General features: G+C 39.7%; 3 protein-coding genes across 6 annotated transcripts in view; 1 reads left to right on the forward strand and 2 right to left on the reverse strand.

The window, feature by feature from the left end:
- Positions 1-988: 988 nt before the first annotated feature.
- On the reverse strand, positions 989-18,391 carry LOC131699298 (metaxin-3-like). Of its 2 annotated transcripts, none has more exons than XM_058995667.1 (9): positions 17,885-18,391; positions 15,545-15,614; positions 11,059-11,135; positions 10,886-10,978; positions 10,196-10,378; positions 8,660-8,736; positions 7,453-7,610; positions 5,115-5,203; positions 989-4,613 (listed from the first exon to the last, which is right to left on the reverse strand). In XM_058995667.1, the coding sequence occupies exons 1-9, from the start codon at positions 17,963-17,965 to the stop codon at positions 4,509-4,511; spliced, it is 933 nt and encodes a 310-aa protein (XP_058851650.1). In that variant the 5' UTR covers positions 17,966-18,391; the 3' UTR covers positions 989-4,508. The 2 variants fall into 2 exon arrangements, with proteins under 2 accessions (XP_058851650.1, XP_058851656.1); XM_058995673.1 differs by lacking the exon at positions 17,885-18,391 and adding an exon at positions 17,668-17,832.
- A 7,154-nt stretch (positions 18,392-25,545) lies between these two features.
- LOC117403891 (thrombospondin-4) lies at positions 25,546-46,263 on the forward strand. 2 transcript variants are annotated; one of them, XM_058995727.1, is made up of 23 exons: positions 25,546-25,813; positions 28,732-28,929; positions 29,394-29,641; positions 30,130-30,232; positions 30,845-30,868; positions 31,632-31,714; positions 32,233-32,284; positions 32,846-33,015; positions 34,105-34,242; positions 35,012-35,089; positions 35,474-35,626; positions 36,245-36,349; positions 37,284-37,391; positions 37,932-38,091; positions 39,797-39,915; positions 40,341-40,393; positions 40,845-41,038; positions 41,584-41,762; positions 42,970-43,018; positions 43,954-44,150; positions 44,837-45,009; positions 45,407-45,546; positions 45,993-46,263. In XM_058995727.1, the coding sequence occupies exons 1-23, from the start codon at positions 25,729-25,731 to the stop codon at positions 46,052-46,054; spliced, it is 2,871 nt and encodes a 956-aa protein (XP_058851710.1). In that variant the 5' UTR covers positions 25,546-25,728; the 3' UTR covers positions 46,055-46,263. The 2 variants fall into 2 exon arrangements, with proteins under 2 accessions (XP_058851710.1, XP_058851735.1); XM_058995752.1 differs by lacking the exon at positions 30,845-30,868.
- Positions 46,264-49,662: 3,399 nt separating this feature from the next.
- Positions 49,663-72,089, reverse strand: part of LOC117403694 (serine incorporator 5-like) — a 26,217-nt gene continuing 3,790 nt past the window's right edge. Inside the window, exons 2-12 of one of the 2 annotated variants that reach the window (XM_058995803.1) lie at positions 68,313-68,480; positions 63,968-64,146; positions 63,132-63,214; positions 57,997-58,090; positions 56,160-56,371; positions 55,826-55,921; positions 55,101-55,227; positions 54,459-54,528; positions 53,696-53,735; positions 52,340-52,484; positions 49,663-51,760 (exon numbers count right to left, since the gene is read on the reverse strand). In XM_058995803.1, the coding sequence (XP_058851786.1) occupies positions 51,613-51,760; positions 52,340-52,484; positions 53,696-53,735; positions 54,459-54,528; positions 55,101-55,227; positions 55,826-55,921; positions 56,160-56,371; positions 57,997-58,090; positions 63,132-63,214; positions 63,968-64,146; positions 68,313-68,480 (1,362 nt within the window). In that variant the 3' untranslated portion in view covers positions 49,663-51,612. Of the gene's footprint in view, positions 51,761-52,339; positions 52,485-53,580; positions 53,736-54,458; positions 54,529-55,100; positions 55,228-55,825; positions 55,922-56,159; positions 56,372-57,996; positions 58,091-63,131; positions 63,215-63,967; positions 64,147-68,312; positions 68,481-72,089 lie in introns of those variants that run through there. The other variant, XM_058995844.1, reaches the window with a different exon arrangement.

Below are 72,089 nucleotides of genomic sequence, written 5' to 3' on the forward strand. Positions count from 1 at the left end.
AGGTAAGACATTGAATAATGAGAAAATTGGAGATATAAACAATCCCTTTAATTTGGTTAAGGGTTTGCTTTTGCTCTCTGTCTGCCAGACATTTCTAAGGTGTTGCGGCAGTGCTCTCTCTCACAAGCGGAGGGTGTGTGCAGAGGTGGAGGAGGGGAGGCAGTGCGCTCTCTCACAAGCGGAGGGTGTGTGCAGAGGTGGAGGAGGGGAGGCAGTGCTCTCTCTCACAAGCGGAGGGTGTGTGTGCAGAGGTGGAGGAGGGGAGGCAGTGCTCTCTCTCACAAGTGGAGGGTGTGTGTGCAGAGGTGGAGGAGGGGAGGCAGTGCTCTCTCACAAGCGGAGGTTGTGTGTGCAGAGGTGGAGGAGGGAAGGCAGTGCTCTCTCTCACAAGTGGAGGGTGTGTGTGCAGAGGTGGGGGAGGGGAGGCAGTGCTCTCACAAGCGGAGGGTGTGTGTGCAGAGGTAGAGGAGGGGAGGCAATGCTCTCTCACAAGCGGAGGGTGTGTGTGCAGAGGTAGAGGAGGGAAGGCAGTGCTCACTCTCACAAGCGGAGGGTGTGTGTGCAGAGGTAAAGGAGGGGAGGCAGTGCTCTCTCTCACAAGCGGAGGGTGTGTGTGCAGAGGTAGAGGAGGGGAGGCAGTGCTCTCTCACAAGCGGAGGGTGTGTGTGCAGAGGTGGAGGAGGGGAGGCAGTGCTCTCTCTCACAAGCGGAGGGTGTGTGTGCAGAGGTGGAGGAGGGGAGGCAGTGCTCTCTCACAAGCGGAGGGTGTGTGTGCAGAGGTGGAGGAGGGGAGGCAGTGCTCTCACAAGCGGAGGGTGTGTGTGCAGAGCCCATGACGATTCTGAGTTTAAAAATATATATATAACATAACACCATGATGACTGATAAAACAATAATAATCAATATTGTGAATAGTTTTAATGAACCAATAATGATCACATATCTATCTAAAACACCTTCAATAAATATAATTCAAAGCAGTTGACAATTAATTTTGCATGTTTTTTATTATTGTTATTTCTTACAGGTTAGTCAGTCACACACAAAGTGCATAGGAAGTTATTTGTTTGTTAAAAGAATAGCATTAAACATATTAAGGGCAGACATTCTTCTTCACCTTGCCTTGCTCTTTATTGACTTACTACAGGATACAACTCCTCCCCCAATACCTTTAGAAAAAGAGCAAGAGAAAGTGGTAGATTGTGCTCAGAACCTGGTCAAAACCGCCTGATGTATCGGAGGTTAGCCTTTCAGTGAACCACAATGTACTACCTGTAAAAGGGTTCAGAGAACAAATATGAACAATCACAAAACGACCCTCTCTATTTACACAGATATAACCGATAACAAAGGGAAACAATAATCATTCAAACCCAGTAATAATGATTTACTATTATTGTTATTCAAGTATGAGATTATTAGTATTATTACTATTATTGAGTGAGAAACCAGCACACACACACAACTAAAACAAGATCTGGAAACGCAACCACAGGATATAAAGTGCATGCATTACTGAAGGACACAAACTGCTCAATGGCTAAATCATACTGAGATCATTCATAAGGCAACAAGAAGCACATTCATTATTGAATCATACTGTGTTACTGGCTAGTAGTAATAAGATGTACCACAGCATACATATCTCCCCTGTAGACGGAAAGAGTTCACAATGACTGGGACTTTGTTCAATCCAATCTATTTCTTAAATGACTCTTAAATGCTTCAACATTAGCACAAAACAGGGGGTTAAGATTGGGGATGACAAGGCAGATAACAGAATAATCATGTCAAAAGAAAAGAAAAGAAAGAAAACACATTGAGCATTCGTTCCAGTGCATTTCCTTGGTTAAGGATGAGGATAGCTACTGTAAATACCTCAACTATACATTGCTGAGCTTTTGAATAAACTGTCTATTATCATTTCGTTAGCTGCAGCGGAATGTCAAAACGTCTGCATAACATCTTAAGCAACAGTAGTGAATAAAGGATTTGAAATGAATCTGCTTGCTACGGTACATCCTAAATATACACACACACATATACAGTACAAGGATCATTCTACAGTAATGGGCAATGTGTAGCGTCTTTAAGAGAAGTTTAATGCTGTCCAAAGAGTGGAAAAAATACCAGGCAAGCAGACTTTGTGGCACACAGCTTGGTTGTCAGTCTATTGGGTAATCCCTTGGATTGCTATTGCCAACACTTTAGGCACACAAAAAAGTACCAGGATTAGCAGACTGCTCCTTACTGTAGCTAGAAAGACCATTATGTACAGATTACACTACTGACTAGCGCATGTGTACTGCATTAAAAGTAACGAGCACTAATTTACATATTTCATTCTGCCTGGTGTTATTAGTTATATGTATAAGGGCAGGACTCAGAAAGTCATGGTGATGTACCTATGCATACCTTCCCTTATGCTCTTGAAAAGAGAATGGCCTTTCGCAACTGTACAAGCAGTTCTTAAGATAACTCAACACTAGATGTAACATTTCAAATCTGTTAATTAAAACATGACTTCGGCACCAGAAATATGTTTTTACTTTTCAGGGCCAGACATTTTCATAAGCTAACCAAACGTCAATGAAAATGAAAAAAAGTAATTATATGAAAACACAGTGCTTAAACATGCGACAATGGATGGGTTACTGATATATAGATACGCAATATAAAATGATAAATTGATCTAACAATAATAGTTCCATTCATAGAGTAATGTCAAGCGTTTTTCTGTATCTAATGTTGCAGCAGAACAAATCATACAGCCAATGTACATACAGTATGCTTTACATTCAAATCAGTAGTAAAGATTATATATTAATAATGATTACTTTAAATTCAGCCCCACTCCTGAATTACAAGAATAGTATGATCCATTCATTAATTTGCAGTACATTCTAGATCTGAGGTAAATTAGTTGATTCAATGGTAATAATTCTGCAGGGTAAAAAATATACCGGTACCCCCCCTCCCCCCCCTTTGCCCTATAGTAGTTTGATGTAAATATCTTCTGTGGAGTGGACTGTCTTGAGAATCATAAAGACAGTTTTCATTTGAGTTTGTTGAACACTTAATACATTTATCTTGAATAATCCCATTTTTACAAACCTTTACGAGCCTAGCAGTGCCTAATACTTCAGTTCGAAGGTTCAGTATACCTGTCCACAGTTTGTTAAACAAAAAAGTGGATTTGAGAAATCATCATTACTTTGTGGATACCGTGTTGTGGTTGAAACATTAGTGACAGGAGGATGAATTCCAGTACAAGATACTCCCTAGAGTTGCTTAATTAAATAATAAAGTCTTCACTTCCCGACAATGAAGGCAGAATATCCATGGAAACAGCCAAGGCACTTCCTTGTCCCGATCAGATTTGTGAAGCATAATCAAATCTTTCTTCCAAGTTACCTGAAAAGCAACAAACAGCTTCCTGACTCCTCCATACAGAACGCCCTCAATGACACACAATAAAACTACAGAACTACACAGTCCATCATGCCACACACTGTACCACACATGAGCTTTCGGTGAAGGCGTGCCGGGTCATATTCATGCTTCTCACAATGTACAGCGTGCAAAATGGTCCATCAGCCAACCTGAACATGTGAAAAATGGTCCATCAGCCAACCTGAACATGTGCAAAATGGTCCATCAGCCAACCTGAACATGTGCAAAATGGTCCATCAGCCAACCTGAACATGTGCAAAATGGTCCATCAGCCAACCTGAACATGTGCAAAATGGTCCATCAGCCAACCTGAACATGTGCAAAATGGTCCATCAGTCAACCTGAACATGTGCAAAATGGTCCATCAACCGTCTTGAAAAAACATCCATGATGGCTTTCTACTGAGATGAAGTTACAAATTGAAAATGTACAGACCCACCCGATGTAACGGGCCTTGGTGTGGAGAACTGCAGACTCAGGATCAGGCTAGCTGAGGAAAGAGGTTCCTGAACCCAGGCGTGTTGAGGCTACAAACTGGGTATAAGGCGAACAAAAAAAGACGGGACAAAAACTTTTAAAACCATAAAAATGTGTGGGAAATTTGTGGATCCCAGAAACATAGCACTTGGCTCCATACATTAATTTTAAATCGTAGTTATACTATGAACATAATTGAAGCTTTGATTAAATTAACAGGTTTTAAAACATCAGTGGAACTGCAAAAATGTTCCTACTCGCAGTGTATAGATTTAGCCACTGGAACAAACTCTTTAACCACCTCTGATCCAGACCAGTAAAACAAAGCTTCAAAATCTGCCTGTATTTTATGTTAAGGCGATCTTTGAACCATGCTGGAAAGAGATATCTGAAACACTAGTTTGATTTAGACTGCTGTTTGTTTTGAGCTGCCAGGCTTCCCCCAGTAGGATGGAGTTAAGGGCGTAGCCCTCTCTGCTGAGATCAGGGTGTTGGGATCTACAATCATGCTTCCTCAGGTCCGGGGCTGCACTGATATCCCATTCTCCGAACCCTGAAACAGAGGCAGAGCTGTTCAGTCAGGCTGGCGTTGAGGAGCTGCTTTCCTCAGCTACAAGGGAGGCGTTTGAATTAGTCGACCGTCTCGCTCTGTGCTGAGGGCTGCTGCGGAGATTGTCATCCATCTGCTCAAAAATAATGAAGGAATTCATTAATATGGCACGATAATAAAAGTGAATAGAAAACTGGATGAAAACTGTTCAAGACTCAGTTCTCATCAGTATTTAGTACAACACAATACATTAACACTTCAGATTAAGTGTTCCAAATGGATATTTAACTAAAGGGAAACGTCTATATAAAATCTCTTGTTAGTGGTAAGTAAAACAATTAGTGTACTTATGTGTATTGAGTATTCATTATGTGCTTATGCATCACTGGCAGTATTGCATTTGTCATGATATCCTGCAAGGAACACGTAACTATTCAATGCCTGGTCTCACATTATAACAATTCTCACAGTACATTGATTCTCCCATTTTCAGAGGGGGTAGGGGGTGGTGGTGTACAGGCTACTTTTTTGGCAAACGTTAGCATCACACCACAACACAAATTATGAAGAAAAAGTTCAGTATAACAGGAAGATAAAACAGCAGTCAGAAAACACAAGCAAAGCTGAATTTGACCTTTTCTATTAAGTTGGACTCCTTATTTACAAGCTGCGTCAGTTTCTGCAGATTTGCATCTACTGTGTCCTGGCCAGCGGGAGACGAGCCTGCAAGCCAAAACAGAAACAAGATGAAAGAACTAAGCGGGCTACAGTAAAGAAAGCAGCTTACAATAGGAGGAATCAAAAGATATACAAATGACACACACACATATCAAGCAGGTTAGCAAAATCACATTTATTCTGAAAGCAACTGTGTTCTACTTATAGTGACCCTTTCTGTAGTAGTACAGAGTGCTCATCTATTAATGGTCCAGTCCACATGTTTGAGCTTCAAAGTGGTGCTTCGTTGGAGGAATGTGGTCATGGTACAAAACATAAAAACAGAGTAATTTGTAGTTTTGTAGGTCACTTTGCTCTTTTATCCCAGTGCCTGATCTATGCACATCCCTAAATACTGATTACAAGTTCATTCAAAGGAAAAAAACTAACACACTGTAATTATTGTTTAAGTACTTTAATGGCTCAATTTTGTAACATTTTTACTCATTTTCTTAAGTTGTTTATAAGAAACAAATCCTGTACTTTGTAACGCTTTAACTCAAAGCATCGACTCTGAAAGCAGCCAATTACTCATTACCTTTTTCCAGATGTTTATCTACCAGCCTCTCTGTAACTACTGAGAACTCAGCTGGAGGTGCAGAGAGCGCCAGATTTCCTTCATTCTGCCAGCAGACTCTGTATTACTGAGTGCATCCAAAACTACTGAGAATTCACCTAGAGGTGCACAGAGAGATAGGCTTCCTTCACTTTGCCTGCGGACTCTGTATTACTGAGACTGTATTACTGAGTGCATCCAAAACTACTGCAAAGTCAGCTAGAGGTGCACAGAGAGATAGGCTTCCTTCACTTTGCCTGCGGACTCTGTATTACTGAGACTGTATTACTGAGTGCATCCAAAACTACTGCAAAGTCAGCTAGAGGTGCACAGAGAGACACAGTTCCTTCACTCTGCCTGCAGACTCTGCGTTACTGAGACTCTGTATTATTGAGTGCATCCAAAACTACTGCAAAGTCAGCTAGAGGTGCACAGAGAGATCGGCTTCCTTCACTCTGCCTGCAGACTCTGTATTACTGACTGTATCCAAGTGACTACAAACCAGCAGGAATAGTCCTCTTCATCTAATAATGAAGAATCCAAATAAGACATGCCCACTGTAACCAGAGGGGGCACTCAAAAAACAATGCCGTTGTGATAATGAGAATAGTGACCCAGTCGGCTGGGGGTTTCTTGACAATTTTATAAAAAGTAAATCTGGTCATATTCGGCTTCACGTCGTTATCCTTAGCATGCCCCATCTTGGGCAAAAAAAATACTTTTTCCAGAAAGTGCTTTTGCCTCACGTTATTAGTAGCTAAATGTGTTACTGAATAACACACATATCTGTGAATGGTATTTAGTCAGCTAACAGGTGGTGTCAACATGTCTACTTATCTGTATATAGAACATGATGTTTTACTCAAGGCATTAGAAGCTCGCTCTAGCCCTGCACTCCCCTCATTCGGCTGTACTGTATTACTGGAATTACCAGGTGCCGGGAATCTGAGCAATCGAGCCTGTGCTAAATATGCAATGAACTGATTGACTGATTCAATGGAGTCTGTACAATCAGGAGTTGGTATTAGGATCCATCTGTTTAACAGGGAGCCGAGTGATCGTGCTCGTACTCCTGGCTGCGGATCATTTAAATAATGCTCTTTAATTGTTGAAGGTACTTTTGAATTGGGAGTTTCTAACCCTTCTCATTGGGTGGGTTGTAAATTATACAAAATACATTGTAAGTGTGATATGGTACAAAAGTACAGAATTAGCAGTACTAAATCAAAATGTAACAAGGTCCCATTACAGCACTCTGTGACAAATGGACTGCAAACATACAGTATGGATAGGGCTGTATTTTTATCACAGTACATGTGTTTATTTCACAGCATTTCACGGTGGAGAAATCGTATTTCAAGATATTTCATGATTAAACCTAATATTTCTTAAAGCAGAAAAAAATCGCCACATTCAAAATTGATTCAAATTAAAGTTATTACTGTCTTTGAAGAAATTTTAAAGAAATCGTGCAGCTCTATGCAGTCATTTACCAGAAGCAAACTAAACTGGCTGCCAGGTTCCTAATGCAGTGTAACAGGCAAGTGCTTCAATAAGGCAAACATTTGCTTATGAACCATGACATGAGCAACAAGCAGACTGTGCATTTGCTTACGAACCATGACATGACCAACAAGCAGACTGTGCATTTGCTTATGAACCATGACATGACCAACAAGCAGACTGTGCATTTTCTTACCCAAGCCGTCCTGTATGAAGTAGGTGCTGATAATATTGTCACAGAAGTGAGCCAGGCTGGGGAGCTGTTTGAGGTGCTGCTGAAGCTGCCCACTGGGGAGATGTGCTTTATGCAGAGGTGCAAGGAATCCAAACACAAAGGCATCCAGGCTGGTAGGCCTAAACATGTGGTAAACATTGATTAAATAAAATAACTGAACTGACTTACACAGTAAGGCTAACGAACAGACTTGAGATATAACTAACATATGAGCTCAGGGGGCCGAGAATATTTAGATTTTCTAGGAGACAAAAAAAAGAAAAAATAATAATAATAATTCTCCTGAATGGGACATGGCAACTGCTAAAAAAAACAACAAAATAAAAACACACAACTGAATATGCAAGCAAACACAAACCCTTGAAGAGCTGCCTTCAGGAATCCACGTTTTCATTGTACTGAACAGTTCTCTCAATCATTTATAAGTATAACAGTAATACAGTTATTAAACACATGTAAATAGAACAAAGACATGTTGCAATGTTACCATGCTATTTACAGGGTCATCAAAAGCATTACATTCTGTGCTGTTTATTTCCTTAACGTTTTTTCAATACAGTATCAGCAGTTATTCCCTGCATTGCATTGGAGAACAAGCATGCCCCCCCGCCCCCCCAGGCTCCAGTTTTGATACACTGTTGTGAAAGGAACAGCTTGATCTGCATTAAAAACCTTGTCATGATTACTGTGAGTGACACGGCCCAGCTTATTTATTCATACCCTGTCTGTTTTGACAGTCCAAAGAGGCCAACATGTTCCCCTTTCTCATCTATAGGGTTGAGCTGGCTCTACCATTTCCATACGACTCGGGGATTTAGATCCATCACACTGTGGTGCTCCAGATGGCTAACATGCTACCAGGTTTCTGTGAGTTTTAATGTAACCATGGCTAGCATGCTACCAGGTTTCTGTGAGTTATTAAGGGTTTAATGTAACCATGGCTAGCATGCTACCAGGTTTCTGTGAGTTATTAAGGGTTTAATGTAACCATGGCTAGCATGCTACCAGGTTTCTGTGAGTTATTAAGGGTTTAATGTAAATCATTGCTAGCATGCTACCAGGTTTCTTTGACACTACAAAGTGTTTATCCTTCACAGGATTCATATACAGTAATGTATTGTTTTTGAGGAGCGACGATTTGAAAGCCCGGAAAGCTAAGAGTACTCACTTGTTCCCAAAGAAGTACTGCGATGTTCCCAGTCTATGTGATAAAAGATTTAGGCACTCCTTGGCATCACTGTAAATCTAATGATACAAAAAGCCAAATTTGACAAACAAACCCCCCAAAAAAACAAATGTATTGGTTAGGTTTGGTACATAATGGGTTTGTAAAATCTGATTGACACGTTCTTTTAAATACAAATCACCCATAATGCATTAATATCACAAAGAGCAGTCACTTAAACAAAGATTCCATGACTAACAATTGTTTAAATATATCATGCTAACCTAAGGGAAAAATATGAACACTTTAACAAGTCGAGGATTCTCTTAGAACTGCGTTTTATATTTTCTCAACATGTGTCTCCAGTTTTATTCACTAGGTTAAGGTCCCGGTTTCTCTCAGGAATGTAAACTGACTTCTTTTTTATCCTCTCAGCTTTATAGCTTGTACCATTTTAAGAACTAGCCAGAAGGTGACACCTGGCAGCAGTGCCTGCTGGGAGAACAAGCAACAAGAGCCAACATTTTCTCTGTGCATGATTCTCCCTTTTGGGGAAAAACAAAGCAAACTAGCACCAGGTATAATGTGCACAAAGACAATGAAAAGACTTGAAATCCCACATCAGCACACGCTGCATCACCCAGATAATCAGCCCATGACTGATGATGCTGACACTGTGTGAAGAAACCATATCCTTTGAAATACAGAACCCACTATCATGTTTTTAAATGTGGATAGTTGTGATCTACACAGACAGCCTCCATAAATCTCTCTAAGGCATCTGACTTGATCAATGATGTATTTTATAATGAATGGCTGGACAGGCAGTGATTACATCTAGGGGTTCAGTCTGGGTTGTCATAAACCACAAGATGAAAGGGCAGGCTCTTTGAGAACTTCACCTAATCCCAGAGACTCACATACACTGCCTTGCATTTTGGTAAACAATCCATTATGTTAAGATTATACAGCACTGCATTCCTTTGAAAGTCTTTTTTTTTTTTTTTAGACTTAAGTAATTATTTATCATTTTCATTTCTCACACTGGTCATTTTGGTCATTAATACATATCTTTGCAGGTTCACATCTTGTGTGCAGATTATTTGACTGTCTGCCCTGTTCGCAAAGATTTGCAGTACCAAGCAGACAGTAGCTTTGTATCTAAATTCCAAATATAACAATGAACATTAAACAACCCAGTCTCTGTGGGGTCTGGAATGGCTGTACAAAATATAGAAATTAGAGCCATCAGTATCACAAAAAAGATTAGACTGTCATTTTTCATCAGTTAATAAAATGGTTAATAAAGACACATACTGCAAGTTAATGACCTGCCACTAATAAACACAGACATGCCAGCCTGTGCTACCTGTCTGCTGGCTCCTGCAGTTTGAATCAGTAAACACTGACGTGCCAGCCTGTGCTACCTGTCTGCTGGCTCCTGCAGTGTGAATCAGTAAACACTGACATGCCAGCCTGTGCTACCTGTCTGCTGGCTCCTGCAGTTTGAATCAGAACTTTGATACAGGCAAGTGTTACCTTTGCCTCGACTTCAGTGATGCTGTGCAATGGAGGTTCCCCTTTGGTCAGAAGAATCCGGTTTAGTGCTGCACTGGATTGCCTACATGGCAGGTAAAAGTTCAATGGAAATGGGGTTCTGGAAGCAAACCATGGCCTGGTAACATTGGAGTAGTTTTCAGCATCAACCCAGAAAGTATGCAGCTGGAAGGAAGGCATTCACAAATCAGCAAAGCTAGCACATATCCAACACATTATGTTGGGGCGCTCACATTTCCCATTCGAAGTACTGCAGTCTGGCCAGGAGCTCTTTAACCGCTGTGTGCTGGTACCGCTACTTTATACAATCCAAGCGGCTTCAGAAAATCATTAGTCTGCAACCACTGCTGATTTTAGTTTAGTTTAGTTTAGGCCCAGAGCAAGAAGTACATTGTGATTAGTGGTTACAAGACTCCTTTTTTATACTGTAAACAAGGAGTTCTTTAAAACTGAATTAAAAAGTGTTTGTTAAACACGCTCTTTATAAAGATATCTATTGGTAATGTATCCTGTAAAATATCTGGCTTCGTTATTATTTGACAGTACATAACAATCTGGGGAATTACACATGTAACAGTGTTTAATAGGCAAGGAAATATCATCACTCCTTGGGTTCTGGACTTCGTTCTATAAAACCGCCCTCCTTTTTGTGCCTCTTGTATTGGTGTTTACCAGGGCTGGGTGCAGCTTCTCCTCCAGAAGTGCAATATAGGCCAGTGTGTCAGCTCCCTGCTTAGCTGTTAAGTCGTAGTCAACATTGTATTTCTGTAAAACAAGAATATTTCAGTGAGTCGTGTCTTTCCCCAAACGACTGAATTTGTAACACAGGAGTATAGAATACAAACCTGTTTCCTTAAATAGTTCAATATGTGTACAGGTTTGGTCACAACGGCATCTTCCAAGTTCAGTGCTGGTACAGTCCCTGAAAACAGACAGTGAGAAAATATTAGTTTCTATGATTGCTGTAGTGAATTTGGTATACAATTTATTTAAATATAAATTAGTCTCTAGGTGCCCTGTTTAAGAACGTCCAAATGTTAATAACTGAGACATACCACAATAGTTTGGCGGGATCAAGTAGAACTCTGATTCCCTTAGACAATAACCGACATTCACACAACGTGTCAGAAATATAAAACAATAGTTTATTTGTTAGAGATATGCGTCAAGTGTACAGTTCATTGATTCCATAGTCAAACGATTGCAATGACCATAACATCAAGAGAATTAATTCAACTTCCCATTCCGAACGGAATCCAACATTCCAGTACCTAATTCAGCAAATTAGTTTTACCGTGTTAATTTAGTTTAGACATGATGTACCAAACTAATAATATGTTATCAACCTCAGTTGATTATTCAAATTAACTCAGAAATGGGGCAATGATCAAATTCTCTGCATTTACGAGGCAACTCCTTTGAGTTGCACATTTCAACAAACAAAATACATTTCTAACACACTCTAAAACAGGAAGTTATATTAGATTAATATGTTGAATACTTATTGATTTCCATATAAAGAAGTCAATCTGTGTTGATGGTCACTGCAGCTCTTTGGATCTGAAGTTCCAATGAAGACGGTACTTTGCTGTACGCATTGTATTGTGTAGGCTCGCAATAAACAAATAGTTCTTTTCAAATGGAGATCAGCTTGTTGATCTCCAAGTCTTGCAGCATTACAGTTGTTGTTGGCAGTTTTTCAACTGGAAATTAGGGATGTGCACGACAAATATTTTGACTATCGATAATTCCACAGCTGTTGAGATCGACTAATCGAATAGTCGCCCCCCCCCCCCCCCCATTCAAAATGAGACGTACATTAAATGCGAAATAATGCAAAGTGACAATTATTGCAATTGCAATAAATTCTGAACTTTATTTTAAAATACTTAGCTAACACAACAACTTTAACAACTTTGTTAAATAAACATTAGGCTATGTAAAAAAACACCTTCCTATTAGGAAACATACAGAAATGCCATAACAGCAGCAATAACATAAGCATACCTGTCAACTCTCGTGTGAGACTCTCGTATTTTGCAAGCAAGTGTTATTTTTTTTACCGATATTGTCACAAGCTTTTCCGTTAATTACAATTTCAAATGAACTATAAAGGTTGTGACAATTAAAAAAAATAAATAAAAAAAAATAAAAAAAAATAACGCTTGCTTATAAAATATGGGCGTCTCCTGTATAATTTTTATTCAATTATTAATTTAATTTTCATTCAATAATAGTTTAGCAATGTGAGCTGCGAGGCAAATGCCTTAACATTAGCATCCTTGTGGCAATAATGTTTTCCGGTCATAACAGCGAAATACAAAATGCATTAGACTATCTAGCTAGCTAATTTATACAATCCACTTAACTAAACGATTTACTTTTCCCACGTTTTCAAACCACACACAACATGCAGACTACCGGTCTACGTTAAATCAAATCGGCAACATACCTGTGCGTTCGAGTTCCAGTGAATAAAAAATAAATTGCCTGTATAGGCAATAGCTTGCTATGTATGTATGTAGCTAGCTTAATAATATTAATAAATAAATGAATGAATGAATGAATGAATGAACAAAAAGGCCTGAGTGGCATTAACGCACTAGCCTTCCATGGAAGCAAAAAAAAAAATCCTAACAAAAACTTTAGGAATAGTTAGGCTAGCAATGTCCATTATTATTATCATGTTCATTTATTCTTGTTTAAAAAAATCAGCATGTCCATCAGGTCCGGCAATACTGCAGCAGACGGTGCTCAGGCAGAGTTTGTTGTTTTTGTTTCAACTTCAGAGCCTGAGTAGCTATTGCACTGTGATAAAAATGCGACACAAGACGGCTGGCCGCACCGACTACATTATGTATGGCACCAAGTTTAAAGCCATCGTTGAAGGCGAGCTGCAGAGTGTGTGCAAAGCACAAATTCGAGTCCCATTCAACAAACTCCGAAGGTGATGTTGCTGGCATTGTCGTGAACACAGGCAGTGATTTCCCCCCTTAAACCCCAATGGTCTACAGCGGTGTTCAACACATTTGCGAGATTCTCTGCTGTATGCCTCTCTGGCGTGGCGCGAGTCTGTAGAACTACGCTTTTCATTTCCCAATCCTCTATGAAATGACAGGTTATTATGACGTACGACTCGGTATTCAGTGCAGTCCACGCATCTGTAGTAATCACCACCTTCTCAGCCTTTGACAAGTTTCTGCGGACAAACGCTGCTGAATCGGCATGCATTTTTTTCGAGTCGAGTGGTAATTGTTTTAGTGCAGGGTTTTTCGTGCATGGACTGTGTATTCAGGTTCCACAAATTTCATCAACTCCCGAAATCCCTCACCTTCAACAAAACTTATGGGAAGCATGTCCTTTGCCACCATATTAGCAATAAGGGCTGATGTTTTTTCAGCACGTACGTTGTCACACTGACGAGGCCTCAACGCAAAGGATGCAATGGCGGTTTGTTGCAGTCCTCTTTCCTTTTCTGTCGTTACTAGCGTCACAGAAGGGTGTTTGGCTTTTAGGTGGGTTAACATACCAGTTGTAGATTTGTGGTAGTTTAATTGCACTGCACATATTTTACACTTAACAGTGTTTTCATTTACTTTGTCAAAGTATTTCCATGCAGAACTTTTCTGTGAGGAAGCCATCGTTAGCCGAGGTACGTTCTAGTTTAGCCAATCACAGACAAGAAATAACAAATCCCACCCTCCAGTCAATCTTAATTACCGCTACATAGAGAGCCAATCAGCAGTACAGGCTTTAAAATAAAATCAATATATACATTTTTTTTTTTTTTTTTTTTTTTTTAACTTTCGAATGTTGGATTCACTTGTCGATAGGTGCCATCGTTATCGAATAGTCGAATGTTCGACTATTCGGTCTCACCCCTACTGGAAATAGTTCAGTTGATCAGACGTAACTCAGTTCAGATAATGCGTTGCAATTGAAGAGTTATGTAGTTTGTAGAAGTGTTCTTGTTCCAATTCTTCTGTACTGCTAGTACATGACCTTAGGTCCTATGCTTCCGTTTACTGTTTCAGTCTCTCGTAGGGCAAAGAGCTACGGCTCTCTTCACAGCTGATTTTAGCCACTCTTCAGAACATTGGTTCTCCCTTGCCTTCCGTGAATTCAAGCACTTATGCTCCCATGGTTCAGAAACTTTCTTCAGAGCAGTTTAGCTTCCACTTTGTTCCTCCGAACTCCAAGCCACTTCTAGGGGTGGAGCTCACTTCTTTCTCTTGCCTGGAGTGCTGTTCCTTCTGTGGGGCACACTTCTAGTGTTGGGAGCTCATGGGAATCTCTGTCATGGGCAAACTCAAACATGGGCAAACTCCAGCATGGGCAAACTCAAGCGTTTCTGAAAGTCGCGCGGCTGGTTTTGTTGTCCTGACTTCCACCCCGTGATTGGTTAGTTTGGTTATTTTGGACTGTGCCCGACTCCACGTGAGGTGTTTCTCATTGGTTGTTCTCGTTCAGAGACAGCCCATTGTTCTCAATTGGTCCGTGGCTTCGCCCCCTGTCGGCTGTATTGACGAGGGGTACTGCTTTTTGTCCGAGGTGTCAAAGCATACACAAAACTGTCTGGCGTGCCTTCTCCAAGATACTGTTCAATGACAGGAAAAGATAACACTTGTCCAGCAGTTAGTTGACAACTCTTTCTAAAAGCATTCTTTGTCAGTGGGGGAGTTTGTGAGCAGAAACCAAGCAGACACAGAGAATGGCTTAAGACCCCCCCTTTGTATATTTCAATTCTGTTTATTTCATACACAGAATGATATTATGACCCACTCTGACGCTACATTGCTTTCTTGTTCTGTTTTATGCCGTACTGTAATTGTGGTGGCATGTGGTAGAATGAAGAAATGAAAACAATTTTAACAGAGTGGGCTGACTGTGACATCCAGACACAGTGAATGGGCGCTGTGCAGAGTACATGCATGTTCCACGAACGCTCTTTCAATTGCAGCATCCATTGCTCAGCCAATTTATTTGTTCGGAATGTAGTACTGCTACGGGTTTTTTCTTTAAAATACAGCACAATACTATCCCACAATGCCCTAGTGACCTTTTGACGCAGGACAAGAACTTCTGAGATTGTCGACGTTTAGAAAAAGCACTGAAACATGTTTTTCTTGGCCAGAGTCGGCTCGCAATGGAAATGAGGCATTGACATTCATTCTAGAGAATTCATTAAAGATACTGGTTGTTGAGCTTGAAGCTGGTGATTCTGATAAAACTTAATTTACAGTAATTGACTTTTTACAGCCTGCATCAAGTGCATACAAGCAATTGAGGAAGCTGTCAATATTTCTCACAGAACTGTAAAACTATTGGTACCTGTTAATGTCTTCCACGTCCAATCAATAGTCTGGATTTTCAGCTCAGCCCCAGAAAATTTTGCATATGCCTAGAAAAAATAAAATAAAAAAAACTACATCAAGCACCACTAAAAATTCCGACTGAATAGCAGTGTTACACAAAAAATCAAATAGCACAAAAACAGCCAAGTCAGAATAAGTGGCTCATGTTATGAAGAATTGGGGCTACCTTGCTTCTTCAACAAGAAAGACATGAATAACAAGAGCAAAAAGAAAAGATCAAAAAGAGCAATTGTTTCCAGTTCTGACTGCTGACTTCAAGTACAAAAGTTGGTATACATGTGTTGTTAAGAGTGTCTAGATCTGTACAGAAACAGGTATTCACACAACTGTGATAGTGGTCAGAAAGTTTGGCCCTGAAGACTTGTGGTAGTTGCTACGCAAAAACTTCCCCTAACATACAAATAAATTACTTCTTAGTTGCTATGGATGTTTGTAGTACCTTGGTACTGCGGTCACAAAGAACTTAAGTATCAAATTAAGCCGTGTAAAGAAATACCAAATAGCATTATCCGACTTCATCCTTCTTAAGAACTACTTACAGTACAATACTAAATGGTAACTGGTGTACAGTATTTAACTACTACATATAAATACTAATATCAAGCAGTAAATGGAGTAGCACATGCTATTCCATAGTACAAATAAACTTGGTATTAGAACATAAGAACATAAGAAAGTTTACAAACGAGAGGAGGCCATTCAGCCCATTTTGCTTGTTTGGTTGTTAGTAGCTTATTGATCCTAGAATCTCATCAAGCAGCTTCTTGAAGGATCCCAGGGTGTCAGCTTCAACAACATTACTTGGGAGATGGTTCCAGACCCTCACAATTCACTGTGTAAAAAAGTGCCTCCTATTTTCTGTTCTGAATGCCCCTTTATCTAATCTCCATTTGTGACCCCTGGTCCTTGTTTCTTTTTTCAGGTCAAAAAGGTCCCCTGGGGAGTATAATAGTAGCAACTTAAAATACTAAAACAACAACTGATACAAAGAAGATTTATTTATTTATTTTACATAATATACAGTGTTAGCATTAAATAATTGCAGTTAGTGTGTGTGTTTTGTTATTTGGCACTTTCTGCAATAGGGATTGTGTTCAATAATTACATATTTATCCTTGGTATAGTATATTAGTATATTTTTGCAGTTTTAGTAAGACTAGCCAATGTGTTTTTTTCTTGGATAAATGGATTTGGCTTTTAAAGCAGGATTATGCTAAGTATTTGAAGCAGGGGTTCACAATGTATTTATCTTTGTCAGTATGCTCCTCTTTGCATTTTTCCTCACATATTGATATGCATGGTGAGCTCTATACATTTGTTGAAAACATATTACTCTTGTTTCAACACTATCATTCACCTGCAAAAAATAACTGCAACATCAACATGTCTTACACAGGGCGGTAAGGGCGCCAAATGTAGCAGCCTATGCGTGTAGCACTGTAGAAATGAGCCCTAAACATATTCAACTCAATTCTAAACCAACAGCTTTTCATCACAATTTTCGAATTTGTACCCAACACGTTGAATGTGGCTTTGTCTTGAGCAATCTCCAGGACAATCTTCTAAACTGTACTTTGTCAGAAAGAAAAGAATAAAGTAACATGTTGAATAAAGACCAGTCCACACACTCTTCGCTGGTCTGACGACTAGCATCACACAGAAAAGCTACCATACCTACGGGAGACCTCGACAAGAAGCGTCCAATTTACACTACAGCAGTAGAAATGAACATTTCCTAACAACATGTTTGTGTTTTCAGAATACATTGCAGTAAATGTTACACAATAATGTCATTTGAATAGTAAGATGTACAGACTTTCTCTTGAAAGAAAATGCAGCATTATGAAACAATTAGCTGCGCAATTGTAGTTATTTGACAGGTATGTTTTTTTTTTTTTTTGTAAAAATAATAAACTGTTTATTTATTTATTTCTTAATATACAGCATAGGCCTACGATTCCAAAAGTTTTAATTTGCTAACCGGTGAAATAATTTTTGCAGAAGACGAAAGATGACCTTGGGGGGGAAAAAAAGTGGGCATAACCAAAACACATCACATCACAAACTTTTGTTACTTACATCTGTCCTCTTTTTCAACGCACAATAAATATGTTTACAAATTGCGCTGTTTAATTGCTGCATCCAATCGCCAATACTAACGTAAGTTAGTACTGTATTCAAATACGTACCATGACGCCAGGTACAAGCTAACACTATTAATTATTATATTTTCTCTGAAACGTAAACCATTCTTTAATTTAGAATACGTCGATGTATTTGTAGTAAAAGCAGTTACCATGACAATTAGAGATTCAGTGTGAATAGAAGGCAAACCCCAGTCGCCTCCCCAGCAGCTCAGTTCCATGGGAGTCGCCATTTTTACTTCACTGCACAGGAAACACTTGCAGAAAGGGAGCCCTCCTCTGTTCTGCTGGCCGTTCACCTCGCTTCAATGTCATGTACCTGCTGCTGAGACCAAACAGCGGGCTTGTTTGAGTGGCTCAGAGAAGCTCAAGTGCTGCACAAAAGTGTTGCCAATTAAGATAATCTGTAAAGCTGGTGCAAAATTCTTCTAAACGTTTTCGTAAAGCCAAGAGCACTGGTGGTTAAACAAATACATTTAACATATCGTAAAGTGGGGGTGATACTAACAAAAATAGAAACAACGGGGGCAAATTTGGCGCTATGTCTAGAATCTAGCGGCAGTTTACCAATACTGTATGCAGCATTTATTTCTGGCGCCTGTAGACATCTTTCATTTTTTTTGCATTATTATTATAGTTTTTTTGTATTCCTTAGTAACCATACAGTAGATGATGATAGTTTCTCATTGGGTCTGGGCTGTGACACAACACTAAAATGAATTGACGAGCACGGGGAGGGGCCCGGGCTTGATTAGGGCGGGGTTTGATAATTAGCACCAGTTGGCTCTCTGGGCTCTGGTGCTACGCTTTCAAAACAGTTTTGCACCAACTTTCAAAACGAATTTACCACTGAAAAAAAGAGATCAGCACGTTTGACAGTTAGCCAAATATTGTCTGGTTATTTGTTGATGGAAGGCTCAATAGCATTAGATTGGCTGGTGGCTGGGTTGATGAGGTCACTGCTTCATCTGCAGTCAGGGATAAGCATAGAAAATATGAAGAGCAATTTGGAATCCTTGGGGGGTATGCTGTAGACAAACTAAATGCACAGGAATTTGGAGGTACCTTTTGTAGACCTATATTCCGCAGTGATGGCCAGACGTTGAGGACAAGTGTGTTTTTCACTTTGATCAAGTCATTGGTATTATTACACTCCCTCCTGAGGAAAAGAGAAGGGGTGTTCTGAAATGTTATGTCAACTCAACCTGAAAAAAGAAACAAGGGCCAGGGGTCACAAATGGAGATTAGATAAGGGGCATTCAGAGCAGAAAATAGGAGGCACTTTTTTACACAGAATTGTGGGAGTTTGGAACCAACTCCTCAGTAATGTTGTTGAAGCTGACACCCTGGGATCCTTCAAGAAGCTGCTTGATGAGATTCTGGGATCAACAAGCTACTAACAACCAAACAAGCAAGATGGGTAAATACAAGACACTACCAAAACAATACCAATACTTTTGTCATGATTATTGAAAATAATGTTTGTGTTAAAAATTGAAAGGCATTGCTTCTGCCATCATGATATTCACACAACTAAAAAACAAGGTGTTTTTTAGTTGTGTGAATATCATGATGGCAGAAGCAATGCCTTTGTCAAAGAAAAGGTTATTTTATGGCGTCAATAAAGAGCACTACAATAGCCTGCCGATTGTCTAAAGTGGTCAATTTTTTTTTTAAAACACATACACAAGAGAGTAGAATAGAGATAGCAATACAATGTCTGTCAGTGTTCACCCTACAGTTGTGGTGAATAGGGACACACTCATTTTTATTTAAAAACATTCTATTTTCAAATTTAATTACTTTTAATATACATCACCATGTAATTAACACTATCCATGGACATACCTAGACACAAAAATGAGTAAATAAAATAAAATAAAAAACCTATTCACCACACTTTACGTACAATAGAAAACCGCCAAGCCAAAACACTGCTTACACAATTTAAGATGCAATGTAAAGGAGAGATTTTTTTCCTATTTCTGTTCACATTTTTATGGTGTTTTTTGACATGGTTATGGCCATGTTTATGCATCGAGAACACAAAGTTCTGAGCCTACATTTGTTATTTTGAACAGTCAACAGTATGTACATAAAGGACCACTTCCTGTTGATGAAAATTGAATTGCAGTGCATCAGATTGTAAGGCACCACGTTTATTTCTTTGACATCGTTACAGCCAAGCTTATGCATAGACAACACAAAGTTCTGAGCCACAAGAGCATTCTGTAACAATGTTTCACTTTTAAAATGTGATACTTTGGTAATTTTGATAAATGTTTTTTATTTATTATTATTATTATTTATTTCTTAGCAGACGCCCTTACCCAGAGCGACTTACAGTTGTATACAAAATAAAATACATATTAAGAATTACAGTACAATTAAGAGCAAGATACAAAATACAATGACTTCAGTCCTAAAAAGAGCAAATACAAAACACAGTACGATTTGATATCGAGGCAATTCAAGAGCAGATAACGGTGTTGATAGTTACGTCAGGTACAAGTGCAAGTGAAATACAAAATACTACAGATTGGATTAAGTTCAAGATTAAATACAGTAAAATAGGGAGAAGATAAGTGCAAGTTAAAGTGCATTAAAGGCAGAATGCTATATTGTCCGGAAGGGAAGAGTTTTACAGGTGTTGCCTGAAAAGGTGTGTCTTGAGGAGGCACTGGAAGGTGGTCAGGGACTGGGCAGTCTTGACATCTGTAGGAAGGTCGTTCCACCACTGTTGGGCGAGGGTGGAGAAGGAGCGGGCTCTGTAGGCAGGGGAGCGTAGAGGAGGTGCAGTCAGTCTTAGTGCAGGCAGAGCGGAGAAGTCGGGTGGGGGTGTATGGAGAGATGAGGTTCTGGAGGTAGCTGGGTGCAGTCTGGTCAAGGCATCGGTAGGCGAGTACAAGAGTCTTGAACTGGATGCAAGCGGTGATCGGGAGCCAGTGGAGTGAGCGGAGCAGTGGAGTAGCGTGGGAGAAGCGAGGCAGAGAATACAAGGCGAGCAGCAGAGTTCTGGATGAGCTTGAGTGGGCGGGTGGCAGACGCAGGGAGGCCGGAGTTGCAGTAGTCTAGGCAGGAGAGTACCAGGGCCTGGATGAGTTGCGTGGAGTAGTTGGTGAGGAAGGGTCTGATATTAAAGAGTACTGATATTAAAGAGGGGAACTTCATGAAACCCATGATGATTCATTATAGATATCATTATAGACTGTATTTGTATATTGGTAACTATCTTGGTAACTGTTTCAGAATCCTAGCTTTCAAAATTAATGGATAATGCCCATATGAAAACAAATCCTCTTTAGGTCTGAACCCTTTGAATCTCTGATAAAAAAAAAAAAAATCCCTAAACTGATCTGTAACTCTATATTGTGTTGACTTTTTGATCTTAGTTTTTGCATTGAACATCAGTGATGTGAGGTTGTTCAAGTGTTTTCTTAGCACAGGTCACTGCACACATGCGACCAGCAAACAGCTGTCCACAGAAATCAACTGAAGTGCAAGTACTGCATATTGGATAGGGCATTTCTTATTTGTTTCATCTTTTAACATGTTTAAATGCATTTGTTTTTGTCTTGTTTAAAAAGTATTTAATCTCTTCTTTATTTTCATTCTCACTTTTCTTACTGAGAAAATATATAGTGGGTTCTGGTATACCTTTTATAAGCAAGTAAATTAAGGTGGTTTGACACTTAAAGATCATTTAATGACAACTTTTTATAAATACTGTCATCAGCTTTCTTCTTATCTTAAAAGCATTGTGTCTCGTACTACATTGACTTGTGCATTAAGAAGTGTTGTACAGAGAACCCTTTCTGTGCCAAGAACTAGAGCTAAACCTGGCTCAACATGGCTTTCATACTCTGGTCCTTCTAGAATGAGCTACCCCTGGATTTTAGGTTCATTTGTGTCTACTTGTTGTTTTCTGCTGTAGTTTGTTTGTTAAGTGGAATAATGTTATAAATCTAGCACTCAGAACAATAGTTTTATACCATTACAATCGCTTGTGTTTCCTCTCAAATGAAAAACAAAAAACCTTTTGAACAGTCAAACTGGCTGATCTGTAGAATCTGTACACATACCGTTGATGCAAATTGTAGTGTCTAAAAGCAAAGGCACACTGAATCATTTACCTTAGTGAACCTCCACAAACGCACATTTATAAACGACAAACATTACCGTTTGCACAGTATTTTCCAGACTAAACGTTACCATTTGCACAGTATTTTCCAGACTAAACGTTACCGTTTGCACAGTATTTTCCAGACTAAACGTTACCATTTGCACAGTATTTTCCAGACTAAACGTTACCATTTGCACAGTATTTTCCAGACTAAACGTTACCATTTGCACAGTATTTTCCGGACTGTCACCTGTATTTCTATTGTGATATTCTTTCCCTTTGCGTTAGAACCAAGTTTGTAAGGTGGCAGGCAAGCCAAACTTCCACCACCAGTCTGTGTGGATTAAAATCTTTCTTTCTGTTTCACTACATGTATGAATGGTGTCTTGTGCACCACACAATAAGCATGATTACTGTAAAATAAATGTCTGAAATAAAAGCTCTGCACAACAGGAGTCCAGCAATTAAAATGTGGTAATGACGTCACTGTGGATCTGGGCTTAGACATTCACAACAGTCCAAACACAAAACAAAAGCTTATAGAAATGGAAATGCTGGCCCAGGCCATATTCTGACAAATTAAACCCATAAAGACCCATAAACCTCGGTAATTATTCCCCAGTGCTGACTTTACAAATAATTTTGTTAATAATTAAAAGCTGAGTTGCCTGGTTTTTCTTTTTTATTGAGGCAGTAAAGTGGGATTTTACATTAAAGTTTATTTTGGGTATGTAAAACGCAGGGCCCAGAGCCTCACTGTATTCTTTTTTTTTTTTTTTTTGTCTCATCATATTTATTATGGGGCTATGAACATCACACAGCTACTGTGGAAAATATGCTTCAGATGTAACTGAAAACAGAAATCCTGTGGTTAACACTTGAGCAATGGATAAACACTCTAAGACAATTGAATGTGCTTTTTAAGTGACTGTATAGACGGTGAACATTTGACTTTAGAGGACCTGGAGCCTGTATTATTATTTAAAAGCGGTACAAAATGATGAGCAGAACAGATACATCTGAAAAGTACAAACATGCCTAAATGAAACACTGGATGCGATCTGTACTTGATGAACTGCAGTGGAAATCTGAAACCTACAACTGGATTTCTTAATGTGTAAGGGCAGATGAACCCATTAAGTGTCACTGTCCTCATTTGAGCTACTTTGTAATCTTTTAGGCATTTTTAATGTATTTAAATGTTCTCTTTAACTATATTGTTATGATAACTTACTCTCATTGTGTTAACTGCAAAAGTTAAGTCTAAATGTAACTGTTAATTCTGCAAATACAGTACAACCCTTTCTTTTATGATGCTTCAATATAATAAGAAACTGAAGCCTAAAAATGATCAATTTCTTGGTGTTTTCCTACCCATAGTAATGATAAAGCTCAGTTTTCTATGTGTTGAGCTTCATAGCTGGTGTGAAATTTCACTGGTCTGATTATGGGAACATGTCTAACTTGACTGTCCTCAAAATAGGACGCAGCAGTTTGTAATCAATCAAAACAAAGAATTTACGTTAATTTTCTGTGACGAAATATTGATTTAGAAAGAGAATGCATCAAATTACATAAATACAACTTGTGTTCTGATTTATTATTTTTTTTTTAATAAATTTGTGTTTGGTACTTAATGAGTTAAGGCTGGAAGATTGGTACCAATGAAATCTGATCCACAGTCCTAACTAGATCCATAGTCATAATTAGAACTGCCAATACACTAACTGCAGCTCCTTCAAGGAAGAACAAACAGTGGCTTGTGTGACTGGAATTGGGCAACAGGTGGAACTGGACACAGACAATAATGCTCACAACCTAGAAAACAGATGCCATTTTACTGCAGAGCTCTGTTCAGGGACTTTACCACTAACAGAAGAGAGACACAAAGACTGACAGGAGACCCCAGCTGCCTGCTTGTTTACAAAGTGAGTATCAGTGAGAGCTGCATGTGTTAAAACACTCAACTCTACATTCTGAGGTAACACGCTAAGAAAGCAGACACAGATATTTAGTCTAATTCCTTTAACAGCACGGCAAAACAAAATGTCTTAACAATGCTGGCTCTTACATCTTTGCTACTGATGATGACTGCTGTGCAGTTGTTTAATCTGTTTTGCTTTCCATTTGTTCAATGTCGAATCGGTCAAACCTTGTTTTTTTCCCCTGCAGTTTGCAAGCTGATGCAGCACCCCACCTGGAACAAAGAAGATTTCTAGCTGATTATGGTAAGGGGTGCCTTCTGCAGTCCACTCCGGAGCTGACTCTTAATATATGAAAAGTGTCTGTAAATCACAGCACGTTTCTACAATAGGAACTACGATAACTTTTGTCAGTCTCCTCTGCTGGATGATAACCTTCCCAATTGGGCAGCATAAAGAGGCAGCTACTGTCACCCCCACATTCCTTCATGTTGTCTTTGATCTTCCATGGGATTGTGTTCCATTCCTAGACCCCTATTGTGTTTTAAGACTCGTCCTTGTATTTATTATCTGTTATTCTTAATAAGAAATATGGTGCTAACTCTTCAGCTACAGTGACTCTTTTGCTAAACTTCTAAGCCAAGATGTTGTCATTCATCTATGTGAACCGTGACAGTGTGACTAGTTTTGATTAAGTGACTTTAATCAAAACTGTAGTAACATTATCTCAGACATTGACTTGAATAGGTCAGGGCATTGTAGATCCATCATGCTGTTTACAATGGCAATTCCCATTAAATATTGCCTGCAAGGTTTTTGTTCGGGTTGAAAAGTTTAGGAACATCTGGATCCATTTTGCTTGGTTTCCTACAGTATTGTTAAAGCTTCTTGATCATCTTGAAATGTTCTGCACAGTTAAGTCAAGGTTGCATTTATAGGAAGGAGACAGACTGACATCTTGCAACACATTCCAGCCACTGCTAGTTTACTGATGAACAGCATTAACTGGTAACAGGAACTTACATTTAGTAGCTTTGTGATGATTTACCAGTTTATTTATAAAACCTAGTTTAGAATAACTATTATTATTTACAAGTGAAGCTTACTAAGACATTGGCTGTTTTATTCTTTATTTAAAGAGACTTTATACCATCAACTTGGTTTCATTTCTTACCTGGTTAATGTGCTATTGTGTGTTTTGCATACTTTTCTATTGTTTACCATGGTTACTAACTACTGTCCTTCATCTAATCATGGCTCCTGCTTCTAAAGGCTGCATTTTTAAAGGGAGGTGGTTTTAAAAGAGCACTAGGGGCACACGACTGTATTGGCTCCACTGTGGTAACTGAGTTATTACCAGAAAGTGGAAAATCAGTTGCAGGGCTAACAGAAAAGATTGTGTTGGCTGGTGGTCATTTAACCACTTTAGAGAATGGTGAAGAATGTATAATGGGATATTTATAAGGTAAGAAATGTCATACAGTATTACCGAAATGTAAGAAGATACATGTATAATAATTTTAACAGAACTTGCTCTACAGAACCAACTTTAACAGGTTTAACTGCCATTGACAGTTTGTCATTTACAATTACAGGACAGAAAGACCCCCCCTCCCCCTCCCCCTCCCCCTCCCCCTCCCCCTCCAGTCTAGGTCCTCAGACAAATGGGCTGGGGATTCCTTTGGGCACACCTTCTCAATATGAGGCTGTCTGGGAAGCACACAACCCTTCAATCAGGAGCTACTGCTTCTCTTAGTGTGGTAATTGAGCAGGACTGCACTCAAACAGACAGCCTGAAGAAGCACTCCAAGCAGTAACTATGACAGTCTAGGTGATGCAGCTGTAAATTATTACTTTGCTTGATTCAACACACTGAGGGACTACACTTTACAATACCAGTACAGAATAGCCCTATATTTGGATTTTAAGTTTTTTTTTAAAAGCAACGAGGATGACTCTGTGGAAGGGGGTATTATTCATTGTGCAGGTTGTTTTACAGTTGCGCTACAGTTTGTCCGTAAAAGGAGAATACCAAGGTAAGTAACTTCCACTCATCGTTTAAATACACCAGCTCTTTGGTGTGTTTTGCCCTTTTCATCAGCTGTGTGTTTGGCCCCTTGACTTAGTTTGTTTAGTTTTACCTTAATTTTGAGTGTTTGAACATGGATCAATATCATTTTAATAGCATGTATGAAGTGGAAGTGAGGAATTCTGTTACATTTAGAACTAAACCTTTAAAATAAAAGTTTTATAATATGAATGGAATGTTGTGTTATGCCCTTAAAGGTCCCAGACACAAGATATCATACCATTTTACTGTTCTGTTTATTTCAATGAAAGAACAAACATCTTGGCATATTGCGTTTAATCTAGACAGACAGGTAAACTAAGCAAACCAGAAGCCAGTCTTATACAGAACCAATCATTTACACCACAGCACTGCTGGCTTTTTGCATGAATCTCAACTCTCACAGGTTCCTGTTACATATTACACAGTGGGGAAACCTTGAAAGAAACCAATGTGCATGTCCAACAAACAGAACAAGATTGTTACATTTACTGAACGCAATATGAACAATCATCATAAGTTTAAACAGCAGCTGGCGCACAACACATTTTAATATATATACATTTTAATATAGCCAGTCCTTAAACAAAGCTTTCCGTTTGGTTAGAGCTGGGTCTTTCATTTCTCCCTTTGGATTCCATCTTCAGGTCATTACTGTGAATCTGTACATGTGGACTCACAGTGGCAGCTCTTTACACTTACAGCAATAGCCTACAGGTTTGCAGGGCAGTCTGGTTTTAATTTATACTTACCGCTTTAAGCAAACACAGTACGCTTGCTGATCTTCAGAGATGCAGTATTTAGTTGGATTGGTTAAAAACACTATTGCTTTGTGAATTATTATCCTTTTGTATGCTTTATGCAGGATAATAACCAGGAGTCTGTGCTGTTTTAAAATAGTGTTTTGAATTAAAACTACTTGTGTAACATTCAATTAAGCAGTAGAACCCTGAACAGCAGGCATTACCACCTGGTAGTCTGGAAGGTAAGTGATACCCTGTGCAGATCAACCACAAAGGTAATGGCTAGTTTTTACATCTCTGATTTTCAGGTTTATTCATTTTTGCACTTTTTTTTTAAAGCTGGAGTTCTACGGTCAGTTACCATGTGGCAGTGCCCTTACAATGAAGCTTGCTAATTGGTGGATGAAAGTTCTGAGGTTTCCTATCTTAATTTGATCATAGCTTTACGTTTAACCCTTTAAGGTACAAGGGACATATGTGTCCCAAAAAATTATGCTAACTTTCTACGAAACAGGTTTTAAAATTTCCTGACGGGATGGATCTGGTCATCCAAATTGTCGGTTTCCTTGTATTTTAAGAAGAAACCAGTTGAACAACTGCTAAATTCCTTGTGTTGCTCAAGGGGTTAAAAGCAATGGATGATACCCTGGACATGACTGAGTGCAAATGGACATGAAATAAAACACTGAAGAACAAACACGTTACAATGTCAAAGGGTTCTGTAATGGAACAGTTAGAATGTACTTTACCAGGGAATTGAGGAGAGGGTGCTTGGGTATGGGGCGGGGTTGAAGGTCGAGTCCTTCAAAAGACAACAGCCATCCTCAGAATGAGATCCGTCTCCAGAGGATCTACTCAAAACGTGTCTCGCTGTGCTCAAGCATGCACATTAGTACTTTAGCAAGCTGTTCAGCAGCACAGACGGTTACACACAGCAGAGATGCTTCTATGAATGTTCACTCTTTTATCTGCTGGTCCTAAAAAAAAATCACTTCCTCTCAGCTAGAAGATTCTTACAGCAGAGCAACAGAATTAAGCCCAACTACTGTATGGAAACTATGCTACTTCTATTGAGTTAGTTAGTCACTGTTCATGTATTCCCTGCATCAGAGGAACTGTTTGGAAGCAAGTGTTGGTTTCAATGAATGGATTCATGTCAGAGCACTTGGAACAAGCCCCCTTCTAAAAGGATTAAAGCAGTTTTGAAAGTATAACACTTGCAACAAATCTTTTTGCTTTAACAAAAACTGTACATAAAATAGCTGTATTTGTTAAAATTGTTCTATTCCTTTCTGAAAACGTGCCTTTGCACAGGCACCTTTATTTCCAACTATGTTCGTGCGGTAATTAATTATTGTACCAATTAAATCTCTGTCCAGGTTCCAGAATGGGCCAGCTAATGTTTTTTATTCCTTTTTTATTCCCTGGCCTGTAGTGTCAGGGCTTTCAAGTTAAATGTAAATATGTAAACTGCTTGGATTATTTTAGTGGGGAGGAGGCTCGGGTTAGGAAATAGGTTGCAGACGCCAAATACTTTAAACATTTGCTACCAATCTAGTGTCTTCTTTTGTGCATTCCATTTGTGAAAATACTGTTTTGCAATCAAACTGCACATTACTGTTTTTGTATGTACTGTATACCTCAGTGCTGATCTCGTGCTTTGATCACATGTTATCAAGCAAATATGTATTCATATATATTTGAAATCAATATGGCCTAATTTCTTTTCATCTGTAGCTCGATTTTACTAACTACAGCCACTGAGCCGATCACATTGAAATGTGTGTTGTTTAAACTGCTGCTAAACTAACAGTAGTGCAAACCAATCAATAGTCATCTTATTGTATTTGATATTATTTTATTGATTCATGGAGAATCACAAGCAAACAGTCCACACTAATAAGGGTAGTTAATCTGTTTAAACAGTTCAATGATGAATTTACCTAGGAAGAGGAATATTGACTAAGGTTTCTATTGATGGTTTACTTTCAGCATCTAAGCACATTAATGGACTTACAAACATTAATGGTGACAACATTATCTCCTTTAAGCTGTTATGTTTGTTTTTTTCAACACATTGTTGCTGTTTGTAAAGGTTAGGCTGTAAAGTGAACCGGTAGTCACCAAGTGTTTTTCCTTGCAGTTTACAACCTGCTTTCCACACCTGGATACATAACAGAGATCGTGCAGCAGGAGCTCACGGCTCCCTCCGTAAATGAAGTCTACATTCTCTCAACCTTTAAGCTGCAGCCCAAGTCTGGCACCTCTATCTTCGGCCTCTACTCTCCAAAGGATAACACCAAGTATTTTGAGTTTTTTGTGCTTGGGAAACTCAACAGAGGTAAGGATGTATGTCACAACCAGTTTTGGTCTGTACACGTGTTCAGTTTAATGGTGTAATGAAATGAATGTACAGATTAAACCAGTAACCAATTCTCCAGCAACACTGATGCTTGTCCTAGATCCCCCTGGTGCAGAGTGTTGCAGGGGGCGGTTTAATGGGTTTACTCTGGTGTACAATCTGTACTTAAAGACAAGACATGTTTGACACAGAAGTGCTTTCAAATTCTGTTTGTTGGTCCTGATCTGTGTGGAGTATTGCTGCGGTGAGGGGAAAAAATGAGAAATTATGATGCCTGGAATACTTTAACAAGGAGAAGAACAAATTAGTTAAGGTAACTGTGATATTACATATACATGCCAAGCTAGTTTCACTAAAACCTATTAGGACCAGTGCCTCTTTAGCGCAGGGTATGTAGCCTGGAAGATATATGTTTTATAGCCGCTGTTCTTGATCTTCGACAGCAATTCTACGATATTTGAAGAGCGATGGCAAGCTAAACGTGGTCACGTTCAACAACATCCAGCTGGCTGATGGAAAGAGACACACTGTGCTGTTTAGGATGAGTGGGTTACAGCAGGGATCCAGCACAGTGGAGCTGTACGTCGACTGCAGCCAGATAGACACAGTGAGGGACTTACCAACAGCATTCACTGGACTACCACAAGGACCCAACTCGCTCGAGCTGCGGACACTCCAGAAAAGACCACTGGTAAGGGAGGAGGAAGTGACTGAAATGGATGTAGACAACCCTTACTAAATGAGCTTCAATGGCAATGCAGTGGCCCTGCAATGACAATGCAATGGTTCTGATACCATTATGCTACTGCTTTGTAATAGTACTGTTTTAAATTGTTAACCATTCTGTTGCTATTAGTTCCAGTGGTTATTAAAGTTATTTCAAATGTGGAGCATCATAACACCTTTATGTGTTGTACACAAAAGAATACGAAATATCTGGACAAGTAGTTATAGAGTTTACTGTATGGCATTGTTTTATTCCAGAACTCACCAGCAGGGTCTAGTATTATCTGTGACACAAGTGTGACACAAAACTGAACTCTGTGTGATTAAATACAATGTGGAAAGAGTCAATTGGCTGAAATATCCCTGGGATACACATCGACACCCCTTTGAAACATTTGAGGGCTTTAATGCTGTGTATTAAACAAACACAATGAATTTGTTTTGTTTTCCCAGGACACTCTGGAGGAGCTTAAACTAGTGATCGGGGGTTCCCTTACAAAAGTAGCTGCAATCCAAGAATGCCTGCTCCAGCAAAGCGATTCTGCACAGAATATAGGTAAGGTTTTAATTGCATTACCTGAATGAAAAATTACCCGACCCTGTGAAAATTGTCACAATGTGACCAACAACTAGGCTGTTTTTCAGCTGTTATATCTTATAAAACATTTTAAAGAATACTGGTATAAAAACATAAGAACATACAAAAATTTACGAACGACAGCATGCCATTCGGCCTGTCTAAGTTCGCCCTGTTCCTTGTAGCTGATTGATCTCAAAGCGTTGTCAAGTTAAAGGATCCAATTATTTCTGCCTCAACAACATGACTGGGTAACCCATTCCATGCACTCACCACTCTATGTGTGAAGAAGTGTCTCCTTCCCTCTATCTGAAGTCTATTTCTACTTAATTGATTTGGGTTACCTTTGTCAACTCCTTTTAAAATTTTAACATGCATGATGTATACAGGATATATTCGAAAGTACCAGTATGCCCTGTACACATCATTTATACTCTTGCACAGTGTGAGAATTAAATTTTTGTTGAAGGGATAAAAATCAACATAAATGGATAGACAGACAAAAAGATTACAGCACAGCCTTAATCTGAAAAGAAATATCACAAAGTAGTAGGTTTAATGAAATTAATGGTGCTATTTCACATTTTACAGTGCATGGGAACTCTGGAATTTCCGGTATGTATATAACTGTAAAAGAAGAAAAGAAAACCAGAAGTGTGACTGATGAGTTATGCCCCTACATTGATGAATGATGACTTTTTTATACGGGCTGAGATTCACTTTCAGAATAATGCGTATGCATATGTTATTAACGTACATTTTACCTACAGTACAGTGCAGATGAACTACAATCTTATCACACTTACCTTTTGATTAGCATTATTAAAGTCATAGTTTCAAGTTTTCAAAGAGTTTTCTCACATCTTAAGTCCTATTTTTTTTAAAAGAGAGAAATTTTACATAATGAGAAACAAACAGCTTCAGAGTGCGTATGATAAACAATATTAAAGACAACCCCTAAAGCAAACTTGAATTTCCCCTAAAAAAATGGTATTTCATCAAAGAAAAGTTACAATATAATGGCATTTCACTTTCTGTTTCCATGGAATCTTTCACAGTGTGTTGTTTTCAGTTCTAGCTTCAGTACTATTTTTCATAATACTAATAATACATAGTCTTCTATACACTGCCTCTACACAACATGCAGCTTCTTACAATCTCCTGAACTCTGGCCTGATGAAAATCTGACACAGCCATCTTAAACCCAGCATTGCTCATGACCACTCCATCAAAATGCATGTTAAATATGTGACCAATATCTTACAGCCCTCAACTGACATCTGCATGCAAGTGTTGATTAAATTCAGGGGAAGATGTCTTAAATAATGGGATACTTTTTCCAAATAGCACAGCTGAATATCAAGTTGTTTCCTTCCAGGTGACGCTGGGAGACAGCTGATTACCCAGATGACTCAGCTGACAGAGGTTATTGGAGAGCTGAAAGAAATAATGAGGCAACAGGTACTGCCTATTTGGAATTTGAGCCTCAGTTGGCTTTTACTGCAGAAAAAAGGGTAAAGCAGTTTGAGGGGTAACACAAAACTGGAAACCCAATTTCTTCCCAGATCAACTTACCTCTTCTCTAAATGTGATCTTGCACACACATTTTTATTTTTTGCATCCTAATAGGTACTCCACTCATTGCATCTCACGTTTTGGTTTGTTTTTTTTCAGTCAGTAACTGCTAGGTTGAAATTGCAAATGTTCGTCATATTAACTGTCCAAGAAGAACACTTTTGAAATTACCAGAACCTGACTTATTGCATGTATCGTTTTCTGACATTGGAATTAAACTAGCCGACTGAAGCAGCGCTGAAGCCAAAGTAATGTAGGCGCTAATGGACGACTGATGACAGAAGCCACAGAGTTGGCTTAGGTTGCACCTTTGTCCATTGTTTTCTGCTTTGGCTCATAGCACACTGTCCAAATGAATAAAACATACACACGCTGTTAATAGTCTCTTATGTTGGTTTACACAGGTGAAAGAAACAGCTTTCCTGAGGAACACCATATCCGAATGCCAGGCCTGTGGTGAGACATTGCATTAACATACCTGTTCGGCTATAGGAAACTGAAACTTTCTTGTGACTGCGCCTCATGTACAGAAATGCAATGCACTAATTGGCATGGAAAACAATGGATGATACTGGGTGTGTTTGGAGTTTTGCCAATAGTCTCTCACTGAGCCCATTACTCAAGACTAACAACAAGCAGCCATTACCATTATTTCCTAAATTGGTGCCACAAAAATCTGTGACTAGCATTTCCCCTCTGTATGAAGTTTAATGGATGTTAAATGTGTATCATAGTTGAATGTTTTCTTAGTTCAAGTTGCAAATTATATCATTTTAAATTAACCAATGTTGTTGTTTTCTTTTTCTTTTAATTCATCGAAATGTAAATTTAATAATTTAGGTCAGATGAATCATTGAGGAAGGGGGATACCCAACGCCCCACTGCCCGCTCACCCACAGCAAATAGTTTGGACCAGCATTCCAGCTGATGAGACTTGAGACCTATGCAATGGGTCTACGGTGGTTGCACTTTAAGCTAAGAAATTGAAAGCGCCTGTTTCTGTGTTTTGTGCTCAAGGGTTGGGTGGAATTAGTCCTGGAGTCCCAGACGTTGTCTCTAAACCCAGGTGCACTCCGGGCTCTTGTTTCCGTGACGACCTGTGCAGCGAGACAGAGGCTGGGTTCGAGTGTGGACCGTGCCCTGACGGATACACAGGCGACGGGTTTCATTGCGATGATGTTGATGAGGTACTGGATTGCATGGAAAAGGGAAACCTCTTCTAACAATGAAAATGATTAGAGAATGAGGCAGGGATTCGAGTGTCGTCCAGGCCTGTATACTGATATTTTAGCTGTCACATTTATGTTTTGTCTGTTCCTCTGCATCCTTCTTTACACTAAGTGTCTGTAATTAGTATGAATTTACATAGTAGTTACTTAGTGAATACATGTGTACTTACACATAGTTACAATGTTACTACTTTCTGATACAATTATGTATTTACATGTGTACTTACACATAGTTACAATGTTACTACTTTCTGATACAATTATGTATTTACATGTGTACTTACACATAGTTACAATGTTATTACTTTCTGATACACTTATGTATTTACATATATCGTGCAAAAAGATGTACATGTTAAGTACATTGTAACTATGCATAATAACATTGTAATGATGTGTAAGCACACATGTATTTACTATGTAACTACTGTGCAAATACAGAGTAATTAGAGACACAATGTAAAGTGTTACCAAAAATGTCAACTTTCACAAGTCACCTAAATCAGTTTCGAGGTTGGCTGACATTAATCCCCTCCTGGTTCACAGCTCTGTCGTCTCCTCTTGAAAACAGCACTGCACTGCAGCTGATGGATTCCCGACGCTGCTGCAGACCTTAATTGTTTCTGATTTGTTTTTCGCTGGTCTGAACCAGTTAAATACCTGTAGGTTTCACATGGGACAAAATGTTCTTTCGTACAGAGTTTATTTATTCTTTTTTTTAAAAAAGCAATAGCCCAGCATATCTGTAACTTCAAACTGAAATATAATTAATCCCTTTTGGATAGAATTCACACTGACTGAAACACCTAATTTGCACCAATAACACATTAACCCCTTCCACATTTTGAAGTAATGCCAAAATGGAAGAATGAACTGGACTGGACCAACAGTTTCCAACCTGAACGGGCCGGTTTACTGGGTATCGTTGCACGGGGGCTATTATCTGAAACATTGTTCATTGTTTTGCTGACCCTATACTGTTATTGTATTATATTGATGTTATTTTGATAGCTGCAATAAAGTCTTTTTTCTCTCTTTGAATTCCAGTGCCGATTTAATCCATGTTTCCCTGGGGTCCGTTGTGTTAACACTGCGCCAGGATTTAGGTGTGATGCATGTCCTCTCGGGTATACTGGTCCTATTGTCAAGGGATTAGGGATCACCTATGCCAAAACTACTAAACAGGTACGAATTACATCCCAAGCATCTAGAAGGGCTGAAACTTGCAAGCGCTGTACTGTGGGTTTCACAATTGATCTGCTTTGACTGAAAATCTGCCATGTTGGTAACATAACACACATCCACAGTTAAAACACCACATCCGCCATTAATTACATCATTTTAATGGCATTCTGAAGAAGTGTTAAAAAAAGAGAAGTATAGAAATGAAGTATAGAAATGACAGATTATGGTTTGCCAGTCTGGTGATACGCGTGTTCAGTTCTGATTTTATGTTGAGAGATTACAGTACAGTCGACTCTGGCTAATGTGAAATCCAGTAATCAGAGTTGATCTATAGTGACTGCAGCAGTACAACCCATACTCCCAAATCCTCATTTTATGATGAGATTTCAAACATGTGCAGCTGCGTCTGCGTTTTATTGAAAGGCTTATTAATCTTTTTTTTGTATTAAACACAGACTAGAGAAGACGTTTGTAGAATAGTACAGATTACACTCTGTACTCCAGACTAAAAACTGACCTCAACAGGATCTGCTCAGATTAGAGACAATGAACATGTGCATCCGCCCCATACAATTACAAACAAATACATGAACACATTAAAAGAGCATGCAAGTGTAACTGGGGTTTGTTTAGTCTTACAGAATGTCTTTTTTATAAATAACCAAATTGAACCAAGCTTTCAGCATCAGACAAAAAAAATTCAGATGTTATATTTCGTATTCTCATTTTAAGACTTGAGATTTTACATTTCTTTCTTATTTTAAAATAGGTCTGTGTTGATATTGATGAATGTAACAATGGCAAAAATGGAGGCTGTGCACCGAACTCCATCTGTACAAACACTAAGGTAGGAATGCATTGTTTACCTTTCTAACACTTGTGATTATTTAGATATAACATATTTAGGTTTGAAGACAATGACTTACTATTATTGTCACTGCTGTTGTTGTTGTTGTTGTTGTTATGAGAAATAGTAAACTCTTTTCCTCCTGTTTTAAGAAATCTTCTGTTTTTAAATAAATTAATAAGTAAGATCAAGTATTCCAGTGAGCGCTGTTGACATGCTGAGCAGAACATACCTTCGTGTTTTGGTAAATGTTGCAGGATTCAAAGACAGGGTGTTTTGTGTTGTTTTGTTTGCTCAGATCATTAGCCCACATTTCATCCTCCTTTAAATGCAGGTGTACAAAGTGAAAGGTGTTTATTAGTTGTGCTCCTGGTGTTTTCTTAGGGCTCATTCCGCTGTGGAGGTTGTAAGGCTGGGTACATCGGAGACCAAGCCAAGGGCTGCAGGCCAGAAAGAAGCTGTGGTAACGGACGGCTGAACACCTGCCACATCCATGCGCAGTGCGTCGTGGAGAGGGACGGCGACATCAGCTGCATGGTGAGACTGGCTTTCAGAAGCTTACGCTTCATAATTTTTTTTTAAACAATTGTTTTTATTCATTTTCCAATTTGGAATTTCCAATTATTATTCAACCTGGCTCACCGCTGCAACCCCCAAACTGACTCGGGGACAGACGAAGACTAGCACTCGCGTCCTCCGAAACGAGTGCCGTCAGCCGTCCGCTTTTTTTCACTCTACAAGCCCGCCGTGCAGCCATATCCAAAATTTACAGCGTCGGCGGACCACGCAGTTCTGAATTGTGTACAATGCTGGCCTGCACGCGCCCGGCCAGCCACAGGGGTCACTGGTGTGCGGTGAGCCAAGGACTCCCCAGCCGACCTAACCTCTACCCCGCCCGGGCAGCGCTTGGCCAATCGTGCGCCGCCCCCTGGGAACTCCAGTCCACGGTCGGCAGTGGCATTGCTTGGACTCGAATCGACGATCTCTAAGCTATAGGGCTATAGGCCGCCCGGAGTGCCGTTACTGGATGCTCCGCTCGGGAGCCCCTTTATAACTTTTGTTGATTGCTGATTGTTTTTTATATTTAATTTGGATAATCAGAATTACGCATTTGTTCAGTAATTTGGACGTTCTCCCTTTCCTGTATTGTTTCAGTGTGGCATTGGCTGGGCTGGCAATGGCTATCAGTGTGGAAAGGATACAGATATTGACGGCTATCCTGACGAAGAGCTCAAGTGTAAAGATATATTCTGCAGAAAGGTAACGGTCTTAGTTAAAACCAGGGTTCTGTTTTTGTTCCCTATTAGTACTCTATCAGAGAGAAATATGTGGACACCAAGGAGTCCCCTTTTGGCTAGTAAACTAGTGGCCTATGGGCGAGTCATGCATTCAAATCCTTGTTTGGGTTGGCGTTCTTGGCAGGGGGTCCCCAAGGAGCTGCAATGGCCATTGCATTCCCATAGGGTTTGGATGAAAAATGGACAGGGCCACAGTGTCCCCTGCTGGTCAGGCTCCAGGGCAGACTGGGTCAGGGGGAAATGGGTTCAGGATTCATGCTGTTTAGGGTTGCTGGGGGAAGAGGAGATGGGTTAGGGTTAGGGTTAGGGTTAGGGTTGCTGGGGGAAGAGGAGATGGGTTAGGGTTAGGGTTAGGGTTATGGTTACTGGCGGAGGAGGAGATTGGTTAGGGTTAGGATTAGGGTTGCTGGGGGAGGTGGAGATGGGTCAGGGTTAGGGTTAGGGTTACGGTTGCTGAGGGAGGAGGAGATTGGTTAGGGTTAGGGTTAGGATTAGGGTTAGGGTTGCTGGAGAGGAGGAGATTGGTTAGGGTTAGGGTTAGGGTTGCTGGGGGAGGAGGAGATTGGTTAGGGTTAGGGTTAGGGTTAGGGTTAGGGTTTTTTGGGGGAGGAGGAGATTGGTTAGGGTTAGGGTTAGGGTTGCTGGGGGAGGAGGAGATTGGTTAGGGTTAGGATTATGGTTTGGGTTGCTGTTGGAGGAGAAGATTAGTTAGGGTTAGGGTTAGGGTTGCTGGGGGTGGAGGAGATTGGTTAGACAGCTGGAAAGCTGTCTGCCTGTTGATTTTCTGTGTAGGTATGTGGATTACAGTGTGGACTGTGACGGTCACATTGGGAATAAAACAATTCAATAACAAATAATGTGTCAGTCTGCTAACAGCTACTGTTCTATTGCTAAAGGATAACTGCATGTATGTTCCAAACTCCGGACAAGAAGATGCAGACCAGGACGGATACGGGAATGCTTGTGATGAGGATGCAGATGGCGACGGCATTCCCAACGAGCAGGTATATACAATGGAAACTGGAAAGTAAACTGCTAAAATAGAACCCAAATGGTCATTTCGGTTGAACAATGTTTACAGCATACATGGATATTGTTTGTGGCCAGTATTCCAGTATGCTTCAAATAAACCTCAAAATAATAATACACCAATTTACAGTGACGAGCCAAAACAATGCGTGTAGTTCTACCCTATAATCTCATGGATGAACTTTCTAGTTTTGTTTTCCATTACAGATGACTCAGAAAAGTGTTGGCAAACTGCTCAAATATCTTAAGTGCATGTAGTCTTCTGAAGTTTCGAAAAAAATAGAATGTTGCCTGTTAGAACATTGAGAAATCTGTCAAATTAGCTGTGTTTCCATCCCCCTAATGTGTTTTTAACTCTACTGAATTAAGGAGATGGATGTAGAACTCTTAGCTCATTTTACAGAAATGCCAAGCTTCTAAGCAGGCATTAACTGTACTGGTGGAATGAAAACAGTTTGATGGACTGAGGTGCTCCGTGCAGGCAGATCATATTAAATATAGCATTTTCTTGTCAGGATAACTGTGTTCTGAACCCCAACATCGACCAGAGAAACAGCGATCTGGATAACTTTGGGGACGCCTGTGATAACTGCCGCACTGCAGTGAACCCTGACCAGAGGGACACTGACAATGACGGCAAGGGAGACGCCTGTGATGATGACATGGATGGGGACGGTGAGGCAATTGTCACTGCACTTTCAGGGACACTTTCACATTTGAATTTCTGATGCATTGACATTCAAACAAGCAGCAAACAAACACTTCTGAATTATGCAGCTTTTCCAAATCAAGCATCTGAAGGTGCTGTACAATAAGCTGCATTCCGATCTTACAACAAGAAAGATGATAGAAGGAACTAAATATTTAAAATAATGGAATCCAGTATCAGTGGCACTTGTCAAACATTGCTTATTTCCAAAAGCATGTATTTTTTTTCTCCAGTTTTTATGAAGCTAGGATTGCTTGTTAGAGTGAGGATCTATTCTTTCTTATCTGGAAGCACAATGCCTTAAAATATCACAATTCAGCAACACTGAATTCTTTCATATTAATTCTATTGTAGAGAAATGTATTAATAATCACTCATTTCATAGTCAGTATTCAAAGGACTGCAGTACAGTTTCACACAGTAACAATAAGAAATCATGTCTTTTAATTAAGGGGCACTGTTACTGGTAAAAACCTTTTATTTATGGTAATATTAAATATATAATAATGTATTTATAAACATGGCCCTAATGTTTGCACCAGTAAAAGCATACAGGGGCCACTGTGCTAGACAGGAAGCAGGCATCCGATTCCTTCCTGTGGAAATAGGATTAAATACCACCTTATTTGGTTTACTTTGCTTTTTATACATTTATACAGCACATTTTAAACTGCCAAATTATTATTGGCCTTACTTATAACCTCCATATACCTAAAAGGAAGTGTCTCATTCTGGCCTTTCCTTTGAAGCACTGACCTCCTCCTCCAGTCGAGCCAGACTTATGAGGTGAGATCTCTGAATTCAGAATCCCACAACAGGCAGGCTGTGTTTCTGCACAGGCCAGGAGCTCGGATTAAACTGAGTGTGTATCATGATGGATTTCAATATACAGAACAACATTGGGAGCATTGCTCACAACATCCGCTGGGCTAGCCACTGCCGGGAGGGAATTTCTTAAACCCTACTAGAACTTTAAGTTATTAAAAACTGGTTTGATTTGAATATCCCAGGAGATTTTAAAATGCTGCTTTACAGTTAAAAACAGTTAATGTAAAATCTCTTTTTGTCTTTGTATATGTGTGTGTGCCAATGCTTATTTAAGGCGTAGGGGTGGTGCCCCATTTTACACTTTTGCGAGTCAAACTAATGTGGCAGTGCCATCTTGTGGTACAAATAAATAATGACATGCTTCAACAGCTACAACAAAAAAACAACTTAACACAAGTTAATTTTATGAAAGCACTTCAAGTTCTACATTTTTAAATCTCTGACACCAGGCTACTGTTGAAACATAGTATGCTAATGCTACAAAATCTATAATTACTTAGCAAATTGAACTTGCACAGAGGGGGAGGGGAGTGTCTTTTTAGCATAATTTTATTGTGAAATAAGGATAGTAACCGTAATAAACAACTTAACAATAGTCACGTGCCCTTGAGTTGCATTGCTGAGTGCAGCACCAGGATATATAAAGGGCATGTCGAAGGAGGCATGTTTAGCAAGTCGGCAGTTTCTTAAACAACCACACTTATGTCATGGGTAGCCATTTCATACACACTGGTATAGTCAAGTTGTTTATGGGTTTTTACCATATTTGTATTAAACCATGGATGTGCCTTTCTAGGACTGTAGTTTCCTTGTTATCTTTACATTCATTGTGTTTCCATGCAGGCATCAAGAATTTCCTGGACAACTGCCAGCGTGTCCCCAACCTTGACCAGAAGGACAGTGACAATGATGGAGTGGGGGACGCCTGTGACAGCTGTATTGACGTCAGCAACCCAAACCAGGTCTAGTCTGGGAAAAGATTTAGGAACCACCAGCATTATATTATCAATAAAGCAGTTATCAGAACAACGACATGGTATCTAATGACATTGTGAAGGACCCTCGGTTCAGAACAATGACATGGTATCTAATGACATTGTGAAGGACCCACGGTTCAGAACAACGACATGGTATCTAATGACATTGTGAAGGACCCTCGGTTCAGAACAATGACATGGTATCTAATGACATTGTGAAGGACCCTCGGTTCAGAACAACGACATGGTATCTAATGTCATTGTGAAGGACCCTCATGTGTTAACGGTTCAGAACAATGATATGGATCCGCCATTTTTAGATTGTTTCTTCTTCACTCATACCCTTACATGTGAGATGTGCTTATCAGCAGTTCTTAATTCTGAAAATTGTGTTTCCTGTTTGTCTGCAGTCAGATATTGATAACGATCTCGTGGGAGACTCCTGTGATACAAACCAAGACAGGTAGAGCATTTTCTAAAGTTTATTGTAAAATCCACTAACAAGAGTATTCATGCAAACAGAAATGTTAAAATAAACCAAAAAAGGGCAGGCCAGCACAGATAACATGCTTGACTTGAGAATTGATGCTGTTTTGAAGGCAAAGGGTGGTCACACCAAATATTGATTTGATTTAGATTTTTCTTCTGTTCACTCACTTTGCATTTTGTTAATTGATAAATATAAACTATTAACATGTCTATTTTTGAAAGCATTCTTACTTTACAGCATTTTTTCACACCTGCCTAAAACGTTTGCACAGTACTGTATATTAAGACTTTGTTGATTGATTTTTTTTGTTGCTTTCTGCACCTCAAGTCCTTCCTTAATCATATATAACTATCTAACAATGAAACGACAGTACAGGCTTAGCAGTCATTAACTGGTTCCACACGCTCTCTGCACCCGCACACAGTGATGGAGATGGGCACCAGGACAGCAAGGACAATTGCCCCAACGTGATTAACAGCTCCCAGCTGGACACAGACAAGGACGGGATGGGAGATGAGTGTGACGATGATGATGACAATGATGGCATTCCTGATCTCCTTCCACCGGGACCAGACAACTGTAGACTGGTGCCCAACATAGACCAGACTGATGACAACGGTACGGGTTAATTTTAAATGCGAAGTTAAAAAGGGGAAGAACCAACCAGGCTTTGTTTCTCTTCCAGCATCTCTCATAAACATTTTCACAAAGTGTGCAGGGAGGGGGAGTCACACAGTCGGGAGTGCAGGTTCGCTCCCTAGCAGTGTGAAGCTGCAGGTCTTCGCAGGGGATTCCACAGCTAGAGTTCCCATTAGCTCTTCATCATCTCTAGGTTAGAGAGGCACATGGCAGGGACTTTTGGCCAGGTGTCTCGTGAGCTCAAGCCACTGGCCTTTGTCCTTCAGAAGCCAGTAGCTCACCAACATCCGCTTTTGAGCTGCTGGGTGTAAAGAAGCAATTGGCTTGGTTATGTGATCAGCCGACCTTCACCTTTCCTGTATGGAATTGCTGCGGTGAGGACATTGGACTTTCTAAATTGTGGAGAAAACTGGGGGTAAAATAATTGGAGACTGTTAATTTAAAACTAGAGTGCCCCCTGCTGTCCTCTTTGGTTTATGTGTTGCATTGGCCTTCATGGATCTGGATCCACCTTTGCTTTTCAGGGGATGGAGTAGGTGATATCTGTGAAAGTGACTTTGACCAGGACACAGTGATTGACAGGATCGATATCTGTCCCGAGAACGCTGAGGTCACCCTGACAGATTTCAGAGCCTACCAGACTGTCGTCCTCGACCCCGAGGGAGACGCTCAGATTGATCCCAACTGGGTGGTTCTCAACCAGGTGAGGCGCTGAAGGAATGTGCTTGATGTTTCCAAAGAAGTCACTCGAGGTGTTGAGCTTTCAAGTGCTGCCCTCTCCTTCTTCACTGACTCCTCCCAGCACCTGCTCAGCAGCAGCTAGCGAGTGCTGATGTTATAGCAGTAAAACAGCAATACAGAGTATAGACTATTCGAATAGACAAGGTGCAGATCGGAGAAGCGTGTTTGTGGAAAGCCTGTCACAATATTATACTACCCCTCGCTCCTACTGCACCATCTCAAGTGTCATTCTGAACTGTTTACTACTACAGATATTACTGAGCATTATACTGCTTAAATAAATAAGCCACTACATCTTCCAATACTACTTCCTTAAATTAACACAAGATGGTGCTGTGTTCATAATCAGCCTAAGCATGCATGTGATGTTTGGACTGACTAATGAAAATGGTATTCTTTAGTTTTCTAAAATGATTCAATAAAGTAAATAAAGTAATAAAATATAAGACACCAACATGTCGGAATATTTTGGAATAGCCATGGAACAACTAGTCCAAAGTAAACAATTATAGACAAGGTACATTTTGTAATGGGGTTTAAACAGACCAGTATCCTTTACTGCAGCAGCAATGCTGTGCCTGAGAAAGACAGCGGGCATGTGCAATGTATGAGAACGTGTTCAGGATCCTGGATAATGGACAAGGTGAACCAATCAGAAATGAAAGTGTCCATACACTGCTGACTCCAATGAGCAGCAAGGGGCCAGCAGAGCTCCTAAATCATTTCATTTCTTTGGAATCAGGAACTGCAATTAGTGCTCAACAGCATCAGATAATGCAGGTGGATACAAAGAAATGACCAAAATGATTTATTATAGCAAGAGAATGACTGTAAACATCCTAAAAGAGGTAGGGAAGAGGTGAAGAAATAAATAAAATGACATGCAAAATAAATATATTCTTCACAGACATTATAGTGAGCACTATTCATTTAAAATGTCATTTGCAGTAGTTCGGTGAACAAGTATGCAGAAAGTGTTATTGTAAAGAACGCTTTTATGAGCTATACACCATAAACCTTGTCTGGTATTAAAAAAAAAAAGAAAGCCCTTATTTAAATATCAAATCATTGAATGCAATACAAAATATCTTCAAGATTAGTTTGTCGAAACTGTTTTTCATAAATAGTGTATATATCTAATTGCATTTGGTCCTAATTCTGTTTCTCAGGGTATGGAGATTGTGCAGACCATGAATAGTGATCCTGGACTGGCAATTGGTAAGTATCATTGTAAACGTTTTAATTATTTTGCTTTTTGCTTAAATTATTTTTTAGTTATTTTTCCCCCAGTTGAGCAATGCTAAATAAATCAGGCTTGATTTACACCTGTTTAAAATCAATATATTCTACAAAGGGGTTTAATTTTATTGATCAATTATTTTACTTATTATACTGAAAAATAACTGCATTTTACAAATGCAATGTGCTCTGAGTGTATTGAACCGAACGTTGTTTAAACAAAAGTCAAATCCAGGGGGAAAAAAACTAACTAAAGACCTGACAAAAATATTACTATTTCTGTATTTATTTTACATTTTAAATATTGGTAATGACCTTTTATCTATTCATGGCATGTTGTTTTTATTCCAATGAGGAGACTCCCTGAGCCTGTTTCACACAAGCAGCATGCCTATACACCTCATTTAATACAATTATATATTCTACCCATCTGTTTAAATGAGGGAACACAATCACATGTAAAAATGTGAAAGTAATGTAGATTCCACAAGCTTTGAATCTGCATATTGTTTTAATGAAATGTTAAGGTCTGTAGCAACTTATAAGCCCAACTGATGGTTCTGAAATGTATATATTTAAAGCAAGCATATATCAGTAGCCTATTCAATACTTTCTTGCTTCACATTGGGCTGTAGGCTGTACTGCTATCAGTGTATATATTGAAAAATCAAAAAAAGAACTGGTACATAAACTGGCACATGCATTAAAAAACTTGAAATACAAACGTACCACTTTTTGACAGCGTACCATTTTCTGACCTTGCACGGGTCACATTTTGGTACACGTATCACATTCTGATGATGTACCACTTTCTGGCCCTACACCGTCAGTGTGAAGCACAAAGGTTTTCAATGTAAATGTGTTTGTATTGTTGCATTAAAACAATCTCCCATTAAGCCTCTGGTTCTTCCCAGGTTACACTGCCTTCAATGGAGTGGACTTTGAGGGCACTTTCCACGTGAACACTATGACTGATGATGACTACGCTGGCTTCATCTTCGGCTACCAGGACAGCTCCAGCTTCTACGTGGTCATGTGGAAGCAGACTGAACAAACCTATTGGCAAGCCACGCCGTTTAGAGCTGTGGCTGAACCCGGCATTCAGCTCAAGGTATGGGAGAGGAGATTGGATTGTGCTTATGATAGTGCTTGTGATAAGTGAGGGACAATGGCACGAGCTATAGTCTGGTGAATGACCCTTCTGTGCCCAACCTGAATCCTAAACACTCCACACAGGGGTTAAAGGGAAGGGTGTCCTTCCTTTTAAAGGGTTTAGAATAACAGTTTGCTAAAAGTGTCCAGTTAAAACACTATTGTACTTACAGTAAATATATTTTAACCAAACCACAAAATCTTACAATAGCACTTCCTAAAGTGAACACAAGATAGCTTAAACCTAAAAAAGGAATAACTGTGATGTTTGGACTGACTAATGAATATGTTATTATTACATACAATTATATTATAAAGACCTATAAAATATAATAAAAATACATCTTTAGAAACACGGAAGAACTACTGACAAGTACACAATTGGTATATTTTACAACGTGGCTTAAACATTAGACGGGGATGTGATTCCTATAACACCTGCTTGCAGCTGTATCCTTTTCTACTGTGGCACTGCTGGAGAGTCTGTTGACTCTTCTATCACTAAAGGGTATGGGATGGTGTTGTATGGGCAGTGTAGGATGCTGGAGTGTCTGTTGACTCTTTCTATCACTAAAGGGTATGGAAAGCACAGCAGGTGTTGTACGTGCAGTCTGGGATCTGAAAGAGGTTTGTTTTTTTCTCCAGGCTGTCAAGTCAAAGACTGGCCCAGGGGAGCACCTGCGTAACTCTCTGTGGCACACAGGCGACTCCACAGACCAGGTGAGGCTGCTGTGGAAGGACCCGCGCAACGTGGGCTGGAAGGACAAGGTCTCCTACCGCTGGTTCCTGCAGCACAGACCCCAGGTGGGGTACATCAGGTACAGAGAGACACACTTCATTCCAGTGGGTAGTAACCCTACAATAACTATGTGTTAATAAAACTTATAGGAAAGCATTATGACTTACACCAGGTCATGTATTTTACAGGAATATATTTTTTGCAAGCTTGAAGAATAAAATAATTTATTTCTTACAATAAAGCATTCTGTTACCATTAGCGTTCTATTATAACAATCTACTACACAAATGTCTATAGCAGTCATACATCTACTGTATATACCAGAGTGCTTTAGCAATCCTAAAGGCTCTTTTTGAAAGATGTATTTTATTCAGTATTGAGACAGTGCCCACATGCAGGTAGAGAGCTGTGTAGACAGTGCTGGGTACATGGCTGGGAACCCCTCAGTGTCCTGTCTCATTCATTCTCTCCCACAGGGCACGCTTTTACGAAGGCTCTGAACTAGTGGCTGATTCTGGAGTGACTATCGACACCACCATGCGCGGGGGAAGGCTTGGCGTGTTTTGCTTCTCCCAGGAGAACATCATTTGGTCCAACCTGAAGTATCGCTGCAATGGTAAGTCATTGAAGCTGGAAAGCCAGGCTGCTCATTGGCCATGTTCATCAGATCAAGCCGATACGCAGATACACGTCGAAAAGGAAGCTTAAAGGCAAGCTGGGATAAATTAGATAGAAAAACTTTGCTTTTATACTTATTTTTGTCTCTAAAGCCGGGACAGTCCATTTTAATGCTGAATTCTGATAAGAATAACCACAAAAATCAAATTCTCTGTAATGAGAAATTAGAAATGTGGGGGTCCTTTTCGACCCTGATCTTTCATTAGCTCATATAATGTGTCTGATGCTGAAAGATTAATACAGGACTGTGTTGAATCTAGGATTGATTATTATAATGTCCTTGGCTCTGGTCTTGCAGCTGGATTTATAACTGAAACCAAAAGAAGTGAACACTTTGTGCCAGTGCTCACATTGAGTTTTTTTTTGTTCTTATCCCTTTTTCAGATACAATCCCTGAGGACTTTCAGGAGTTCAGAGCCCAGCACTTTGGAGGTGACGCTCTTTAAATAAAAGCTCAAAAGCCATACAAATTGAAGATTTAAACAGAAGCAGTGCAAATATTTGTTCCAGAACCACCCCACCTCCTGCTAAAAAATAAGTAAATCTCCAATCACTTCCAGTTATGTAACTCAGTATTGTAAGTTTGTATTCATTTTTTTTTTTTTAATTGATAATAAAAATAAAATGGACGTGTGGTTTTGCTGACTTCTCTGAACGAAGTGTCAATGACGTGTTTCTAACTACTACTGTATCAACATCTTGCCTGCGGCCGCACCACCTTGACTAAGCCTGCTCGAGTCTGCTCTCGGAAGCCAAGCAAGGTTTGCCTCAGTTAGCACTTGGATGGGGGACCGCCTGGGAAAATAGCAAGTGCTGTAGGCATTCGAAGTTTGAAATTACTGTATCAACACTATGACAAGAGAGTTCATTACACTGTCATCTCTTGAATTGGTCTGCAAACAACATTGCCTAGTGCTCATCTGCACAAGTTGTACTCAGTCCCTCTGGCTTTCCCCTGGAAAAGCATTGCTGAATAAGGAGCAACTCTGATTTAAATAGTCACAAGTTTCCTTCAATAATGGAGTAGTCACACAGCTATGTGTGAAAGAAACTATTAGTGATTAACATTGATGCGAAAAACCATGCTTAATCTGACCAAAAAAAAGATTCAAATTATGCAAAACGTTGTGTGAACCTGATTTTATAAATTCCTTTTATGTGGTAGAGTCAAACTAAAACCTTGCAGAAGCACCACTTGTACCAGGCTTTATCATACTTGCAGTATCTTACAGGTTTACCAAGCTTGCCTGTGCTTTACTGCACTTTGCTATGCCTTTGCCATGGTGAAACGCAGTCCACTTTTAGAAAGGTGAAAGCCTTGCCGTCGATGTTCTTCAGGCAGTCTATTGGAAAGGTGACCTGCACCAGCAGGGTGTGTGATGCAGTAAAACTAGAGCTGCCTGTGCTGGTTCGTGCTCCACCACAAACAGGCTGCTGGAGTCGAAACCTCAGAGCAGTGCTGCAGACCACAGGCTTTACTTCCAGATCTCTGCTCAAGGAAATTGAGGTTTTTTCTGTCTAAAATATTTTTTCCTCCTAAGATTTATTCATCTGTCTTTTACAGACAATACTGACTGCTGTAGAATTTCTCCAGACTTTAGATTTACTTTGACTGCAACAACACTATAAGATCACTTCATGTGCAGCAGGTATTAGGGCCCCTAGGCCCATGTAGTGTCTGTCCTGCATATCATTCTAGTGTGGGGCCCTAGTAATTGTTGCAGAGAAAGTTAATTTTGTTGTGTGCCAGTCAGTGAATATACATTTTTGAAAATTAAGAAAAAAACAAAAGCAACTTTCATGTTACAGTATTTCACTGATGGAAGGTAACCTGTCAGTATTATTTTTTAGCTTATTTTTTTGTCAGTTTATTTAACAATGTAGCCGTGGTGAAATAATATATTAGATTCATTTAGAGGTTTAATTATTATACAAGTACAGTGTAATCCAATTAATTGCATACCTGATAACTGCATATTCCTGTTATCTTAAAACAATAAAGCACAATTAGATGTAATACACTGTGTATGTTACAATTGTATACTCTGATTAATTACATAACCCTTTTAAGCACACGGTTAGTAATTAAGAAATTGACTCCACTGGCTGCAATTTAGGAAGGATTTACAATATAAGAAGCAAAGGGTGCTGGACCTGCTTGCTGTTTCTGTTAATATGACAGGAATAAGCCAGGCCTCCATACCAAACCCCACCACATGCAACCAAGGCTGACAGGGGGACAGACAGTCTAAGAGGGTTCAGATTTACACCAGTAAGCAGGTTCACTTCAAACAGGGAAAACTGCCACGTATGGTGAAAGCTGTCTTTAATTAATATTTTTGTGATATTTACCATATTTGAGAATTGTAAATACAAATTGCTAGTTAAACAATCTTACACTGTTTTCCATAAAAATAATAATAACAACAAAAAGCCAACCACTTATTTTTTTAACCTCTTGTGGTGTACAAGGAATTGAGAGCTTGTTTCTTCTTAAAATACATTTGAGAGTGACTCGGGTATCACAAGGAAACCAGTCAGCACATTTTAAACCGTTTCGTGCACCTCAGTGCAAAAATAAGAAAGTAAAAATCATTTGTATTTGTGTGACACATACAGGTAGTGGACAAAAAAAATGGAAACACCTGGGTAAATGAGGGACACCAAGTATATTGAAAGCACGGGCTTCCACACAGGTGTGGCTCATGCGTTAATTAAGCAAATAACATCCCAGCATGCTTAGGGTCATGTATGAAAATGCTGGACAGGCCTGGTTGTCTATAATTATGGCTAGCATGGCTGCCAGAGGAGACCTCAGTGACTTTGAAAGAGGGGTGATTGTTGGGGCGCGTTTGGCAGGAGCTTCAGTGACCAAGACAGCTCAACTTGCTGATGTTTCACGAGCAACGGTGTCTAAGGTGATGTCGGCATGGAACTCCGAAGGAAAGACATCATCAGCAAAGGGCAACAGTGGGCGGAAGCACATACTCCATGATCGTGATATCCGTGCATTAATTTGAAGTGCAAGGCGAAACAGGCGAGCAACTGCAGATCAATTGACTGCAAATTTCAACCTGGGGCGCGAGCAGCCAGTTTCATCAAAAAAGGTCTGCCGAGAACTCCACAGAGCGGGATACCATAGTGGCCCAACACCCTATTAAGTGACTTTACATTGATGTTTTTTTTGTCCACTACCTGTATGTCCCTTGTACCTTCACGGGTTAAGAATATGTACTTTGCTTCAGGGTATGTGTTTTAAAGAATTGAGAAGACACTTTACTGTGATTTCTTTTTATTCAAAGCAAAACAGTTAAAAAAAAACAAAAAAACAAAACAAAACAGTGATCCTTCAGGAATGTGCGTGTTTGGATTTTACTATTACTCCTCAATTGAAAAACCTTTACAAAAAATACAACAGAACTGAATACTTCCCTTTCCTAGAATGTTATACAACTGTACGTATCAACAACTCATGCTGGTTTCTGAAGGGCCCAGGGGGACACTTGTAAACAGAAGCATCTTCATATTAACAATTAAAAGAAAGAAATACAACAAAGTGCAACTGCTGAGAGGAAGCATAATAATTCAACTACGGTTTACAGTGGGAGGTTTTTGACTAACGGATAAAGGACTCCACTATAACACCACCAAACCTGTAAAAAAAGCATGCTGTTTAAATGCCCACAGCTATATTGTGTGGTAAACTCAATCTCTAGTCTTGCAGAACACTCCACATGCTGTATGACTTGATTTCTGATTATGACACACAGTGCAGTTCTGTGAAAGTGCCACTAGTTGGTTTCTGATGGCTTCCAGTGTGAGTAAATAAGCACCACACTGAAAACCACTCACATCTTGACATAATCGCACTGATCTCTGATCACCATGGGTTATGTGACATCATGAGGGAGGGTGCGCGCAAAATCCAACTAGAAACAGAAGTGGAACTTGTTACAGTACTTTTAACACACTTGTAAAAGGTATAAAATCTTATCATATTAAGTTATTTGGATATTTTGTTATACAGTATATACAATGAGAAAGACTACAATCACTTGATTCTTTTTTTTATTTAGTCACAGAAATATATAGAAAAGGTTGCAGAAAGTCAAAAGGGGTCAAACTTATTTTCCTAAACTTTTTAAACAGGTTTATCTTTTTTTTTAAACTTTTTAAAATCTGCATCTGTATTTCTGAATTGAAATGATATCCAGATCTTATTCACACCATATAAATATGAGTTACATGCATTGATTCTGAAAAATGCTATTTAAAAAAAAAAAAAAAAAAAAAAGGATTAAACCATATGATGGAATAGCTGTAACCACACATACATACATACATACATACAGGGGTTTGATATTTTTACATAAAGAAAAGTTGCACAGGGTTGGACAAAAATGGTGAAATATCCTTTAATTGATAGGCTAGTCGCGTACAGTCTTCTTCAGTCTCCAAGGCCAAGATGTAAAATGGACCAGACTAGGACAGTGGGTTGACACTGACAGGACCATGTGGGTCATTCTCAGAACAGATTTCTTGATCTTATTTGTGAAATTAATCAAGATAGATATTAAGGAGTTCCCATCATAATTAATTGGCATTCAACAAACTTTCCTGTTACACTACAAATATTACCTTACTATCCTTCAGTTTGTCATAGTTACAAGACATCTAAACTCAACGCAAGTAATATTAATCTTGCACTGAGAAAAGATCATTCATTTTTATTTAACCAGGAAAGTCCTGTTGAGATTCAAATCTATTTTTCAAGGGAGACTGAGTTAAGAAGAAGATTTGTGATGAAATCACCACTGAAAACGTATTCTAAGATTTAAATGACATGATTTGTTATCTTACTCCTGATTCATCTTTGGTAATTTTTTTTTTTTTTTTTTTTCAGTGCTGGCCATGCTTTTAAAATGCACATTCTTCTTATTGGCACTTATCATATATTTGAATTACACAGAGATACAAAGGTACCAGGATGTAGCAGTTTATTAGTTTGGATGATATATTTTCAAATACTGAATTAACGTAACAATAAAAGGGGTGTACTTAGGTTACTAGAGCTAGTAAGAGGGAAGACATTGATTGGTTAGCACCCTTTTATAGTTTTTAATTGTACTTGTCTGCAGCAATATAATGTGTTCAGAACAGAATGCTTTGTTTTCAATTAAACATGCAAACTAAAGACATGTACGGGAAGAAGGAATAACCTGAATTCACACAATTAAGAAAGGCAGATCCTTTACTGTAAACCCCAGAAGAATTTTTTTTTTTTCAAATGGATATTTTTTTTAGAAAAGAAACTTAATATTTGATCCCTGTTTCTTTGTGGAAATACAATACAATCCCTTTTTTTTGGTTATGGCTTTCAAACTTGTTAAAACAAATAAATAAAAAACAAACAAACAAACAAACAAACAAACAAACAAACAGTCATACAGCTTATAATAACCAGAGCAGTACATATAACTAACAGTTATTGGTCCCAAACAATATTAGACATTATTCACTTGTGTCTGTGGTCACTTATTTGTATATTTCTTATTATTCCTGGTCATGTAATTTAAAATATAAAATGTACTACATTACACTATTGTGAGAATAAAAAAAAAAACACAGTTCCACAAACTTTGTGTTTGACCTCAAATCCATGCAAGGCAAGAGGCAGGAGGCTTGCTGGTGTTTCTTTCCGAGAGCTTTCTCTTCACCAAATGAATTGTAACACAATCCTTTGAAAGTGGCTGCCTGCCTTGAGACCATTGCTGTCCTGAATCCTCACAGAGCGAGGAGATTGGAAAGTGAACAAGATATCCTTTAGGGAAGTCTATATGGCTTGCAAGAACACACATCTCACACAGCTACTACTGACTGGCAAATCTTTTTTTTTTTTTTTTTTTTTTTTAAAAGGTACCTATATATAATGCTTTAGGAGTTTAAAACATGTTCACACAAAACCAGTTGACAGTAAGAAGAGGAAGGTAGTGCTCAGAGTCCCTCAGTTGATGAACTCCCTTTTTGGGCAGACAATGGGGGCAATGAGGGTCCAGGTGTAGAGCAGGAGACAGGCCCAACAGGAAGCCATCTTGATCCAGTAGGTGGACCAGCTCCCATGGAACAGCTTCTCAATTTTCGCATCATCGAAACTGTTAAGTCATTAAACAATAAAACAGGTTAATTTTACCAGTTCTCAACCAATAAATTAGAGCCAAACCCCTATAACAATAAACACTGTCACCTCTGGAGATTTAGAGGCCCATTTGTTATTCTTTATATTACGACAGAGAAAGTCGCACGGCACGTTTTATTTGCATGGGCCATGATGCAATTATAGGTACACTGCCTTCCTAAACCGATAAAGCCTTGTTTCAGTATTCCCCTCTGAATCACACAGTTCAAATCCAGCTTAGGTTACAAGTTATTAGTTTTTTGGTCAACTCTTGCTAATGGATTTTTTTTTTTCAGTCAATATTGCCCCATTGACCATAGCTTAACCCATTAAGTGCCATTGTTACTTTGTAATTTTTTAGAACATTTTTAACTGGCATCTACCTGTTATTTTATTTTTCTCTCAACCACATTGTAATAATAACTTTGTTAACAGCATAAGTTATGTCTAAATGTAATGTATCAAATTACATAAATACAGCTTGTATTCTGATATTTTCAAAGAAAAATGTATTTGGTCCTTAATGGATTAAATCCGACATGTAGGGTTTACTTACTGGAACCAGTTAGTGACAGTCATCATGACGTAAAGAGACCCGAGGAAGAAGACAAAGTGAAAAAACGCATAGCTGTAGACCGTGCCTTCCTTCTCATCATATATTACTGCCTGCCCTCCATGTTTATTATCCACTTCATAATCACCTGTACAGAGTAAAACAGTGTTTACTGATTTATTATATCCACATCTCCATTATTACTTCAAAAACTGTAAGGCCTAGACACCTGGGCTGGGACAGAGATTCTACACACTTGAGACATTCAAAGTTCTCAGTTCTGTTGGGCTGTGGAATCAGAACCCAGCATGCAATTCAGAGTGAAGCCCATATTGCTGCTGAGGAGGAATGACAATGAACCAGAACAAGGAACTCCGGCCCCTGGACTCCACTGAGGGTGTGGGTCTATTTCAATAGAAAGCATTACAACTCTATGGGGATGAGAGTCATTTAGAGGGCCACAGTATTTCAAATCCCACTGTTAAGTTTTTCTATGAGTATGAACCTTTAAACTAAACTCAGCCAAGATCATGCAAGGTCACTGGTTAATACTGTCTTTTTTTTGCACAAGAAACCAATTCAGATTTTAAATGGATTTTAAGGTCTCCCCAGCATCAAAATACTAGTTTGAATTGACAAAAAATCCACACTTCTGGACTATTCTCACATTAAACTGCGAGTCTCTGTCTCTTCCCAGTGAAAGAGCAAAATAGTCATGTGTAATATGAGCTTGTATGTAAATCAGCACAGGTGACATCACTGAAGCTTACAGCACATTAGCACAGAAACAAGCTTCGCCACTTCTCCATGTTAAGGTCATCTGAGTGGAGCACATATTACTGAGGTGAAAACAGGAGGCGTGTAATGGAAAAACACCAGAAAACAGGGAAAGAAAAAGGCGTTTTTAATTTCTGCTTTCTCTCCAGTAGAGGGCTGATGTGAAGCAAAGGAAGCACCTATAATCCAGTGACTCTCAAAATAGGGGCTGGTCTTTAAAGTTTCTTGTGAGAGACAGCCCTTCTGACACACAGTAAATATTAAACGTTTAAATTCACTTCACTATTATCCCTTAGGTTTCAACAGTCAGTTGCATCCCCTTGGTTTTATATATTTGGTGTCAGTATCATTACTGTTCACATATGAATGTTACAGGAGTGCATTAGAGTAACTGACCGCGTTTTGCTATGCAATACCTTTATTTAATTAGTTTGCTAACAAGTCCCAATCGAGTGTAAGAAATGTACCCATTATTCTAAACACAAGGTATTTAGGGGGGTTAGTATGTTCTACTCGTCACAGAATGTTTGTAGCCAAAAGCCTCATCAGCTTCCGAAGATAATGAATCAAACAATGAAGTACCATCATCTTCTGGGCCACAGCAGAAACAACAACGTGCCACCTGAGGAACACAAAATACACATGGAGAGGGTGTTACTGAGAAGAGACCCAAAACTGACAAGCTGCGATGCCAGCTGCTATTTATTATGAAAACATTGTTTTATCCTTTAGTATGCATCGTACGTTAGCATGTATTGCTATTGCAAAACATACATTAGATTACATGCTTGTCCAGTAAAAGCACTCGCTAGAATGCAGGATGGGCTCTATAGCCTGGACGTTGCCGGTTCGAGTCCAGGCTATCCACAGCCGATCGTGGATGGGAGCTCCCAGGAGGCGGTGCTCAATTGGCAGAGTGTCGTCCGGGGGGAGGGAGGGTTAGGTCAGCCAGAGTGTCCTCAGCTGACCGCGCACCAGCAACCCCTGTAGTCTGGCCAGGTGCCTGCGGGCTTGCCTGTAAGCTGCCCAGAGCTGCGTTGTCCTCCGACGCTGTAGCTCTGAGGCAGCTGCACGGTGAATCTGCAGAGTGTAAAGAAGCGGGTGGCTGATGGCACACGCTTCAGAGGACAGCGTGTGTTCATCTTCGCCCCTCCCGAGTCAGCGCAGGGGTGGTAGCGGTTAGCTGAGCCTAAAAATAATTGGGCATTTCAAATTGGGGAGAAAATAATAAAAAAAACTAATTGGCAACGACTAAATGTATTGAAATTATATCATGCCCATTGAAAACATTGAACAGATGCCCCTATCATTGGCGTTACATGTTTGTGCTTGCTGCAGATCGTACCTCGTTGTCAGGGACAGTGGTCTTGCACACCCGCAGAGCTGCTGTGCTTGATCGTGTTGTAGAGGTCAGACTGAAAATAAAACAGAAATGTGATTCAGATCTCCTGAAGTAGTCTCTTCAGGCTGCTGATGCACAGTAATGTAATTCAGATCTCCTGTAGCAGTCTCTCCAGGCTGCTGATGCACAGTAATGTGATTCAGATCTCCTGTAGCAGTCTCTCCAGGCTGCTGATGCACAGTAATGTGATTCAGATCTCCTGTAGCAGTCTCTCCAGGCTGCTGATGCACAGTAATGTGATTCAGATCTCCTGTAGCAGTCTCTCCAGGCTGCTGATGCACAGTAATGTGATTCAGATCTCCTGTAGCAGTCTCTCCAGGCTGCTGGTGCACAGTTCAGTTGTAATCATTGGGTAGCCCTCAATCTTATATTGGAGAAAATGTGTATTTCCATTTTACTTTCAGGTAGTCTGTAGCTATTTCACTTCCTAGGTCATTTCACCTCTGCAGATTTACAGAATGATCTTGTTAGCGATAACCACTTCAAAGCTGACTAACAGATTTTTTACTTTTATTTTTTGAGTTGTTTATAAAACTTTTTTTTTTTTTTAAACTTTTTTGGACACTCCCAAGAAGCTCAACTTACCAGGAGTACAGAACACAGCCAAACAATATAATGGTGCCCAGAGTTGAAACTAGCTTGTTATCATCGTCTAGGCCCGAGCTGAAGGAAGGGACACAGATGGTAATGTTATTACCATTTGGCCCCTTAACTGCAAGGAAATCAAACCAGAGTTAAGAAAGCATGAAGATGAACATGACTATGTATGTGGGAGGATAAGACACATGTACATTTTACCAAAGAAAAAAGGTCTCTCAAGCACATGGACGTTTCATTCTTGTTTTTGTAACTCTAAACCTTTTAAAAACAGGAGCAAATTACAGACTGGTGAAACACACTTTGAAAACAGGCCCCATGTAGATTACACCTCACAAAACCCATATAAGAACATATCCTCCATACAGTGTGTGTGTTTATGTTCTTGCAATAAACAGGCTCACTAAGAATTCCTTGATGATCAGTATGGCTCATAACCAACAAGGCTGGACAGCTGTCATGTAAAAGACTTAATGAATGTAAAGCCACCTTATTGCTTGCATTTGTTCTGTCAATTACCTTGTGGTGCTGGGAACCCACTTGGTAGTCCTAACCAACCACAACACATATTCCACCATCACCCATACTCAGCCCACACGTCTAGGTCCCATTTTTTTATAAGGAGGCTGTGCATTGTCAGATGCAACATCTACAAATCTCCTTGAAGGAGGAGGTTACATTGTATTTGTTAAGCCAAGTTAACAGAGACTCACTTTGTTCTGCAGGTTTGCTCGCCAGTGCCGAGTATGTGAGGTACATGACGTACACACTGATAACTCCTGACTGCAGCAGACCCGAGTTTGGTAGATCTGAAGAGCAAATTCAGAGAGGTTAAGAACACAACCATAAACCTTTTATAAAACATACACTTTTAAACAACCTCACTGAAACCATTTTCCTCCACACATAGCAGTGTGCTGTTAGTATTCTCTTGTTATTATATCTCTGTATTTGCCAGTATATTTTACTTAAGTCTTACCCCGCTTTACATGCAATAATTATTTGTAAATATTTGACTTGTGTTTTTTGTTTGAAGTAGATGCTTACGTTTCTGAATGCATGGAGTGATGGCCAGTATGGAGACGAATAGGCAAAGGCCAGAATTGACCCCCAGGAAGATCTTGTTGAGTGTGCAGCCCTCTGCATGGGTGTGGAATATACCCATCAGAATCAGGGCCCCCACGGCCACGGAGAACAGAACGAGAGTGACCAGGGCCAGAGCTGCATACCACAGCTTGTTGTGCTTCGTACCTGAACTCCTGAGAAGAAAAAAAGAAAAGATTTTTAGGCCACAATGATAAAAAAAGAAAGATAAAAAACAAATTACAGTATCTGAATTTCAGAACCTCCTTCCTGTCATTCTCTAAATTGAAACTCCCGACTGAATGCAAGAAGCCTTGACAACAAGCCCCACCCCACCCTGTGGTTGTATAGTATACCTGTATTGTTTAAAGTTTGTGAAACAAAAACTCAAGAGATATAGGCTATTTAACAGAAAAAAATGAAGCTCCAGCAGACACAGATAAGTGACTCATATAAACACCCCCGTCACAATTATTCACTGTAATGAGCCTGATTTCCATGACAGAATCAGAGGAGGTGCACACCAGGAAACAGAGCCTTCTTAGCTTGATCTGTATGTGCAATGTAAATTGAAGGAAAAAAAAAAAAAAACCTCCCACAACTGTATGAGTCTTTTCTTTCCTATTCCTATTCCCAGGGGAAAACAGAAGCACGCCTCTGCTCTCGTTCTTCTGTTTTTCATCTCAAAGTTTGCAGGGAAAAACACCCACCCCTGCACTTCTTGCTTAAAACAGATGCAGAGTGAAAATGTATTGGCAATCATATGAAAGCAAATGTGTTGGTAATGTTAAACCAGTGTACTGAAAGTGACTGACATAAGTAGAGTTGCTAAGGCAACTACCCACTTTGCCTTAGGCTTAGAATGATTGAATGATACAGCGTGTGCTAGAAAGAATAGGACAGGAGAAATCTGGTAAACAACTAACCACAGTGGCCTTGTAAAAGAGAGTAGTTTGTGATTGGGTAAAACTGAGAGGAGTAACAGCTGAATAACTCATTTCTATTATAATTAGTAAGACAACAGAAACAAACAGCAGTCATGTAGGATCTGAGCTAATAGAGTATAAATACCAGGCACAGAGGCATACACAGAGAGAGAAGCTCCCAATACCTACAGATCATCGGGGACATCGGTGTAGCATCTGAGGGCTCTCTCCAGGGGAGGTAACCTCATCAATTGCCTATCTCTGTTAGTACTAGTGGCAGTACTGTATCTACACAATAATGTTCAATGTAGAATGGAATGTCTGGTACTTTGGAACTAACAAATGATTGGAAACATGGTCTGGTCTCATCCTTATAGTCAACGAAGTATTTAATTCCATGCTTACCTTCATTTTTAAACCTACACAGACCCACACACTATGTGTAAAGGAGAGATGCATCCACACTATTCTTATTTCACAAATTAATCTTTTTAAGTTCTGATATATACACGACAGCTGCCAACATCAGACTAACACCCAAATTAACTGTCTCTTTGGAGGTGTAGTCCACTAAGCTGATCCCTGGAGCCAGCATTACACTTCAGCCATCAACACGAGGCAGAAGGATATCAACATCATCAGATGGAAGGAAACGCAAATGGATGGAGACACAGCTGGATCACATTAGTTTACTGTAAAGCTATGTCTTAGTTGGCGCTTATCTTGGCGAGAGGCGAGTTCAAATCAGCATGAAGTTTTAACATCTACTCTCATGTCATGGAAATCATTATGTTAGTAATAAGGTGCTGTGCTAAATCTTCTGCAGGCATCAGTTTTATTAAGAGAAAAAGATAGGAGATGATTGACAGTCTTACCAGTTTTTGTTCCACTTGTGGGCAAACTCCACCAGGAGGATGAGCTGGATGACCAAGAAGAGAAATCCTCCTGTTGCCCCGACGTAACGCCACACTGCAATCCAAGAAACAACTTCACACAACAAGGCACGGAGAGCTCTGGTGTTGTGTGTCCATCCTCATTCACAGAACAACTGCAATGCTATGAACTTCATTTTTTAATTGGCTATTTAAAGAAATACACTTAAGTCAAGTCATTTTTTAACAAGAAAAATAACTTTAAAGTCTTAAAACAAATACAACACACTGGTACTGCAGTTCTATCAGGCACTACCTAACTGGAAGTAGTGTTCACTCCATCTCACACAGGCTCAGCAAAATACTGCTGCTTTTTTATTTCAAATTACTGTGGAGAAGCACCAAAATATTAACATTTTCTGGGCTCAGTCTGGAACGATAGGGGGTAAGGATGTGACCACTGCAACTGAATACCCTCTTCATCTTTATCAGTTTGGATGACATCCTATTAGTTAAGAGAAGCAAGTGTTACCTAGCAATAGCCAATCGAGTGCGTTTTAAGACATGCACTGCCCGCCCACTGATCTCTCAGCAGAGTGCAAAACTTAATGATGAGAAGACGGCGCCTGCAAATTGTTTTTTTTTTTTTTGGACTGCATGTTAACAGCAACAAACACAAAGGAAAGCAGAAAAGTTAAGGTGGGTATGACACCGTTGCAAAGTTAAGCGGCATCTATGGGACTTTTTTTTTTTTAAGTGGGAATGAAATTGTATTAATTTTTTAATACATAAAACCAAAATCCCCACAACACTATCAACTCGAGGAGATGGCAACATCTTTAACATACCATTTAAAATTAAAATAATACAAATGCCTGTAGCATCTTAGACTTAGTTATATAATAGTAAATAGACTTTGATTCTCTGCATTGGTGTGTGCTTACTGCGTTTCTCTTGACCGATACGATATATAATAGCTACTGTTACTTCATGGTCAATTAATAGGAAGGCAGTGATGAGAAGTTACAGTGCCTTGCTCATGTTTGAGTATTTGTGTTTCATTTACTGACAATCACATTTGCTAGCGATCATTGTTTAGCAGGGCGGTTTATATTAAATATGGCGTCACTTATTTAATAGTCTACTCAGATAATCTCATGCATGGCAGTTTTCAGAACATGAGATGTCTGTGTTAGTTAGTCCAAATGAACACAGTGGCTCACCAACAGACAAACGGTGAATAAAAAAAAAAAAAAATAATAATAATAATGTGCCCATATCACCTTAAACCGTGTGAACTTGGTATAGAAAAATGGTTGCGGTTTCAAAACCGTGGCAGTTTATACGTCATGTTTTACCGTAAAACCGGGAATACCGTGACATCCCTACTGCCCAGTCATGTCCATCATACCCAGGGCCTGCCCAGTCATGTCCATCATACCCAGAGGCTGCCCAGTCATGTCCATCATACCCAGAGGCTGCCCAGTCATGTCCATCATACCCAGAGGCTGCCCAGTCATGTCCATCATACCCAGAGGCTGCCCAGTCATGTCCATTATACCCAGGGCCTGCCCAGTCATGTCCATTATACCCAGGGCCTGCCCAGTCATGTCCATTATACCCAGGGCCTGCCCAGTCATGTCCATCATACCCAGAGGCTGCCCAGTCATGTCCATCATACCCAGGGCCTGCCCAGTCATGTCCATTACACCCAGGGCCTGCCCAGTCATGTCCATTACACCCAGGGCCTGCCCAGTCATGTCCATTATACAGTGTTTAAAATTTCCCCACTCAGTATTTTATTAGCACCCCCTCCCAACTCCAGTGTTCACACAGCGCTCACTGAAGTTCTGAAATCTTGTTTATGTAAATGTACTAGAGACGCCCATACCAGAGGATTGTAGTAACCAGGGCTGCTGAAACAAGCCTCGCTATGAATGTATAGTGCAAAGCATGCCCAGAATAAGAACACACACTGATTTGAAACAAGTCTACACCGATTCGAAAGGCTACAGTTGAGAAGACTGTCAAAATAACCAAGTCACAGGTTTCATGCGCAAACAGCCCTCACTGAGCAAAACAGAGAACAAGGGAAAACGTCAAAACCCTGTTAGACAAAAACATACAATCCATAAACAGAACTTTCATGTCATGCAACCACCACAATAGGCATGTGTGCCAAGAATGAAAGGAAGGTGTGTGTTTACGTGCAGACCAGAAAGAGTGTCCCTGGTAAAAGCACTGCAATTGGGGAGTGCTGGGGAAGACATGCAAGCCTGTTTCGAATCTCACGTACGCTAATTTGCCAATCTTGGCAGGAAACCCACTGATTAAGGTTAGTTCACTTCCTTACAGTTCAATGACCTCTACTGGCCAGGTGCCCAATGAATCCAGGCAGAAGCTTCCCAGCCGGGCGCTTGCCTCCAGGGTTCAGCAGCTTCGTGACAGAGGGGGTTGGCTTGACAGCACGAACAGGGGGCGCTCACTGCTCTTGGCTTAGTTGTTTTCGATCCCATTTTATTGTTCATTATTTGAAATTCTTTAAATAACTTAGATAAAGACTTGCAGGGTTTATGATAATGGAGAACCATTTGCACATATTCTGAATGCCTTTGATAGACATATGATACAGGTTTAAAAGGATGTGCTGAGATCTTGGTCCACATGCTTTGTTACATGAACTGAAGTGCTTATTATCACAATGGAAGTGGAGAGGCTCTCAACAATTCCCTTAATTTAACAAGCATTGCTTTTTGTACATTCCAATAAGAAAGTCAGTTCAATTTACAATATAATGGCACATTTCTATCTGAATTTCAGTCACGCAGTGATCTTTCAAGGATGCAGCTGCAGTACTAAGCAGGAGCCAGGAACCATTGCCAGGAGTTGAACTGTGGTGTAACTGAAATGACATTGACCTCGCCCACGTGGTAGAACTGAGGGGGGAGGGGGGGGGGGCTTCGTGTTTCAGTAATCACCGTCAAACAGGGAGTCTCTTCTCGGAGGGAATTTCCTGTATACATATTCTAAATAAACAATTTAAAAAGGAGACTTGGCTTGGTGTTTGCTTTTATGAATAGGTCTCTGCTGTCTGAACTAGTAAGGCATAGTTAGGATTACACAGAATATCTTTCCTAATTGGGTTAACAAGATTGGGTTAACAAGATGCTAAACACATTAGCAGAAATACATCACTCTTTTACTTACCCCTGCAATATTCAAGTGTAGTTTTTATTCACAGGTTCTTGTGAATGCAGCTGAACACATCCCTCTTAGCTTTTTCCGATGGTTTAATCTTAATTTAAACACTGCAGATAGGTTCAATGCAGAACAGATTCATATGTATCATGGGATTTAGGGAACAATGTGTTTTTCAAGAATCCCTTGCCTGTAAGTGGGAGCTTTTACTTGGATACCTCCTCAGGGAGATGACATTCAGCCGATACATGCTCCCAGTTCCTGAAAATACCATGAACGAGATGCGTTTGGTTGCAATTTTACCACAAAATAAATTAAACTGTACAAAGACGGAAAACAAATTTACAATCCGACCAAATGTTTGGTCATTAAAGATACAACTATCCCCGAATATTTTGAATATTAAGTGTCACCTAGTTTCACATCCCTCTCATCTTGGGGTACCGCTTGTAACACGTACACATTTTCCAGTGAGATTCTGGGAAGAAGCAGAAGCGACCTAGTCACAGCAGCAGGAGTCATTAGGGGCTGTAAATAGGTTTACGCAAACTGAAACCAAAAAATATGAGTGAGGCTTCCCCTCGGGAAAATTATAAACATGACTATTTATTAGCGTGGTCACCAGAGACAGATGTCACTCCATACATACACATCTTTAATACAGAGATCACCAACACTGCCGCTTTCAGCTTTTATTTGTTTTTGTGCAAAAAGTTAGTTGAGGAGCAGGAGATGACAGAGCCTTTCTTGCCTCTCACATAACTTGCTTTCACACAAGATACATATTTTAACTTTCTGAAAGTTCAACAAAAAACTGTAATTCCTGTAGTCTCAGCATGGGACAAGGATTCAGGGAAGCTTTAATAGTCCTAAATTATTTACACATGTAAATACTGGCAAGGCACTGCTAGCACGGCAATGCACAAAAACATCTAGGAAATTAAACAGCTTTGATGGCAAGATCAGAGAGTAACTTGGTACAGTGCGTTGACTTGGAGACGATGGAACAGCAGCACCCTCAAGGAATTAACAAAAATCTCCCTCAAAGTGTCATTTGTGCAATTGTACAATCGAAAGATCTACCTATTGAAAAGTCTTTACTACTGAAAGATGTTTGTATGCCCACCAGCCTGCTTGTACAAATGATACAGAGACATTGTGTAATGGCTAGTTAAAGTGAATATGCCTGGGCTTCCACACAGACACTGCATAATAAAACAAACACACACAGCATGGACTGTTCTGCAATCCCATGGTAGATGATCATGATTTACCCCCCCCCCCCCCCGTCTTTTTTTTTTTTTTTTTAAATCAACAGCATTTTCAAATCAACAGCTGTAAAACGAGATACAGTCATTTAACCGAAAAGCAAGGATTTGAACAAAACGAGTAAAAGTACCAGCAATGCATGAGTTGAAAACCCCCCAGCTACGGGCACTAATACATGGAAAAACAGCAGATACGGTTTTATACCAGGATTTAATGTATATGGACAGATTCACTACCTTGCACACAACAGTTTAGAAGCAATACGACAGTGTAACAATTGGAGGGTTTCAGCCCCACTGTCTGTCCCAGATCATCAGAGAATGAAGCAGACTAAGATGAAAGAAAGCGTACTGTACCTTTAAGATGAAAGAAAGCATACAGTGCCTTTAAGATGAAAGAAAGCGTACCGTTCCTTTAAGATGAAATAAAGCATACTGTGCCTTTAAGATGAGCTGTGCCTTTAAGATGAAAGAGAGCGTACAGTGCCTTTAAGATGAAAGAGAGCGTACAGTGCCTTTAAGATGAAAGACAGCGTACAGTGCCTTTAAAATGAGAGAGTGTACAGTGCCTTTAAGATGAGCTGTGCCTTTAAAGATGAAAGAAAGTGTACTGTGCCTTTAAGCTGAAAGAAAGTGTGCTGTGCCTTTAAGATGAAAGAAAGCGTACTGTACCATTAAGGAATGTATCCTGATCTGGAATGAAGAAGGCTCCTGAGCAGCAGGCGAGCAGCACCGCAAATTTCATGAACCAGAACCTGGGTTTTCAAAACAAACACACACTGGATTACATCAGTACACTAACCAGACAGCCCTCCCCACACCCCTTAGGATTTCCAATGCTAACAGATTGCATGGTGGAAGCCAACTTGAAGTCACTTCATATTTTTTTTTTTTTAACTGCAGCCTTTTAAGTTTGAATTCTGTCCGCAATTAATCTGAGAAATCTCTTAGCAAAACTGAAGTGTATGGATTTCTTGGCTGCTGCTTTGTGCATTGCATTCCCTTATGTCTGCTGCCTTCAGAATAGCAGCAACATCCTTACCCATGCCAAACTGTTAAAAGCAGTACGAGATGCAGAGCTCTTTTGAGATTTACAAAACAGCAAGCTGCTCAACAGAGATCTGCTAAAGGTTTTGAAAACTGCTTCCCCAACAGTGGCAGATTTCCTGCTTTCATTGCTTTAACAGTAAGCACCCTGAGGCAGTCAAATAGTCATGTTAACTACAGTACAATGAAAGTTTAGCACCAGATTGTTAGCAGACGCAGGCTACAAAACCAGTTATATATTTGTACTGCATTTTACTGCTGCCAGCTGCAACTTCTGGCGTTTGTGAATTTTTGAAGTAATGAAAGGTTACGATCACTACGAGATGAATTGCTGGTGCATTAACCACTGCACAGTCTACAACCCTGCAACGGTGCAATTGTTATGCTACCGGCATTGCACCAGGATTTCAAACGGGAGGCAATTTAAAATGCAATGAAACCCAATTAACTTAAACACATACCCGTTATGGACGTGTGCCCGGCAGCTCGTGCTGTCTTGTACTTTGACTGTGAAAAGAGCGAAGATAAAGAAGAAGCAGGCCATCCCAAAGCAGACTTTGTAGACGGCCGAGTAACCCACCAGCTTTTCACAATTCACACCGGCCTTCATGTGTTCACACAGGTCCTTGTAGAAGGGAATCTGAGGGAGAAGTAAAAAGCATGTCCTCTTAGTAAGCGGTGTTACACTGGCACAGGCACTTTGCTGCTTTAACTTGTCAATTCGTTCTACTTTGATTCTTTTATTTTTAGCAAGTTTAAACTACCTTGTTGATGTGGTTATATAAAAAGTGTTCCTGGTTTATGACTTTCATGCCTGGTGACCTCATATGGGGACTGATTAAAAAAAAAAAAAAAAAATAAAAAATAAACTCTCTTCTAGTCTTTATATGCAGGCATATGGAAGACACAAATACATGATCACCTCATATGAGGATGACATTCTTTCCTCATATAAAGCAATGGGGAAAAAATACAGATTGAAATGTGTTTGCATGAAGTAAACCCCACTCCATACTTTAGATACATGGAATATATTTATACATGACAAAAAAAATGTTAAGATTCTGCTTGAGTGTAGTCTTGTAGATTAATAGTTTAACTGCAATGAAATATACAGCTACAGAAACTAGACCTGGGATACTAAATCAGCCACAGGTTGGGAATATCTGATCAGTGCCATTCTATTTTTAGGTCTTGAATCTTGTTATTTCCTTTGAGCACACAAAACAAGCCATCAGATGAATAGGGCTAATTGTGTCAATAGCGAGTCGAGTGCTGAAGCAGATGAAAAGCAGGGAACAACTCCCACAGTCTCTTTTAGAGGGGGAGGCCTTTCAGATTGAGTAAATCGCTTTCAAGAACACCCACAAAGACAGAAGAATGCATGAATCCTGAGGCTTGGAGCCTTGAGTTCCACTGCTAAATAGTGCTTTCAGAAACAGCAGTGTTGGCAACTTGCTTGAATGACAAATGTAAACCAAAAAAGATGTTGCCATGAAATTGCAATTCATGTTGCACATCTTACAAAAACGCCTATTTTACTCGAGAATTCTTCCTTGAATACAATGTACAATATATAGATTTTTTATGTTTGTTTAATATTTTGGCCAGACATTCTGTTTTCTGATTAAGTTTATTTTCAAGTACGGAAGGTCAAAAACTTAAGGATCAAAGCTTTTAAATTAAATTATTTAAGTGCAGATTTACAAATCGGTTCCATTTTACAATGTTATTTTTTCTGGAGTCATTTTAGAAGGGCATTTACTGTACATCATCCTATCAGTTACACTGTAAAATGTGGACTGATTGAGGTAGTGGTGCGAAGGCTATGGCTCAGAAAAAACATTTTAGTAATAGATTTAAAGCAGAAAGGAAGCAGCTGTAATTAAAACGCTGCGTATATCACCTCCAGCAGGCTGCGCTGGGCGAGTTGAATACGTGAGGGTGTATTGACACTATGAGCCTGGCATGTGTATAATAATAAATGCTAGAAGCTGTGCTAAAAGCCTTGGGAATCCTTGGCAAAACCCAGTTACTGTTCAGAAGGGTTAAGGAATGCCTAGGAAAGCACGGCCGGGGAATCTCATATCTGTTTCCACACTTGTGGGTCTGGCCACAACTCATTTATTTATTTTTTTTTTTCCAATTCCTTCGGTTTTAAGCAGATTATGTTTTTTCCAGTTAGGGCTAATTCTGACTATAACTGCAATAATTAATAATTTCAATCATTTCAATCCATTAACAAGGCTTGAGTACACAGAAAGCATTATAAATGCATCATTTATGATTTATAAAGGTAATTCTTGCTTTTTGTAGCCCACACACAATTCTTTTGGTCAGATTGCAGTTCATGCCGTGGAAGTCACAGCAATGCAGTTTTTATCTGTGAAGGGAACGGCAGGCTTTCAGTTTCAAGAGTGTTTCCACAATCTTTTGTTTTGGCAAACAGTAAGTTGATCTAAACAGAATAGGCCTGTGAATGAGCTCAGTCTCATTTGAATGAAACCCCTGCATTACCAAGAGCCCGGGGCTCCTAGCCACCTGACCCTTAAGATTACAGCAGAGCCCATGGCTCCTGGCCACCTGACCCTTAAGATTACAGCAGAGCCCGGGGCTCCGGGACACCTGACCCTTAAGATTACAGCAGAGCCCATGGCTCCTGGCCACCTGACCCTTAAGATTACAGCAGAGCCCGGGGCTCCTAGCCACCTGACCCTTAAGATTACAGCAGAGCCCGGGGCTCCTAGCCACCTGTCCCTTAAGATTACAGCAGAGCCCGGGGCTCCTAGCCACATGACCCTTAAGATTACAGCAGAGCCCGGGGCTCCTAGCCACCTGACACAAGATTACAGCAGAGCCCGGGGCTCCTAGCCACCTGACACTTCTGTTTCCCAGATGGTTTCTGTGTGGTTTAAACCCCATTCTGCATGCTAGTTCCTGAGTGAAAACCCTTTGCGGTTCACAGGCTCTGAACGGTCATAACCCCATTACCCACACGCTACTGCAGCCAGCCCTCTCCAAGCTGTGCCTGTAGTCCTTCCCTTCCACCCATCACTGCTCTTTTCAGATGCAGTCTTCCCCAGATCTAGACCTTTACAAATAATTACTAATGTCCCCTTTTCTGGTAAATACACTACATAGTGTGCAGGACATCAATTTAACTAGGCCTTTTCAGCGCCTGGAAGCACAAAATGAGTGTTTTTAAGATTCTGCTTAAAAGAGAAAGAAAAAAAAGAAAAAAACAACAAGCGTAAGACAAAAGAAAATCTGAAAAATCTGTTGAACTATGTGTTTTTATTCTAATTTATTGTATTTATTTAATTTGGGCTATCTTATAGAAACCATACACTAAAAAACATTTTTTTTGTAAATTAAGTACAAAGTTTGTCTCAAAATAAATAACACAGGTGTTGAATTTAAAACAAAATAAGAATTAGTTAGTGTTGTGTTCTTCTCTTCTTCATGCATCCGTGCACAGAAATAATTATGATTCTAAAACTTAGTTGCAGCTTCAACAAAGATCAATTTGTATAGTAATGGTGCCGGGAACTCCCCTCCCCCTAAGCACAGGCTGAAGGGAGCCCAAAGATACAATACAATGTTTGATTTAATATAGACTTAAACTTATGACATCACCCCTTTCTCTTAACCTATCAGAAAAGACGGAATGTCATTGACCACTTTCATTTTATTACCTTTGTAACATCAAAGCCTGTTTGATGTTCCACTCAGGAAACCCTGATGTTATAAAGATAAGAGATTGTTTAAGCTTTTGAAGGTTTTAACCCCCAAAGTGTTCCAGTAATTAATATTAAACCCAAATTGTCTTTTACTAACTAAATGAAACCCACATACTAACAATCTAAACCCTAAACAGTTCATCTTTTAAACTATAATTTCTTAAAAGTTCACGCTTCTCCAGTAACAGGTGTCACTGATAGGAAGTTGCGGATAAGGACACATTCCTTATTTAGTTTGATATATGGAGGTTGTCGTGTCCTGTACTCTTCTGTTGCAATCTCTTGTAGTACTACAGCTTATCAACTTGATCCCACAGAAACCTCATCTCATTTGCCCCTTTTATTTTCATAACTTTGGTTCTTAAAATGCTCTATTTTAACTGTCTAATGAGTGGCAGTATTTCGATTACATTCAGGTTTATCTTGTATAGTAGCTGAATTTCCTGTATTTTACAGTTTGTCATGTATGGGTAGTTTTTTTCATTCTTTCTTTGTGAAAAGAGGAACAGAGAAGGAAAGCAAGCATAACAGAAGTATAAAAGTCAAGCCTGTGACTAACTGAGAACTATAAATAAACGATGCATGGGCAACATTAATACAGTGCTCCCCCCTTTATAACGCTATCGTGGGGAGCCATAGTTACAAGACCGTGCTATTTGTGTTCCACCTTATAACGAGTATTAAAGGGCTCCTGTCATGGCATTCTGGAGCAAATGGGAGCCTACTGTGTTATGAGTGACTCCGCACTATAACAAGGCAGATAACAGGCGAGCACTGTACATAACCTTTTTATGGTTACGGCCTCTTCTCACAAAGAATTATTTCAGTACATTGTGTCAGAGATTTTTAAAAAATGCTGGAAAAAAAACAGAACCACCAACATGCTACTTTTTAAATGCCTGGGTATAATTGCCAGTTATTAACTTTTGGAAAAATTCCTATAGATAGTAAACATGTAATTTACATGGATCAGCATACCTGCTGAGGTTATGTGAGAGAACAAAATAAAAATGTAAAATGGAGAACTAAGTCTATGAAAGAGACACCCAGGCTATACTATACTTACGTGTTCCTTCATCCCTTCCGCCACTGTGGGAGACATCATGACGACGCAGATGACAGTGACCAGCAGAAAGTAGAGTGCGTACATGAAGCGGGTTCCAGTGGACTGCTTGATCTTCGGACAGCAGCTACAGCAGAGCGAGCAAGCAGCTGAACCACAGCAACACGCCAGCTATAAAACACAACAGGGTTTTACCAAGCCACTCCACTCCACCATCTCCGAGACCATTTCAAATACAAAAAGCCACCCGTCACATTTTATAAACTGCAACATGTTTTATTTTTGTTAAATGCCTTGGAAATTCCATCAGAAAATGTCTGTTGTTTCAATAGCATGCTACATATGTCACAGACCCCATTGTTACGATTAGTGCTTTTGTATTTTCCTAGCTTGTTCTTCTAAATATGCACTGCAGCTAAATACGGTTTATCTAAAATGCCTGGAACACAGTAGTTTGGATACGTAACTAAACAAATAATAAATAAATAAACACAAATTAATTTCCCACCTTTTTCCCCATTTGAATGTTTTTTTTTTTTTTTAACGTACACATTTACCAATTAGAATATGTGTTTTAAATACCACTGAAGCAGCCGTATCAGCTTAATTTATGACATCTCAAAGGCCTGACAATGTTGGCGCAGACATGGGGTCTCGTTCTAGTCTCCATGACAATTACTTTCAAACTAAACAGAATGTTTCTACCCTTTCCAGACACACAGCTGCTCAGCCTGCCCACAAAAAGCTAATTTTGGGAATGCATTCAGGCTGAATTTACCTCTTCCCCCCTCAAATGGCAACACCAGCAATAGCTACAACTGCATTAGCATACTATCAGCCAGCTTCTCAATGGAATGCATGGCTATACAGACGCCCCTGTTATTTGCTCAAACTCCACCTTCCAGCTCACCCCCATTCCAGGGAGTATAGAAGGAACAATACCAGTCTTCTCTCAAGGTTGCTGGCTCCTATTGTTTGTCTCAGCTGCCTGTACTGCAGCCCCCTTTTGAGATCCACAAACCCTGCTGCCCACAAGGCAATGCTAAATGAGAGGCCAATGGCAAGAACCTTGCTCTTGTACCTGCTGGACATTTCACATGCTATAGTGCATTGGTGTGTCACTATGGCAGTAGAAAAAGTACTGTAGCTACCTTCAGGATTGAAAATCAATCAAGTGGGTTCAGTACTTAAAGCCAAACTGCACTGCTATAATAAAAGGGATGTCTTGCTCATGTTTAAGTAAAAAGAAAACACAAACAAAGAAAAAGACAGAGATCATCCTGATATGAGTGAATCAGATTGTGTATTAATTAATATTCATAGTCTGTAATGTGTTATTCCTCACTTGAATTTATGAATTGATGTGCTCTCTGGCAACTTTTAACTGTTAGCAAGAAACCAGGATGGGTATTTCAAAGCTGGTGCTTCTGTATTGAAAATTGTATCTTAATTGTGTATTTTTTTTAAAGACTTATGACAGTTGTTTTATTAGCCATAGAGAAGGGATATGTTGACTCTTACAAAACAGGCCACAGCAGCCAACGAGTTTCAATACTTTTGACTTGCACATTTTGTTTCATTCATAGCTTACATCGAGTATCTGCTACATACTATCACAGCGACACCTCCTGTACCCTCGCACACCACACTCCCATAAGAACTATGCGGTCTGAAAAAATCACAGCATTTCCAATGTGAATGCAAGTAAAAACATAGATGAGCATATGACTCGGCGGTCTGCTCAAAATGTACTTGTGATCCGGATTCGGAGTGGAGTCTGAGTACTGAGTACCCCTGGCCTACAGCATCAAAGCTACAGTGAAGCAAATGTGTTTTAAAAAAAGAAAACAGAGCATACGGTTTCTTTAGATTCTTAGCAATCAGTATGACCTCAACATGTTTGCTACTGTAACTGAAGTACCTGGAAGTACAATACATGTACAGCACAAAGCCTCCAAATATAAAGCATACGTGTGCTTTAAAACTCATATACAAAGCTGTATCTCTACTCCAGCGTGTATTTCATAACTTGCCCTTTATGACTAAAACATTGACATATCTGTTTGCAACAGTATTACCCATATGCCTGCCAGGAACTGCTCGTAAAATGTACAGAACTTCACAGTGGATTACCTACAGCATGCCTAGTGGATGAATGCCACACATCTGAAGAGATATTTCAAACAATTTTATGCATAAACGGCTAACCCATGTGACCTAGTCAGAGCTCTTTACAGGTACTGTGCATGCTCTACCTACACAGAAATCCTGGCACAACTGCAGTGGAGTCCAAGAGATTTAGAGAACTATAGAAAAATTCCACAGACAGGTAGGTTAGGTAGCCAAATACAGCCTTGAAAGATTATCAAATCGAGCAAAGCACCTTATAAGAAGGCTTAGTGTCTCCTGCTGGTCCCATTCAATATGGTTCATTTCACAATACCCACTATACACTAAAGCAAACATATTGGATTAATATTGCATTCTAACACTGAAGGGTTTTCCAGGTCAACCCTTATTACAGAACTTTAAAACAAGACGCAATTGCATGCGCTCAACAGCTGTGTCAAAGGCTGCCATTTTAAAGCAAGTCACTTTTTCCACCAAGGCAACTTTTTAATGAACTGGTTCCAACTTCATAATAAAATTGTTATTTAAACAATGTGTAACCATGTGTACTGAACACACCCTGCCAATGTTACACTGAATATCTAAACTGATGCAGGCAACGTATGTACTGGGAATTCAAAATAAAAGAGCCAACGGGGCCATAACTAATGCTACGACAATGAAAAGAGTAGCAATGTAACACATGAGCGACTAGAATTATCCCGGGTTTAAAAGGCATGTTGTATGCAGAGAGGCTAAAAGAACTGAATCTATTCAGTCTTGATCAAAGACTATGCGGTGGTCTGATTCAAGCATTCAAAATTCTAAAAGGTATTGACAATGTCGACCCAGGGAACTTTTTTGACCTGAAAAAAGAAACAAGGACCAGGGGTCACAAATGGAGATTAGATAAAGGAGCATTCAGAACAGAAAATAGGAGGCACAGAGAATTGTGAGGGTCTGGAACCAATTCCCCAGTAATGCTGTTGAAGCTGACACCCACGGGATCCTTCAAGAAGCTGCTTGATGAGATTCTGCGATCAATAAGCTACTAACAACCAAACGAGCAAGATGGGCCGATTAGCCTCCTCTCGTTTGTAAACATTCTTAGGTTCTCATGAGTCTGAGACTGCTTTGGGTCAGAAAAGGAGGGGGTCATCCAGAAGATGCCAAGCAAATGTAGAGAATATACAGTATCACCTGTGACACTTCAGTATTAGAGACCACTTCAACATGTGCCTCAGTGTGTTTTCTGCACTAAACTTTGCTGTAATCAAGACACCTTCACTAGCCTTTTCTCTATACTTCTGCCAAATAAGCACCTAATACTGTATATGATGTTAGAGTAAACCATAAGAGACGTCAAATAGACACGTATATACAGTAGTAAATGACCACATGTTACTGTGCCATAATAATTTCATCATTATTAACCTTTCCTCTTTTTCAGACTCAGAATATCCGCTTATAGAATCCTGAAATAGAAGCACGACCCCAATTCCACAGCACCGGAATGGTTTAAAGGGCTATGCAATGGGACTAAGCAAAACCTCCATCCCTGCATTCCCAAACATTAGGTCATTTCTAAAATAGAACACGTCTGTGTTGAAAGCTGTCCTCTTTGTGGAAGCATTCTTGACTAGCAACTAGCTACACCTGTTATTGTAATGC

The sequence above is a fragment of the Acipenser ruthenus genome, chromosome 1, assembly GCF_902713425.1.
Source record: "Acipenser ruthenus chromosome 1, fAciRut3.2 maternal haplotype, whole genome shotgun sequence".
Taxonomy (NCBI): Eukaryota; Metazoa; Chordata; class Actinopteri; order Acipenseriformes; family Acipenseridae; genus Acipenser; species Acipenser ruthenus.

What these genes read in the sequence shown, in the direction of transcription:
- LOC131699298 (XM_058995667.1), bottom strand. Translation starts at nt 17,965, where the DNA reads ATGGCGACTCCCATGGAACTGAGCTGCTGGGGAGGCGACTGGGGTTTG. An exon ending in GACGTGGAAGACATTAACAG is followed by an intron (nt 11,136 to 15,544) that starts GTACCAATAGTT and finishes GTCTGTTTTCAG; the next exon opens with GGACTGTACCAGCACTGAAC. An exon ending in TCACTGAAGTCGAGGCAAAG is followed by an intron (nt 8,737 to 10,195) that starts GTAACACTTGCC and finishes TTGTATCATTAG; the next exon opens with ATTTACAGTGATGCCAAGGA.
- LOC117403891 (XM_058995727.1), top strand. Translation starts at nt 25,729, where the DNA reads ATGACTCTGTGGAAGGGGGTATTATTCATTGTGCAGGTTGTTTTACAG. An exon ending in ACGGCATTCCCAACGAGCAG is followed by an intron (nt 37,392 to 37,931) that starts GTATATACAATG and finishes TTTTCTTGTCAG; the next exon opens with GATAACTGTGTTCTGAACCC. An exon ending in CCCCAGGTGGGGTACATCAG is followed by an intron (nt 45,010 to 45,406) that starts GTACAGAGAGAC and finishes TCTCTCCCACAG; the next exon opens with GGCACGCTTTTACGAAGGCT.